We start from the raw sequence: 55463 nt of genomic DNA, 5'->3' as shown, positions 1-55463 counted from the left end.
AAATGAAATGAAAATGCATTTTATATTTTATCTAACGTTTTTTTCTTGACTCGAGTAGCTTGAAATTTCCACTCCAATGTTTTTTTCTTGACTCGTGTTTGACGAAAGCCTCACCTATCAATGAAATTTCCATTCCAAAAAATTTCTTAACTTGTGTAGGGTATGCATCGGTTGAAAATTACTACAAATTACATCAACTTTTTTGTGAGGAGGAAAAATCATTGCTCTCTTGGATTGGGTCGGCCATCAATTGACTTGACTTCAACAGTTTATTTATTAGGTCTTTAGATTAAATAACATGGCTCGCTCAAAGCTTTTGGCCTGTATAGGAATCCAGAAAGATGAATAGTTATTAGAAGCATGGTTTTAAATTTCGACTGAAATCCGAAATTTCAGACCATGGGAATCTAGAAAGATGAACAGTTATTAGAAGCATGGTTTTAAATTTCGACCGAAAATCCGAAATTTCGGATTTCGGTGGGGACCGAAACCGAAATTTGAAATTTCGAGAATTTCGGTCCAAAATTTCGAGAAATTTTAAACCATGATTAGAAGACCCCCTCTAGTGTGTCTTCAAAGTTTCAAACTTATAGCCAGTCTGTGAAATGGGACCGAATTACTAAGAGAACATCTGGTTTGACTGATTCAAGGATGTGACATTACAGTTTCCAATCGTGAGAAGGTGGATGATAACCACTTGGACAATGGAGGACCTGAGAATAAGGGAACCCATCATGGGTAGTTACAAAAAAAGTTCCCGGCCTCCAAGAGAACGTGGGGTAATGAAAAACGGTTACCAGAATAAAGCTATATAAGGAGACGTTTGTCTCCATGGAAGGGGTCACAAAACCAAATCCAAACATGTTTTTAGCCTTTTATCTTTTCTTTTAAGCATTTGAACCCTTTACTTTTCGTAATTGTAGCTATACTTGGATTAAGTTAGCAATAAATTCATCTTCTCTGGTGAGTCTATCTCTTTAACTAAACTATACCTCGCACTAGCGTTTTGTCTGTGTCCCTTTTGTCATTTAGCTTGAGTCGAACAATCTGCTGACCCTGAGAGTCTCTATGTTTAGAAGTCACGAGTACACCTGAAAGTCCTTTCCATCTGTGTAAGTAAAGAGGAACCCGCACACACTCTCACACGCTCCACACACTCACACCAAAATCAGATGGTCACACTGACTGACCGCACAGGAGCGCCCCTCCATACCAATCGAAAGCCAACACTCTTTTTGGCACGCACAGTGGACACGATGCATTGCATAGCATTTAAATGGTTCACAATACATGACGTAAAACTATGGGCCCCAGTTTCCCGGAATTCTAGTGACTCTAATGTTTCCAATAGTGTTGATATACATGATAAAGTGACTTCTAATTGGGAAAATCCTTTGCTAGAGGAAAATCTAAATAACGCTATGCGTACTAGAGAGTCTCCCTCATGTGGATGAAGCCCTGACGCGCATATGCCATTTCAGGAGGTGGAAGCCAGCCTTAGGAAGCATATGGACGGGAATTCCCATAAGTTGTCATAAATGGTAGCTCGCCGAATTTCAGAAGTGAAGAGGCCCTTTTAGTCCTCTAGCGAGATTTTTCTAAGCAGGTAGACAGACTGTTCGGTTTTCTATCCGACAAAATGGTGCCAATTGCGCCAGTACAATCACCTCTCTAGCACGATAACAAGCATGTCCTGTAGCTAACGTACTGAGGTTGTGCTTCCGAGTACTCCTACCAGTTGGAGGGTGGAATTAGGTTCGTTCAGGTCCGGCTTTTATCTAGACTGAGTCCTAAAAATGACCGAGTCAACAATGTATATAAAATCTTGAGTGTAGGGTTTCCATTGGGGGATAATTAGGTTCGTCTAGGTCCTGGTCCAACTCATGACCGAGTCTACATAAAACCCACCAGTCTCAAACGGAATTAGGTTCGCCAAGGTCCAAGTTAATCAGTCAAAGATTTTCCGAATCTCCTACACTCGCCCAGTAAAACTTTGTATCTTTGAAGAAAGAAAAACAAAATCCCTTCAAAGAGGGTTATAAGTTGTAAAGAAGATGTACAAAGAAGTCCTATATCCAAATCTTGTTGAAGGATGAGAGTGGAACAACTTAAGTTGATTCACTCTTTTAAGACGTTCCAAATAAGTTTTAGTGTTCTTGGTTCATTTAGAATGGTTTAGTAACTCATATATATATATATATATATATATATATATATATATATATATATATATATATATATATATATATATATATATGAGGAAAGTGTTGATGAGCTTAAGCTCACCAAACTTATGGTGAGCTTAAGCGCCCAATCACATTGGGGCCTACTTTGTTAGGATGATCCAAAGCATTCATTTGAAAGGCCCTTACATAGATGGGGTGTGTACCAAAAATCAGCTCCATAGGATCATCCTAACCCATCCATTTGTGGAGGTCAAAATGGACAGACATTATTTGTCCACAAATCTGCCCATTTTTGTCCTCCACAAATGGAGGGGTTAGGATGATCCTATGGAGCTGATTTTTGGTACACACCCTATCTATGATAGGGCCTTGCAAATGAATGGTTTGGATCACCACAGAAAATGTGGGACCCATGTGAATGGGGTACTTAAGTTCACCATAAGTTTGGTGAGCTTAAGCTCACCAACACTTTCCTCTATATATATATATATATATATATATATATATATATGAGAAAAGGGGTCTTGAGGTTAACCTCATATAGCTTATATGAGGTGGGGCTCACAAAACATAAGGGGCCCACATTCTTGGATGATCCAAAGCATTCATTTGAAAGGCCCCATCATAGATAGGGTGTGTACAAAAAATCAGCTCCATTGGATCATCCTAACCCATCCAATAGTCCTCGCATCTTCGCCCCCAAGAAAAGGCTTGCGACTCATCGCGACTGCATCTGGGGTGCCCCATTTCAAAGGGACCGGCCAGGGCTCGCTGGACTCCCTGTCCTCGACTTAGAAGAACCTGTTCCTCCACAAGTGTATCGAGGAGGGAATGCCGGTGATCATCTTGATCTCCGGGCGCTGGCTAATGTAGATCCAACCCCCGCCCTTGTGCCTCTTCAATTGCGCGCAGGCGTGGAACAACGACACTAATAAGTTCCTCTGAAGCCGGCCCTGAATGAGGTATACGAACCCTGTCACCAGCCTCCACGAGTTTGGCGCTACCTGAGCTGGGGCCAGCCCGTAGTATTGAAGCACCGAGGCAAAGAAGGGGTGCAGAGGGAATCTGAGTCTGGCCCTCAGTGACTCATCGTATATGCACACATCAGAGCTTTCGTTACAAGCCCTATCCCCCTCAGTCGCCTCCCTCAACCCGAACCTGGATGGGATGCAGTATTTATCCCTAATCACCGCCATCGTGGACTCATCCAGGTAATTCTCCTCGTTGAGAGCCTGTATGTTGTATTTGAGATTCGCATCCATCCGGGCCCTCGCCACTACCTCAACGGCCCGGCCCGGGAGAAACGTTGTGGATGCCTCGCCGGCGTCACTACCAACGCTCCCCCCCACTGGGGCGTAGCTATCCGTCGGAAGCGGAGTGGTGTTGAAATCCAATATTACTTCCTCCACCACTTCCTCATCACTACCTATGATATCCACATTTATGTCGGGACTTGCCATTCTCGGAGTCAGTGACCAGGTAGGCCTATCCTCGGTTCTAATCGACGATCTAGACCCTGAACTACTAGAAGACGACTCCCCGGAACCGGACTCAGTACTAGAGCTACTACTTGACATGAAAGCAGGAAAATAAACGAATGAGGCGCGCTGAAGAAAATTACCGGTCTGAACTGAATCAAGGCACTGAACTGGTAGCTTCCGAATCCGCCGCCGTCCACAACTGCAAACTACACGAGCCGAACTAGCCTTTGCCGAACTGGCAGAGAAAAGAAGAGGGGGAGGTGGAGAAGTAAAAAGTGAAAAATGAGAAGGTAAAAACCTCCTCTTTATAGATTTTTCTAAGGCGGTGAGCATTAAATGAAGGGCACACATTTTGAGGACGCTAGAATGGTGTCGCGTGTCCTTCATTAATGACGGGCACAAACTTCGAGACAAAGGCGTAAGAGAAAATACGCGCGCACCCCCAAAAGACCAAGGACATTCATGCAAGTGCTCGTATGAAGAAGAGCAGTCCGGAAAAAAATCGGACTGAAAAAGAGTCCGGCCCAAGCCGGACTGGATATGACGCGTTTTCGCAAAACGATAAAAACAGTCCGGACTGGATGGCTAAACGACAAAAACAGTCCGGCCCAAGCCGGACTGGATATGAAGCGTTTTCGCAAAACGACAAAAAGCAGTCCGACCCAAGCCGGACTGGATGGCTAAACGACAAAAACAGTCCGGCCCAAGCCGGACTGAATATGACGCGTTTTTGCAAAACGACAAAAAGCAGTCCGGCCCAAGTCGGACTGGATGGCTAAACGACAAAAACAGTCCGGCCCAAGCCGGATTGGATATGAAGCGTTTTCGCAAAACGACAAAAAGCAGTCCAGCCCAAGCCGGACTGGATGGCTAAACGACAAAAACAGTCCGGCTTGGGCCGGACTGGATATGGCGCGTTTCGCAAAACGACAAAAAACAGTCCGGCCAAAGCCGGACTGCCAAATTCCAGACTGATAAGCTCCGGGCTGTTTCAAAATCCGGACTGATTGAAAATCCGGACTGTTTGAATCTCCGGACTGCTCCACTCTCCGGACTGTTTGAAAATCCAGACTGTTCCAAGCTCCGGACTGCTCCATTCTCCGGACTGTTTGAAAATCCGGACTGTTTGAAAATCCGGACTGTTCCAAGCTCCGGACTGCTCCATTCTCCGGACTGTTTCAAAATCCGGACTGTTTGAAAATCCGGCCTGTTTGAATCTCCGGACCGCTCCATTCTCCGGACTGTTTGAAAATCCGGACTGTTTGAATCTCCGGACTGCTCCATTCTCCAGACTGTTTGAAAATCCGAACTGTTTGAAAATGCGGACTGTTCCAAGCTCCGGACTGCTCCATTCTCTGGACTGTTTGAAAATCTGGACTATTTGAAAATCCGGACTGTTCCAAGCTCCGGACTGCTCCATTCTCCGGACTGTTTCAAAATCCGGACTGTTTGAAAATCCGGACTGTTTGAATCTCCGGACCGCTCCATTCTCCGGACTATTTGAAAATCCGAACTGTTCCAAGCTCCGGACTGCTCCATTCTCCGGACTGTTTGAAAATCCGGACTACTCCAGACTCCGGACTGCCCCAATTCCTGGACTGCTCTAGATTCCGGACTGCTCCAAGCTCCGGACTGCCTCACAGGCCGAACCTCGACCACCATCAATCAGAGATGTACTCTACCTCATTTCCCCAAGTCATCATAATAACTTGGAGAACTGGGGGGCAACTAATGGGGTGTAAAAACACAGCAACCTATTAGCTGTCTACACGTGTCTCAAGGGAGACCCACCGCCGACCAACCCATTAGCTGCCAGCACGTGTCTCGATGGGGACCCACCGCAGACCCTACGTCAGCAAGGGTAGTTTGGTAATTACCCCAAAGTAGGTGAGCTTGAACTAATAGCTGATCGACACCTGCCCTGGAGCATTAACTCCCCAACTACCCCAATTTTCCCCTATAAAAGGGCCTTCAAAGATCATAAATCAGGGTATTGAATTCTCACCCACCACTCTTAAACTTCCTCTTCACTCCTGCTCATACTGACTTGAGTGTCGAAGGGCCTGTCCGGAGTACACTCCGGGTCGGTCATTCTGACCTCGTTTGCATCTGTGCAGAGCACAGTCCCGCCGGACTCTATTTCTCCCGCTTCAGCTCCTCGGGCCCTCCAGCTCGGCTCTTATGTAACTGTCATATCTGTTAACCGATTTCGAGCCTAACACCGCCCAAATTATTGGCCCAAGCGTCACATCCATGCTCCATTGCGCATGACCCCACTTTGATCGGATGATCCTAGTGTAATACCAGGCCCCAAAGTAAGAAGTTAGCGGGTGCCATTATCAAAGAAAGGGTATTTGAATTTAAAAGTATAGAATTTAATTTGTGATGAGTGTCATTATCAAATGGTTCAAGGCAAATTTACCACTTTCGACTTCCAAAGGAGGCAATCGTAAAGTAATTTCAGAGCAATGAGAATTTATAGCAGTTTTTAACTCGCTTAATCGGATTGTTTAGGGCCTACTTTGGGAGAGTTTCTTAATGGAACAAAACTCCTCTTAGCTATGGACGATTAAGGTGGTACAAAGTGATCTTAGCTGTAGGATTTTATTTTCCCTATGAAAAGTGGACGGCTAATTTTTTTCCATTAATCAAGAATTTCCATCCTCCTTAGACCCCTATCTCAATTAGGATGGGCACGCTTATTTCAAGTAACCATGATGCTTATTGTTTTCAAAGGAAAGTATTTCATTATTACAAGCATATGTTAATTCTTGGAGAAGCCAGGATTTTGTAGGGCAATGTATTATTGTAAAGAGATTGAGTTCTGGGAATTTTTTAGGGTCAGCTAAGCATGTAGAAAGCGTGGAATATTGATGACTGACAGAAGTTGGGATCTGTTGGAACATATGGTAAGCTATGGCAGACAATGACATTAAAGTTGAGTACACCCTTCATCGAGGTACGTAAAAACGTACTACTTTGGGTGAACCGTTAACCCATTATCTTTAATTACATATGTTATTGTTTGTGTACCTCCGATTTGTACCTATACAAGTTCAGTTATCACTTGGGTCTAGCATGCTATTTTTATTATCCTATATACCATTTGATTTCAGTTTTGTTATGATATTGTTTCGATATTGACTCTTTGGCTTTGTACCGATATGGATTACTTTGATTTTTGTCTTTGCCACGATAATGTTGAGTTTACCTATAAAGTGAACTTTCGAAACTCTTAGAGAACCCTTTTGCTGAGCTCTGACGATTATCCTTATGAACTCTTCGATACCATCTGTTTGGACTCATATGGCTTTTGTTACCATCATTGCTTTAGTTATTTTAGTTTGTTACGAACCTTTGATATGACACCTGAATCTTTGGGAAATATCTGTTTTGGACTCTGAATTTTGGATCCATTATCTGGACCTTTGGAACTAATGTGCCACTTTGAACTTTGAATACCTTCTTTTGAACTGTGTGAACTTTGAACACCTATTGAGAGGCTTAGGTTATGTGAACTCAGAAAAGACCCCATTAGTGGGGCATGGGCATTAGCCTATATGTGAACATAAGAACTGTGATCCTGCCAATGGGGGATAAACGTTGACCCTGTCGACAAGTATGTGAACCTAGGAACTAGTTCTGACACCGTGGGCGGTCGGTGTAAGCAATAACACGCTTTTTGGACCCGTGGGCAATCGGGGTGATAATAACTTGCTTTTTGGACCCGTGGGTAGTCGGGGTGAAAATAACTTGCTTTTTGGACTAAGCCGATGATCTCGAAGTGGAGTTTGCATTTTGAACTTTGAATTCCGAAGGCATTGACTATTGTTTTGATATTCTGGACACCCTTTTTGGCTTTGGTTTCTGTTTTGATGGTGGCTTTGACTTCTATTTTAATACTAGCTTTGATTACTGTTTGATACTATTTAGTTTCGACTGCACATCCGTTCAGTATTCTGTTTTGATATGCTATTTCGATTATCATTATACCCACTCTTTCTGTTTGAGACTTACATTATTCAGCTCTGACCTTTCTATTTGACCCTTATTGAACCATGGCATGCTTAGACCTACATTTAGAGTAGTGCTTTATTATGTACTTTCAGCTGACTGTGGTTTATAACATTTTCAGATTTAGATCATCGTGAGGCGAACGAGGAAGTCGAGGCTTAACCTTGGAGATCTTTTAGTTTGATTTGGTCAGTTAGACAGTAAGTATTATGTGAACCCTGTAAGAGATGTTTCTAAATTTCTTTAAGTTCAACTTATTTTTATGCTTGGATCTGATATTTTCTGCTAGCCTTGTATACTTGTAGGGCTTGCTTTGTAGGTATACGGCGCTGTCATGTCCTATGCCCAGGGTGGGGTTTGGGGTGTGACACCTAGCCCCTTATCCAAAAAGTGCTTCTCCTCTAGGCCTCTGAATTAATTAGTATCAGAGCTACGTGGGCAGTTTTGTCTATAAGATCAATTGTCTGAATTATACGTAAATGCCCATGCCCACCCTATCGACCCAATACTTATTGTTTGATCTTGATGGTGACTAACTTTGGCCATAAGCTGAGACTAGATCATTTACACAATCTTTTGGCACGAATTTTTTTCTAATAATATTTTTTAGCTATTTAACTCGTTTATGAGGGGCTCACAATTCGACAATATTGATATTTATATTTAGGGGATTGACATTGATATTCCCACTCCCTATAGACAATAATCCCACACCTTTTTGTTATGTAATTTTTGGGGAGTTAGAGCCACTAATTTTAATTTCCAAATGATTAGGAGTAAATGTCAGCAATTGGTCTGATGTGGTGCATTCAATGGTTGATCGGAGTACTAACAAGTTCCAACGACTAATGTTGGGGTATATTAAGCCCAAAGACATAGTTGACTTGTAGAAATTTTGGGGGTTTATATTGAGCCCTGAGATATGGACTGGTAGAAATTTTGGGGCTTTTGTATTTGTTTACACCCATTTTGTATTTGTTTACACAAGAGTCCAACTTATCAGATGATGACTCGTTTGGACCAAGTTAATAAAGTTATACGCCAGGCAGGCATTCCACAGGGATCATTGAGATGATTTTGGGTTACAAACTACTTAGGTTTAAGCTCAACAAATTAATGGTTTGGATCTTCGAATTAAGTGCCCAGTGAATTTTCTTAAAAAAAAAAAAAGCCGCGTTATATGATGCATGCACGTAGGTGAGGTGGGCCCAGTGTATATTGTGTTGCATATGTCCGTAAGTGAGCATAAAAAAGGGCGGCCCAGTGCATGAGGCTCCCGCCATTGCAGGGTCTAGGGAGGGCTGGATGTATAATGAAATCCGTAGGTGAGCATATATTTCAAAAATATAATGAAAACCACCTTGTTTGAGGATCCAAACCTTTCAGTTGTTGGGCCTTAATGTTAATAGACTGTGCTCCAAAAATCAGCTCCATTGGACGATCCTATCTCGTTAATATATAGATAAACTACACCATAAAGAAATCTCTATAGATCAAAGAGTTAGGATTATCCAGTGGACAAAATTAACTACAACACTTGCAAATGAAAAAAAAACCCTAAACAACCAAAGAATAAACATTCTCTCTTCAACATCCTATCTAATGAATTTTTGTTATTATAAATTTCGTCTCATAGAAAAATAGAATTTGAGTCTCCATTGATAATAAAAACACATTACTTCAATACATTGAGTAACAACTTGACACCCATTTACTCGACACCCATCTGATCTGGGCGACTAACTCTTCCCTTGATACATTGTGATCCCCAAATCAAAGGTCTGTTCACGTGCATGTGCACACTTGTTGGAGGAAGGTTACATCCTAATCAAGAATTTCAGTTTTGATAGCAAACTATGCCATGAAAAGGAAACAAACCATCTAAACAAATTTGAAATATGGTATAACAGCTGGAATGTAGTCATAAGGCACACCTTTCAATGGCAACCAACATTGTACCTTGGGTACAAAAAACCTATCCTATGTAACACCTAAAGAGCACCGTGGGTTACACAAAAGTTAGAATCTTGAATTCCTCAGTTTCATGTTTTGAACAGTCATCCTGCATTGGAACAAAATCAAACAGAGAAATCACAGAAGGAATTAAAGATAATAAATTCTAAATGATCAAAGAAGAATATGGTTGCACATCATGAACCAATTTCCAAATACGGTAGAAAAAAAAGAGGAACGAACAAAAGTAGTTTTTTTTACCTCTACATCCTACATCTCAATCCTATCATCCAAATTACGTAACTTTCTTTTTGGAACATGTATAATAAACAACTACATATAAGCAACGGCTCAAGTCAACTACAAAAAAATAGACAGCAACATACAAACCCAAGATCATGGTGGGTTTTTATTTTAAGGGACAGATATGAAAGAACCGGTAAGATCGAAAGAAACAAAAACAATAAGAAGAAAATTAAAATTTTAGCATATAACTTACCTCCCTGTCGAATAAACGGCTGAGCGAAAGTGAAGGGAGTCTAGGTTTTTTAGTTATTAGAATACAAAGGTAGGGATAGACGGGAGTCACATGTTTCTCCCTGTTCCCGATTGAACCGGTCCAGATCTCATCCTATTTGTGAGGTGCAATATTCTACAAATCAAAAGACCAAATCAGTTACATAAGTATATTGGAAATTTTGAAAGGTAATGCAAGAGACAGTGAGAATTAAAATATAGTAATGACCACAGCAAAATCAGCGAGAAAGCCCATATGCAAGAGACAGTGAAGATTAGAAAACAAGAGACAATGAAAGAAGACAAATGCTATGTACTTCCAAATGCTACGGCTCACCAGACAAAACAAATTAGTAGATTCATAGAGGAGAATAAATCTTGCGCTTTTGTGTTTATATAGCAGGCCTAAATAGCATAGCATGTGTAGAAGGTAAGCCTACCATGTGTAACGTTTGGGTTTGGAAAGCGTGGAAAATAAAGCTTCATAAGAGGAAACGAATTGTTTGTTGGGGCAGTTTTCGAATAAAGGAGATTTAATTGCTTTCTATTATTAAAACTAAATATAATTAAATCTCTCTCTCCACTTTCTCTTTGAAACGTTAATAATAAAGAGGGAGAGAAATTATATGAGATTTAATTGCTTTCTAGTATTTATCAATTACTATTTTATAGGGAGCATTCGATTTAGGAGAGAATGAGATGCGTTGCCCAAGACTCCCTAATTGGGCTTTAATTGGGATTTTAAAACCTTTGGATAGAGAGGGGCTGACACGTGGCACCACCACGGCTTATATATATATATATATATATATATATATATATATATATATATATATATATATAGGATAAAGGCCTTATAGTCCTTTATTTGTCAAAAAGTACCATACGGCCCACACCATATATAGGATGATCCAAACCGTCCATTAGAGGGGCCACAACCTAAATAAGTTGCTCCCCAAAAATCATTTCCATAGGTTGATCTTAACCCTCCGATCTATAGAGGGACTGCACGTTAGAGGGTTGATCCTAACCCTCTATAGATCGGATGGTTATGATCAACCTATGGAAATGATTTTGTGCCCCATCTTATGGACGGTTTGGATCATCCTACACTGTGGGCCGTACGGTACTTTTTGAAAAATAAGGACTATAAGGCTATTCATCATATAAAAACTCGAAAATGATATATTCGTACTCCCTTTTCTGATACATTGGCCCCCTATTCTCATCACTTCCCTTTCTTTTTCTTTCTTTTTTTTGATAGGTAAGCTGGGGTTAGGCAAGACCCCTACCAGATCATTAAAAAGATAGAATCATAACAAGGGGGGCCAAGAGGCCAGAACAAAAGGGCCGACAGGCCGGGCTTCAGCCCTTACAATCTAAGATACAATGATCCATTCATGTCTTCAATTACAACTGAGAGGAGGCTTTGAGTAGCCAAAAAAACAATGGAAGGAAAGCCTTTATGTGGGTAATTCCTTTTTGACAGTTGATCCGCAGGGCAGTTTCCTTGTCTCCAATAATGGGATATTCGCCAACTCAGATGTTCCAGATAGCTTCTGATTTGTCTAAGGGTTTGTTTTTGCTTCCAAGGGACAAGTACATTTCCAAGGATGATATCCACTTCCCTTTCTTTTGCCGCAATATATATGGCGCGGATTCACCGTATAAACCTCGGCAAAGATTGCCCGGAGGAAAGAGAGACGGTGCGTACTACGCATTCCGCGCATACTTGGGTCTTGGTTGATTTTTTTTTTTGGGTGTTGGTTGAGTTCTTTTTTAGTGTTTGATTATATGTAGGATCAATTCTTTTCAGTTTTCTTGGGTTTGTTACAATCTTTAGGGTTTTAGTTTGGACTAGAGGAATCAATTTCCTTTTCATGTCTTCACTTAGACGGATGGTGTGATTTTTTTTTCCTATTTGTTTAGGGTTTTGGTTGGCTTTTTATCTATTTATTACGGTTTTTTTCCTATTTGTGGGTTAATCAGTTGGTTTAAAATGCCATGGATGCACTGGAAGAATTGTTTTGGAGTTACACGGAACCGGATTTGGAGGAGGATTCGTTTGAAAATGCGCAGGATAGGGATTCGAGGTATTCAGGAAGGATGGAAAGTGGCAGAGGTCTTGGAAGTCGTGAACGGGAAAGGAATTGGAGGAGCAGATGGGATGAATCCGAATCTGTCAGAAAGGCCGATGATGGTGGTTATTTGGATCATAAGCATGCGTCTTCTAGAGATAGAAATGTTGATGCAAGAATTGAATCACAAAAGAGTAAAAGGAGGGCTTTAGATTCAAATATTGATAAGGGTGCTAGATCAAGCAAGAAGGAAGAGAGAAGGGTTGATGGAGAGAGGAGTAAAAGTAGAGGCATGTCAGAGGCTCAAGAAGAAAGATCAGAAGGTGTTAGAGACAATAAGCAGAGGAGTGTCAGAAATAAAATGGGATGTTGAGTCTAGTGCCCATAGGCTGAGCTCCAGAGCCCATGGAGAGAAAACTGAGAAATATAGACAGCAACGAGACCTTGCACATAGTGGCCGTGATGATGTGGAAAGTCGAGAGAGGTCTGTTAATACAGATAGAAGTGGTAGGGAAGTGAGGCACACTAAAAGGTCACGAAGCCCCGAGAAAATTGAGAGACATCATCAAGAGTCTGATGAAATTGATTGAGGTTGCTAGTGGATTGCTGAAGTGCCTCAGGAAATTTACTAACATTACAGGGCTGGAAGCCAACAAGGATAAATGTGAAATCTTCTTTTCGAATTCCTCCTCTCACATCAGAAACTCCATTCTTGACAGATTTGTATTCAAGGAAGGTTCCCTACCTATTCGGTACCACAGGTTGCCACTGTTCTCCTCTAGGCTCTCTAATTTGGACTGTCAACCTCTGGTGGCTAAGGTTAGGAAGAAAATTCAGAGTTGGTCCGCAAAGACATTATCTATGGCTGGTAGAGTGGAGCTTGTTAAATCAACCTTGATGGCTTACCAAGTGTTTTGGTCTTCCTCCTTCAACATCCCTGCAAGCACCCTTGATTTGATTGCTCAATGTCTTAGAAACTATGTATGGGGGGGAAATGAGGATAGGAAAACTATCCATACCGTGGCTTAGGATCATGTATGTAGGCCTAAATCCGAAGACGGGCTGGGTCTGAGAAATATCAGAGATGTTAATCAGGCCCTGCAAATAAATTTTTTTTGGAATCTGATCAAAAGGCAAAATTCTCTTTGGGCCCGATGGTTCTACAAGAAGATTCGTAAAGATAGAAATATTCGGACCACTAGAATGCCATCTAGACCCTCATGGTCCGTTCGGAGTATTTTTAAAGCCAGGGAGTTTGCTGCAAATCACATGTGTTATGTCATTGGTGAAGAAGCTGAGATAGATCTATGGTCTCAGCCTTGGCACCTTGATGGTAGGCTGGAGCGGAACTTCTAGAAGCAATCTACTGATCTCTTGCTTGCTGATCTTAAAATCCTCTCCCAAATTCATTTCCAGGGCCAATGGAATCCTATTATCTTAAAAGATTCGCTTCGGGAGGAAAGAAAATTCCTAAACAATGGCATTTTTTCAAACTCAAGGCGAAATGATGCTATTTGGAAGCCTAATGCTGATGGTAATTTCACGCTGAGGAGTGCTTGGGATATTATTCATCATCAATCTACTGTCTTTTCGTGGACTAAATCCATCTGGTTCAAAGAGAACATCCCAAGGCACTCTATTGTTGCTTGGAAAGCAATTTAGGGTAGATTACTCACCAGGGACAGAACTTTCCTTGTTTCAATTGTTCATGACAAGTCCTGCCTCCTCTGCTTGCATGCTGTTGAATCTACTGATCATTTATTCTTCCGGTGTGGATATTCTGCTTGGGTTTGGCATTTTATTTTGTGGAGAGCTGGGTGGAGGGGAAGGCCTCTTCGTAGTCTAGTGCTTGAGGAAGAGTGGCTTAGACTGCATTTTGGAGGCAAAGGTCAATTAGCCCAAGCTATGAGAATCAGCTTCCAAGCCACTATCTATCACATTTGGAGAGAGAGAAATCTCAGGATCTTTGAAAACAAGAAGCATCATAAGACCTTCATTCTTAGAAATATTCTAGAGGAAGTCAGATTCAAAATTAATAGTTCTACACACTGCCATGACCTCCTCTCTGAAGGGAATATTCGTGCTGCTGCAACCTTTGGGTACAAATTCTCCCCCCGGGTTATCAATGAGAAATCCTGCTCCTGGTCTAAACCTCACGCAGGCCAGTTTAAGATTAATTCAGATGCTTCATTGGAAGAAAATGGTGCCGCAATTGGGGGACTAATCAGAAGCGATGATGGCTGGCTTCTATCCATGTTCTCTACTGAGGTTTCCTTAGCAGAGATTTTCGGGCTTGAATTACAGGCCATCGAGAAGGGGGTTTTTGTCTGGCTCTTGAAATTGACATTTCGAATATTTGGATCGAATCAGACTCTCTCTTCGTTGTGGAAGTAATACAAGGCAAATCAACCATCCCTTGGAAAAGTATTACCACTGTAAGTAATATCAAATCCTTGCTGGCCGAGCTCTCTAGATGGAAAATTTCCCATATACGGAGGGAAGGAAATGCAGCAACTGATTACCTATCCAAGACCCATTGCCCTATTAAAGGCTTTGATATTGTTCCATTCCTTGTGTCGCCCGAGTTGCTGGACTTGATCGCAGCAGATGAAAAGGGTCAAGTCTATCCTAGATTGGCCTGATCTCGTTGGCCCCTGAAGAATCCTGCTATCTTGATTCGTTTTGAATCTGTTTTGGGGGGATTTGCCTGCTCTTGCCCCTGGTGGTTGGGGTTCTGTTTTCATATTATTCTTTATTATTGATTTGTAATTTGTTTTCCTTTTTGTGGCTCTTGGGGCCTGGATATTGCATTCTCCTTTGTTTTTATTTATTTCTGGTGGGGGTCTTGCCTAACCCCAGCTTTCTCGTCAAAAAAAATAAAATAAAATAAATAAATAAATAAATAATTGATCGAGGTTCCTCTCAATCTGACAATGAAAGAAGCATTAGCCACAAACAGAGGCAACGTGAAAAAGAAGCTTACGGAAATGATAGATCCAAAGGCAGAGATAAGGATTGGGGAGGTTCTAAAGATAGTTGGAGGAAAAGGCAGCAGAGCTGGAATGATAAAGAGGCAAAAGATGGGGATGGTGATTTTGACTATAAAACGGAATGGGACTCACAGAGGCGTGAACATGATAGAATGGAACGGGATAGAATGGATAATGAGAAGCTTCATGATACACCTGCGTATAGAAAAGATAGAACCAGGACTGAAGGCGTGAAAAATTCAAGTGTTGGAACTACAAATGAGTATTCTGATGTGATAGAGATCAGGCCCAAGTCTCTCGATTATGGGAGCGAGGAGTCTGGATACATGTCTTCTAGGCATACTACTAGTGCAGGCCAGACTTCTATTAGGGGTTCACAGTCTCCATTTGGAAATAACCAGGGACTGGGGTCTTTCAATAGGGGCATTCCTCAAGGAAGAATAGGAGGCTGGAGAGGACAAAGAGGAAGCGTTCAGGGGAGGGACAGGCAATGTGTTGTAATCCCAGTGCCTATTGTGGGACCTTCCTTTGGTCACTTGGGCTTGCTACCTGGACCCATGCAGCCCATTGGGCCGAACATGTCCGCAGCTCCAGGTCCACCAATTGTACCGGTTTTCACTCCTCCATCTCCAGGGCCCATTGTTTGGCCTGAACCTCGAGGTTCTGATATGAATATGTTAGCTGCCCCACCTGGACTTTCTCCCATACCACCACCTCGATTGTCAGGACCGCGATTCCTTCCTAATATGGGGACTGGCCGGCCCAAACCATGCAATGTATTTTAATCAACTTGGCCCTGGAAGAGGAGTATCTCCTAGTGTAACTGGTCCTGGATTTAATATTATAATGGGACCAATCGGACGTGGAGTACCTCATGATAATGCTCCAATGGGTTGGGGTCCACCTAGGACTAGTGCTCCCCCTGGTAGAGGTCCTTCAAGGGGAGAGCAAAATGACTGCTCCCAAAATTTTGTGGATACTGGTATGCGACCACAGAATTTCATCAGGGAGCTAGAACTCACCAGTGCTGTGGAGGTACCTCATGATAATGCTCCAATGGGTTGGGGTCCACCTAGGATTAGTGCTCCCCCTGGTAAAGCTCCTTCAAGGGGAGAGCAAAATGACTACTCCCAAAATTTTGTGGATACTGGTATGCGACCACAATTTCATCAGGGAGCTAGAACTCACCAGTGTTGTGGAGGATTACCCAAAGCTGAGGGAACTTATTCAGAGGAAAGATGAAATTGTGGCCAAATCTGCATCCCCACCCATGTATTACAAGTGCGACCTGCGCGAGCATGTGTTGTCCCCGGAATTTTTTGGCACCAAGTTCAATGTCATTCTTGTCGATCCCCATGGGAGGAATATGTCCATCGGGCTCCTGGTGTTACTGACCATATGGAGTACTGGACACCAAAAGAAATACAAAATCTAAAAATTGAGGTACATCATTTACTTGTCCTAAGTTTATTCGCTTCAGTGTTGGCGATGGTGTGGATGTCTTTATTTTCTCTCAAATCTATTTACATAATTACATATGCAACATTTGCTGTCCATTCATATTATTTTATAACCTTGTGCCTTTTCTCTGAAGTCTTAATTCTGCTCTTACCATGTTTTCAGGCAATTGCTGACACTCCTTCATTTATCGTCCTTTGGGTTGGTGATGGTGTGGGTCTTGAGTAGGGACGCCTGTGCCTAAAGAAGGTATGTTAGTTGCGCTTAACAGAAATTACTATTTCACTTACATCGGAATTGAGTATTGATCTAGATTACCACAGCTAAGAGAGGACCCTAAAGAAAATCTCTGATAGCATTAACATGATAACATCTCTTAACTTCATTGCATTGCTTTGGACTTTATTTATTTGTTTTGGAAAATGGATGCTTGGAGTTTGGACTTTATGCTCACACATAATACAGACCAAAAAAAAAAAAAAAATTCACTGCATTGCCCCCTGCTGGAATGCAGTAATGTTTTCAACTGTAATATATCCTTTCATTGCCTCTAATGTGCTTCTTTTTTGTTTGTATGGTATTTTTTTCTCTTAATTTAGTGGGGATTTCGGAGATGTGAGGATATATGTTGGGTGAAGACAAACAGGTTGAATGCGACTCCAGGACCGCAGCATGATTCACACACTTTGTTTCAGCCCTCTAAGGTTGGTTATAATTGCCTTAATATTTTCTGCTTGGTGCATATAATCTTCATTTTTTTATGGATAAATATCTTGTTATAATTTGTGGCCTCATTTTGTGGACTAGGAACACTGCTTGATGGGCATAAAAAGAACTGTTCGCCGTAGCACTGATAGTCATGTTATCCATGCCAACATTGACCCAGACATAATTATTGGTGAAGAACCTCCTGATGGTTAGTATTCATGATTCCAAATTTGCCACCTAAAAATGTTTTATGGCCTTCAAATCCAGAATCTGCACACATTTCTTAAGTGGTTTATATTTCTTATGCCATTGTCTGCACTCTGCACAATCACGGAATAAGGTTTGCTCCCATTCATAGGGATTAGGTCCATATCCCATCAAAATTTGAATAATCGAAACAATATGGACTTTTTCGAAGATTGGATGCAGTTACCAATTCACCTATGATTTAGCCAGCACTTTGAATTTATTACCGGCACATGTGTCGTGTCGTGTCGTGTCCGATGCAACAAGCGTGTCCACACATGTCAACACTCCTTTAGACACCTTTATATGTAATGCTAGAAGTGTTAGACTTCATACGGGCTTGTGAACACGATTTTGTACCGTGTTGTAGACACCCCATTTTGACCGAACCCTTTTACCCAAAACCGAATAAATTCCTGAAACTGATTCCCGAAGTGTTTAAAACCGATTCTCGAAGTGCCCTGAAAACCAAGTTTGAAATTCCTGAAAAATCGAGGTCCAATTGTAAAAAGAACCTGAAAAATCCGGAAATTATCCATTCGCAGAACATTTTGAAGTCTCTGCAGAACCCAAGTGATCCCCAGAATCAAATAAATGTCCCGAGACCGGATGCAATCCCGAAACCCGAATCCTAAGAAATTTAACCCGAGTTGCACCCCAACCCTTTATTATCTCAAAACCAATCAAAAAGGGTGTGAAATATCAGGACAAGGTGTACCCATATCAATCTAAAAAGGAAGAGGGGGTGAGCATATATACGCTCAGTTTTAGGAGTCTTTTGCTAAGCAGGATCATCCCTTTGGCGTTGGAAAATGAGACGAATGCACACTATCAAGGGCTGTCCAGGGAACAAGGAGGGGGCTATATCTGCAGATCGAGGGGGTGTTTATTTCACCCTAAAAAAGAGAGCAGGCAAATGGGCTGATCGCATCCCTTAAGAGGAAAAGAACCAAGGGTGAGGATCAATCCAATGAAAAACCCTAACCGCATCTTATAAAAAAAGAAGAAGAGAAAATCGATCAGGAGGAAGAGGGAGCCTCATTTTTTTTGGTAGAAAAAGAGAGAGAGAGGAGAGCTCGAGAGCAGAAAAGGGAGGATTTAGGGTTTTCCATTTAGAGAGGAGGAGAAACAGAGAGAGAGAGAGAGAGAGAGAGAGAGAGAGAGAGAGAGGAAGAAGGATTTCGGCCTCCTTCTCCGGCGATTCTGCCGGAGATCCGACGAGCCAGCCACCTCCTATCTCCACCACCGAAAACCATCCTCATCTTCCACCTCCATCTTCATCTTCTTTGCCATTGAAACCCACTTCAAAACCCACCAAACCCACTTCGAGCCCCGACCCAAAACCCATTCCATTCTCTCCGGCCACAACCCACCGGAATCCGATCGAACCCCATCTTCCCCCACCACCATCGACCACCTCCTCTGCAAATCACCCACACCATTTCTAACCCCAAAACCCATCTTCCCTTTATTCCTATCACAAAACCCATTTTTATTCTCATCTTTCCCTGTTTTCCAGCTAGGAATCCCACTCTGAATCGCCTCCATTTCCCACCGGCCACCCTTCTTCTACCACCGCATCCATCCTTGCCTCCAAATTCCGGCCATCCCCACAGCCACCATCAATTATCCCCCAAACCCACTTCATCTTTTTCTCACACCCATCTGCAGAGAGAGAAACAGAGAGAGAAATAGAGAGAGAAAGAGGCCTCGGCAAGTTTTCTTTTCCGGCATCGACTCCGGCCGGACCCATATTTCCACAACCGAACCCACCTTCACCCTCTTCTTCTCATCTTCCATCTCCACCTCCAAGCCATCCACCTCTGGAATTTCGCTCGAGCCCTCCTCCATAGAAACCCATTTCATTTTCTTGACCAAAATCCATTTTCAAATCACCACCACTCCTTCGTCTTCTCCGGCTAGCTCGTCGGAGCTCCGGCCATTAACCCCTTTCCTCCATCTTCGCCCACTGCCACTCTCCAAAACCCATTCCCAATATTTCCGACCCCCATTTGTAAGCGCCGCAGATTTTGGGCAATATCTCGTGGCATTTTCGCGGATCTCGGGACGTGCAGAAGCGACCCCGCTCGGCTCTTGATCCCTGCAATCAGGTAATCTTATCACCCTCTCTGCAGATCATGTTTGAAAAAGAATTTTATTCACCATTAAGGCCTGTTTGGATGCCGAGAAAATCTTGATTTGGACCTCTCACATCCGTTGCCCATTGGCATGGTGATCTGGATCCAGATCAGATCTCTTAATTTAGATCTCTCATATTTGCAATCCATTTGGCTTTGTGATTTGGATCTGGATCAGATCTTTGATCTTGATTTCTTTGCAACTTTTTTTTTGCCCTTTGATGTGAATCTGAATCAAATTCTTTGATTTGAATTTATCATATATGCGGCCTATATTTTTACACTATGATTTGGATGTTGATTTGATCTTTGAATGCAAGATGAAAATATAAGATTCTGCGGTGAATGGATTGTGAAGTGATGTATGCATAATTGATGTAGGAAATCAGATGATACTTGTATCATCTGATTTCACAAGAGACCCCGTGTCGGGGGTTTGATTGTATACACTATTTGATCTCATTTCCCTACCTCATGTTTTCATCTCAGGTAATTTCATTTGAGTTATTTCCTTGTCATTTTCATGGTCTGAATGTTTAACTCTCTACTTAGATTGGTTTTAAATTTACTGCTCAGATGGTTCTTGTGCATAATAATTGATGTTCATTTCGTTCCAGCTGAGATTTGATACTTTGCCCCATGCCGTGGTTGTAAAAGCATTGCAGGGCCTTGAATTTACCAGTCTATTCATAGGTTGCGTGAGTTACTGTGTTTGATGTGATACTCATATAGTTCCTAGTCGATTTGTATTTCAACTCCAAAGGGTATCCGAGTTCATATCACTAGTAGGTGTTCAATGAAATATCAAGGTCTGATGGTGTTCATATCGTTGCTCGTCATATGGCTGAATTTATGGGTTCCATGTCAGTAGTTTGCTATGAACTACATGCATTTTTATTTGATAAGTTGTATGTGGAAATCAATTTTGGGATAAGGTTTAGCTGCTATGCCTTTGAAAATCTCGGGGTTATCTTACACTCTTCAAATTAATTTTATGAGGTCTTGATTATTGGAGATTTGAGTTTGAGGGCGCTACACTGTTTCTGCTATCTCGTGTCTTTATATTCTTTGGTCATGATTTGTCCCGCTAGGCAGCTCTCCTCTGAGGACAAGCCTCGTTGCTTAGAACCTCCCCTACGTGTACCCCTACTAGTTGAAGACCAACTCGGTCTATTAGTTGCCCTGCCTATTCATTCCAGGGGCAACGATGGAACGTTTATTGAGCCAACCTCTTCCCTTCCTGCCTTAGAGTTCTCGCAGGTTAAGGGATTTCCTTCTCTCAGAGTGTCTAACTAGTTAGGACCCTTCCTTAGTGGCTGATTGTTCCGTAGTTCTTCCTATAGGGTTCTTGTCTGTCCCTTTTGCTTAGAAGTCTTCCCTTAGGGATTAGAAGGTTTTTCATCTCTCGTCTATTTAGGGTTTTCCCTCGCTGGCTAAGCCTCTTCAGCTTTTGGTCATCTCTTTGAGATCTTTTGTCTCGTATCGGAATTTTAGTTCTCGTTCATCCTCTTTCCCCTTAGCTTTAGGGATCCCGTTTCCCTCTATATTACTCTACCGCGATATGGTGGGTAAGGAGGCTCTTCTATCGGATCCCCTTTAGCTGAAAGGGTGTTAACGCATTTCTAATCATCAAAATATAAGAGCATATAAAAAGCATTTGAAAACATCAAAAACCTTTAAAAAAAAATCTAAAGTGTTGAGTGTTTCTTTTAGAAGCGTAGTTTGAGAGTTCGTTTCGAACTACGTTGACTTGATCCTCTTTCACGAGGTACGTAGTGCAGCTTGGGATTCTTATCCCAGGTCCAGCCAAATTTTGTAAATAAATCATTTAACCCTTTTAAAAAAAAAAAACCAAAAATCTTCCAAAACATTGTTTTTTCGAAAAAATCTTCCTCTAGAGTTAGGACTTTGTCTTAGATAGAGAGTATTAGAGTAAGGTTTTTGTCTTTGATTTGTTGTCTGTTTGTTGTGTGTTTGTTTTAGAGTTAGGGTTTTGTCCTAGAGTTATAGGAGCGCCTCCGTCCGGTCAGTTGGCGATCCACATCGCCGACTGATGACTAGAATAGGATGCGTTAGTCAACCCTTTGTTTTCTTTAGGAAATACAGCCTAGTTACACATAGGTTGTAGGAACCACCTGCATTAGCTTAGGGCTAATCTGCATTTAGTTAGGGCTTATAGGGTGTCCTAAAATCCACAATTCACTGGAATTTAAATAATCGTACAAGAAACTTTAATAACTAGTCCGGTCTTTTAGATCGAATCTAGGATAGAGGTCTAAGTGTCTTAGGCATCCTAGCTTAGAATAGGTGCAAAGAACTACGTTGCCTTGATTCTCGTGGAGGCGGGGATACGTAGGCTTCTTTGGATGAATACCAGACCATCCGAGGACTCGGGCTAAATCGTTTAGAGTCTTAGGATTTGTTGTGTTATATTTTGATGTGTTTTTCTTGCTTTCTTATACTGATCCTATACCTTTAGCTATAGCTTGCATGTGTTTCCACACTAGAACTTAGACACCCATTAGGCATGTCACTCATAACCTAGCTATGCTTAGGTGACACATCTTTCATTTTATTTTATGTGTGTTTATTATTTGTATTCTCAGGAAATGCATGCTTAGGTAGACGACTCCTGAGGATTGTTCTCATTTCACATGATTTTTACCCAAACTTCTTCGGAGTTAATGAAAATGGCATAAGAGACCAAGTGTTCGCACTTGGGCGAATTGGGGGTGCTCTTCGGACCTTCTCCATTCGTCACCAGGCACGGACCTTTTGTATCTCTGGTTATCCATTGCAAACAGAGCATTTGTTTTGGTTCCATGGCGTGTCCATGGATGGCGACTCTGAGTTATTTTTAGATATATCTTGGTTTCGAGCCCTGGCTCCGGATCAGGATGTATCTCTTTCTTTTTATATCGCCACTCATGCTATGCTGTGAAGGTGGCAACAGTTTCGAGAGTTCCTTGGTAGAGCTCTCCTTTCGTTGTGGAGATCTAGAGGATGGTGTGGGGACCCGTTCCCTCACCGTATCCTCAGATCGGGGTCCACACGTGTCAAGTGTGATATTCTACTTTATTATAGAATATTGTATATGCCTCTTTTATCATTAACTCTTCTTTTATTATAAACTCTTCTTTTAACTCTTCGTTAAATAATATTTGCTGTTATATCCCCTCCCCTCCCCTAAACCTAAAACTCTAAACAAACTCTTATTCCAATAGGACCAATGCTATATTCATTATATCATATTGGTCTCCCTTACTAGCTGTATATTGGAGACGGAAGATAACTAGATTAAATTGATGAATGTGCTGTTATTTGATTATCTCATGTTTGTTTTAGATTATAGTTGAGATTTATTAGTTTGTTAAATGATTACCATATTTATATTGTTACAAATTATACAATAATTAGTAATTTTATATGTATGTACGTTTCACCATATTTAGATTCTTAGATGTCCTCATGTCTGACAACTCGTATCCGTGTCGAAATTTGACATACGACCAAGCCGAGCCCGACCTTTTATCCTTTTATCAGGTTAGATGGGTTGGGTTAGGGTTGATAGATTTAAAGGCTGTTTGGGTTGGAGTTGACCCTCGTCCCCTAATATACATTTTTTTATATTTTTTTTCTGTTTTTGTCACGACCAACCCGAGCCCAACATTTTATCCTTTTATTGGGTTAGATGGGTTGGGTTAGGGTTGATAGATTTAAAGGCTGTTTGGGTTAGAGTTGACCCTCGTCCCCTAATATATATATATTATTTTTATTTTATTTTATTTTATTTTATTTTTTATTTTTGTCCCGACCAAGCCGAACCCGACCCTCTATCGGGTTATAAGATGGGTTGGGCTAGGGTCGATAGATTTAAAGGCTGTTTGGGTTAGAGTTGACCCTGGTCCCCTGATATACATTTTTTTTCTATTTTTTTCCTGTTTTTGTCGCGACCAAGCCGAACCAGACCCTCTATCCGGCTAGATGGGTTGGGCTAGGGTTGATAGATTTAAAGGCTGTTTGGATTAGAGTTGACCCTCCTCAACCTGGGGTTCGGATTGAGTCGGGCTAGGGTTGAGTCATGTGACCTCTGCTTCGGTTAGGTTGGTCACAAACCGACTAAATCAGGCTCGAGTGGCACCCCTATAATTAGCATCATGGTTCTTTTTTTATCTTTTTTTTAATGACAAAGGGAATAATCCCACGCTAAAAATTGGGGTGGGGACACAGTATCATGGTTCTTATACCTATGCCCCTACTATATAATATGGCGATGTGTCAAATGATCTGGGCCTCCCAAATTATTGGCCAGAGCGTTGGATAATATATAATATTGGTTGAGATAAAGGTTTCTACACACAAGTGTAGATAAGTTATCTACACACTAGCTTAAAATACAGTGGGGGCCCACATTGTTTGGGTGATCCAAAGCATTCATCTAATTGGCCCTCACATAGATAGGGTGTCCACAAAAAATTAGCTCCATAGGATCATCCCAACCCTACGATTTGTGGAGGTAAAATGGACGTAGGGTTGGGATGAAGCTGATTTTTTGTGGACACCCTATCTATGTGAGGGCCCATCAAATGAATGCTTTGGATCACCCAAACAATATGCCCTCCACTATATTTTAAGCTAGTGTGTAGATAACTTATCTACACTTGTGTGTAGAAACCATTTTTGGTTTTCATGCCGAAATGTACCAGGGACAAGTGATTGGATCCATTGAACTGATCAACGTTCACATCCGTGCTCCATTGCCCTTGAACCCATTTTGATCGGATGATCCTAGCCCCTTATCCTAAAAGTGCTTCTCCTCAACTCCTCTGAATTAATTGGTATCAGAGCTACGAGGGAAGTTTTCTGACGGTCTATAAGATCAACGGTATCAATTATACATGAATGCCCATGCCCCCATGTCGGACCCAAAACTTAGGGAACTGATAAATCCGCCCCTTATTGTTCGATCTTGATGATATATAACTTTGGCCATAAGCTGAGATTAGATCAATTGCATAGATAGGGTGTGTACAAAAAATTAGCTCCATAGGGTCATCCTAGCCCATCCAAAAGTGGAAGGAAAAATGGACAGACACCGTTTGCCACAAATCTGCCCATTTTTGCCCCCCGTTTTTGGAGGGGTTAGGATGATCCAATGGAGCTGATTTTTGGTACACACCCTATCTATGATGGGGCCTTGCAAATGAATGGTTTGGATCACCACAAAAAATGTGGGACCCATGTGTTTGGGCCCTCAAGCTCATATAAGCTATATAAGCTTCAAGCTCACAATCATTTTCCTCATATATATATATATATATAGAGAGAGAGAGAGAGAGAGTAAAGTTCCCGAGGTTAACCTCATATAAGCTTATATGAGGTGGCCCTCACAAAACATAAGGCACCTACTTTGTTTAGATGATCCAAACCATTCATTTGCAAGGCCCCATCATTGATAGGGTGTGTACAAAAAATCAGCTCTATTGGATCATCCTAACCCCTCCAAAAGTGGAGGCCAAAATGGGCAGATTTGTAGACAAAAAGTGTCTATCCATTTTGCCCTCCACTTTTGGATGGGCTAGGATGATGCAATGGAGCCTTTCAAATGAATGCTTTGGATCATCCTAAGAATGTGGGCCCCTTATGTTTTGTGAGCGCCACCTCATATAAGCTATATGGGGTTAGCCTCAGGAACCCTTTTCTCATATATATATATATATATATATATGAGAGAACATTTCCTACACACTTTTGTAGGTAAGTTACCTACACACTAGCTTAAAATACAGTGGGGGCCCACATTTTTTGGGTGATCCAAACAATTCATTTGAATGGTCCTCACATAGATAGGGTGTCCACAAAAAATCAGATCCATAGGATCATCCCAACCCTACGATTTGTGGAGGTAAAATGGACGTGTATAAACCTTCACAAATTAGTCCATTTTTTGCCTCCATAGTTTGAATGGTTAGGATGATCCTATGGATCTGATTTTTTGTGGACACCCTATCTATGTGAGGACCATTCAAATGAATTGTTTGGATCACCCAAACAATGTGGGCCCCCAATGTATTTTAAGCTAGTGTGTAGGTAACTTACCTACACAAGTGTGTAGGAAATGTTCTCTCTCTCTCTCTATATATATATATATGAGTTACTAAACCATTCTAAATGAACCAAGCGACACTCAAACTTATTTGGAACGTCTTAAAAGAGTGAATCAACTTCAGTTGTTCCTCTCATCCTTTGAACAAGATTTGGATATAGGACTTCTATGTACATCTTCTTTACATCTTTTTTTTTTTGAAATAGCGATTTGTATTGATTTGTATTAAATGACAAGGGAGCACCCGAGAAGGGGCAACCCAGAGAACAAAAACAAGAAAGAAGAAACAGGGAAGAAGAAGAAAAGATACAACAAAAATAACAAAATTATATTATGGGGGAAGATGATCTAACCAGAAAATACTCTCCCTCCCAACTCCCTGCTTGGCTAACACATCCACCTTTTCGTTTGCCGACCTCCAAATGTGATTAAAGACAATAGTCGAACCCGCAACAGAATCCTCAATTTCATCAAATAACGCCAAAAATCTCCAAGGAGGAGCTACACCACGCTTCAACCACCGAATGATATTCAATGAATCCCCTTCAACAATAATATGGTCCAAGACTTCCCCTACTCAACTTCTTGATCCGAAAATAGTCCGCTTTGACTTCCGCCTAAGAAGAATCACACACACCAATAGGACCAGAAAAAGCCCAAAGTATCTCACCAAACTCATCACGACAAACACCCCCCACCCTCGCTGGACCCGGGTTTCCAAAACAAGCACCATCAAAGTTGATTTCAACATTCCTAGCATCGGAGGCTCCCATCTTTGGACTATGTTAATTTTCCTCTCACTACTAGAGCACACTTCCCTACAATGTTCCCAAAGATCAAAGAACGATACAAAAAGAAAGGATGGAAGACATCTAACCCATGATATGACCAATGCTATAATCCGCATGTACAAATAATAAGGTGATTTGGCCAAACCCTCAAACACCCTAGAGTTTCTTTCCTTCCAAACCACCCACCACGTAGCTAGCAAACACACATTCCACAATAATTTCCCTCTCTTTCTCCATGGCACAAACCCCCAAATACTCAAAAGATTCTTAATAGTTCTTGGGAAGACCCAAGTGATTCCAAACCTCAGGAAGATACATCTCCATATGATCCTGGTAAAAGAACAGTGCATGAACAAATGATCCACAGATTCCCCATGTTGCTAATACATCTTATAACCCTCTTTGAAGGGATTTTGTTTGTCTTTCTTCAAAGATACAAAGATTTTATTGGGCGAGTGTAGGAAACTCAGAAAATATTTGACTGATTAAGTTGGACCTGGACGAACCTAATTCCGTTTGAGACTGGTGGGTTTTCTGTAGACTCGGTCATGAGTTGGACAAGGATCTAGACGTACCTAATTATCCCGCAATGGAAACCCTACACTCAAGATTTTATATACTTTGTTGACTCGGTCATTTTTAGGACTCAGTCTAGATAAAAGTTGGACCTGAACGAACCTAATTCTGCCCTCCAACTAGTAGGAGCACTCGGAAGCACAGCCTCAGTACGTTAGCTACAGGACAGGTTTGTTATCGTGCTAGAGAGGTGATTGTACTAGCGCAATTGGGACCATTTTGTCGGATAGAAAACCGAACAGTTTGTCTACCTACTTAGAAAAATCTCGCTAGAGGACTGAAAGGACCTCATCACTTCAGAAATTTGGCGAGCTACCATTTATGACAACTCATGGGAATTCCTGTCCATATGCTTCCTAAGGGTGGCTTCCACTTCCTGAAATGGCATATGCACGTCAGGGCTTCGTCCACATGAGGGAGACTCTCTAGTATGCATAGCGTTATTTAGATTTTCCTCTAACAAAGGATTTTCCCGGTTAGAAGTCACTTTATCATGTGTATCATCACTATTGGAAACATTAGTCACTATAATTCAGGGAAACACTAGGGGCCGTAGTTTTACGTCATGTATTGTGAGCCATTTAAATGCTATGCAATGCATCGTGTCCCACCGTGCATGCCAAAAAGAGTGGTGGCTTTCGATCGGTATGGAGGGGCGCTCCTGCGCGGTCAGTTAGTGTGACCACCTGATTTTGGTGTGTGCGTGTGGAGCGTGTGAGAGTGTGTGTGGGTTCCTCTGTACTAGGAAACGAAACTAATCGAATGGCTCGGCTCTCCTTTAAGGATGGTATAAGAAGTGATCCTCTGTGAAAGACTTTGGTCTTGTTCGTTTTGGATTTTGAGAATTGATTTTTAGTCCAAAATATAATCAGTTTTTGGTCTAAAAACCAATTCTCAATATCCAAAACGAATAGAGACTTAACTAGTAACTCTAATGCCTAGACACCATGTGACACGTTTTCTGACACTATGCAAACTCTCATTAACTACAAATGGTTAGTCATGGAATTCTCTAAGCCAGTTTATGTTTTGGATTTTGAGTCCAAAGCTGAACATTGGACTAAAAATAAACACAATTTGACTCGGGAATCAGTTTTGGATTCAAAATTTATTTTAAAAGCCAAAAACCGACTGGGCCGGCTTGGAACGGGCAGTGTTATAATTGAAGGGATTGACGAGGTCAAGTCAATTGATGGCTACATCACCAATCACTATAATAAAGAGAAATTTTTTGGACTGGAGTTGAGAGTACAGAAATTTAATTGAAAGTTGACTTTCTTGGACCGCCTTGAAGGGAAAAAAACCAAATACTAGACTTTGAAATTTGGAGTCCAAATTCCACATAAAGGTCTAGTGAGATGAAATGAAAATGGGCAGACAAAAAAAATGGTGTATCTGTTCCTCAGCACAAGAAGAGCTTCAACCAGCATGGAGCTTTGGTCATTTATACTCTCTCTAAATCTCTTCTTTGCTATGAATGTACTACTTTCAGAATCTATAACCACCACCACCTTACTAGGAAACGAAACCGATCGAATGGCTCTGCTCTCCTTCAAGGATGGTGTGAGTGATCCTCTTGGAGCCTTATTATCATGGAATCATACTCTTCATTTCTGCCAGTGGAATGGAGTCACGTGCGGTCGGAGGCATCAAAGGGTCACTGTATTGAACCTTAGTGGGCAGAAATTGGTGGGTTATTTGTCTCCTGCCATATCCAACCTCACATTCCTTAAGGAAATCCACCTCCAAGAAAACAGCTTCAATGGCCAAATATCCCAAGATATTGGCCGTCTATTGAGACTGCGACATCTTAATATGAGCCATAATTCCTTGGGAGGGGAAATTCCATCCAATCTCACCCACTGTAGGGACCTCAGAGTCATCTATTTGAATTACAATGAGTTGACAGGGAAAATTCCCATCCAACTTAGCACTCTACCGAAGCTATCCTGGTTGTATCTGGGTCCTAATAATCTTACAGGAAGCATTCCTCCTCAACTAGGGAACGTTTCATCTCTCATCCGTCTCTTTTTAAGGGGAAATAGTTTGGTGGGACACATCCCAGATGACCTGGCCCGAATTAATAACTTGAAATGGATCGTCCTTTCTGAAAATGTATTATTTGGTACGGTTCCTTCCTCTTTTTATAATAATCTCTCGTTTCTTGAGCAGTTTGCCGTGACAGATAACCAGTTACACGGAACCCTTCCACCCAACATAGGATTCTCTCTTCCTAAACTCCAATATCTACTTTTATCAGGCAATCAATTTACCGGACACATTCCAAATTCATTATCCAATGTTTCAAGTCTTGTATGGCTTGAAATGAATGATAACCAGTTTAGCGGACCAGTGCCTGGAAATATTGGATGGGGAAAGAATCTACAAGTACTTAGCTTCAGCTGTAATTACCTAGGCCTTGGTAGAGCTGATGACTTGAAATTTATCACTTCTTTGACCAACTGTAGTAACCTAAATTGGTTGTGCATACAGAGAAATCATTTTGTTGGCCTATTTCCCAACTCCATAGCCAATCTCTCAACTCAACTTTTTCGGTTGTCAGTAGGAGAAAACCTAATTTCTGGTAACATCCCTAGTCAGATCGGGAATCTCATCAACTTAAATCATTTGGGTATATATAGAACCTTCATCACTGGTTCTATTCCCACTTCAATTGGGATGCTCCAGAACTTACATCAACTCTACTTGGGTGGTAATAGTTTGTCCGGGAAAATCCCATACAATATCGGAAATATTACTCAATTGACCGACCTCGATTTACCATATAACAACCTGCAAGGAAGCATACCTCTATCTCTTGCAAACTGTACAAAACTTTTAAGATTGAGCCTTTCACAAAATAACCTTACAGGTACGATACCAAAACAAATAATTGGCCTTTCTTCGCTATCAATGGCACTCGATTTGTCTCAAAATTTCTTTACTGGCTCTCTCCATTCAGAAGTGGGTAACTTGAAAGTTCTAGAGCTATTGGATGTTTCTCAGAACAAATTGTTTGGTGAAATCCCAAGCAGTCTTGCAAATTGTAAGAGCATGCGAGAACTTCATATTCAGGGTAACGCCTTCCGAGGAGATGTTTCATCGGTTTTTACTACTTTAACATCCATTGAAGTCCTTGATCTTTCATACAATAACTTCTCAGGGAAGATTCCAAAATATCTAGAGGGGTTTCAGTTTCTACAATATCTAAACTTGTCTTTCAATAATTTTGAGGGTGAAGTACCAAAACAAGGGGTCTTTGGAAATGCCAGTGCAATTTCAGTCACGGGAAATGATAATCTTTGTGGTGGTATCCCAGAATTAAAGTTGCCTACATGCCCAGTCCTAGCTAATGACAAACGAGGAAAAGCCCATGTTTCTAGAGTAATCATCCTAGTAGTAAGTGCGGTTGTATGTTTGATTTTCTTATTGTGTGTCCCTGCTTCTCTTTATTGGATAAGAAAGTCAAGCAAGAAACCATCTTCCATATCTTCTATGGAGGGTCGGCATTTAAACGTTTCTTATGCAGAGCTCTTTAAGGCAACATATGGGTTCTCTTCAGCCAATTTGATAGGCACGGGAAGTTATGGATCAGTGTATAAGGGAATCCTCAGTCGCATTGAAACTGTTGTTGCTGTCAAAGTACTCAACCTTCACTTAAGGGGAGCTTCAAAGAGTTTCATAGCTGAATGCAACGCATTGAGAAACATTCGTCACCGAAATCTTGTGAAGATCATAACTTCTTGTACAAGCATCGATTTTGGAGGTAATGATTTCAAAGCTCTCGTGCTTGAGTTCATGCCAAATGGGAGTCTAGAGAAGTGGTTGCATTCAAAATTAGATGGGCAACATCAATTAGGAAGTTTAAACTTCATTAAGAGATTAAACATAGCAATTGACGTAGCTTCTGCGCTGGATTATCTTCACCATCATTGCCATACACCGATTGCTCATTGTGATCTAAAGCCAAGCAACATTTTTTTGGATGAAGACATGAATGCTCATGTGGGTGATTTTGGGTTAGCCAAGTTTTATCCAAGAATCATTCAGAGCTCATCTGAAGACCAAAGCAGCACAACTGGATTAAAGGGAACTATTGGGTACATTGCTCCAGGTAATAATTTTATCAATTTTCGTCATACTGTCTAATCTCAATGAGTTTTTTAAAATATTTCTCACTTATTAGGTATAAAATGTAGTGCAACAAAGGCTAAATTAGCATCTTGAACCAAAAAAATTACTTGATAGCATTTCTATATTTATTGACAGCGTATATAGGAATGTTATTTTACATCAAGTGGTCTTGTACATGTCACCCGAATAATAGGCGGCCTTTTTAGTACCTATGACCATGAGTTCTTTATGCAAAATAGTTGTGTAGAAAATGCTAATCATGTTAATGGTTAAAAGGTTATAATTTTGGAAAAATTCGGAGAAGTAATTATTTAATTATTCAATAAAATCTCTAATATTATTAGAAAATAATGAGAAATTTTGTAAATAAATTTCCAAAAAAACCCATGACTAATGTTTCTCAACAAAAAATGGCCCAACACTCCAATGATGAATCAAATCGTGCTTCTTAAATGAGCTAGAGCAGTAAAACACCCCAAAGACCCATGAGAGAAAATATATTCCAATGAAAGAAGCAAAAGTACCATGAAAAGTGCCTTTTTCAAAATTATCCAACTTTTCAAAAAGGACCAAAACGCCTTGGAGTTGGCCAATCGGACGAGCCCCTGTTCGATTGGATCCCACTACCGCTAGGCATCATTGCCACAACCTTAAACCATGTGTGCAACCCCTTTGCCATTTCAAAGATTGGGTGAACCATTTGCCAAGATTTTCTAGAGCTGGACGATCGGCAACCACCCTTGAACGAAGGTATAACACTCTGAGGAGTGTGACAAAGCCGACCATTTAGCAAGTAATCATCCACGAAGCTATAACACCTTGTCTCCTCTTGCATATGTAGATTTTGTGGTTACTACATTTGTAAATTCTGTGGTTACTGCATTAATTGTTGAGATTTTGGACTAAATAAGATTATTGAAGCCAAGGATTGAGCATCGTAGGAGGTCGGCTAATGAGGCGTTGGATATTCTAGCAAAGGAAGGAGTCCATAGGGAGTCCATGTTAGTCGTGTAGCCGGTTATCTCACCTATCTAACAGGCTTTGTAATGGGTCTTCGGACCACTTTTAAGTATTATGCGTGGGACATCTTGTCCCCGCCCAATACTTTTTGACTATTAATGCAATGTCAATTCTTTTAAATAAAACATAGAGTTAGGTATTTGTTTTCATTCCACTGGTTCAGACGAAGGGTGGGGGTCAAGTAGCCCCTTTCTGGCATCGGCCTCACAAGGATTTCCAGATTAATGAGTGCCGCCAAAGATCCCAATTGGCGCATCACAAGTTCACTCCACGCCATCTGCTGAAGGTGCACACAGTTCCCTCTAGATGTCAGTGGAGGATGGTTCCCACACTTAGAGCCCTTTCTTTTGTCTAATAAATAGTTGTTTCTATTAATCGCTAGTCAAACATTTCAACTTTTGGTGATTTTTTCAAAGAAAAGTGGTTTGGGAGAAAGATGAATTAGGTTCTCCAAAAGAGCTTGAACACATGACAAGCGATACTTTCCTAGTCTGGTTATATGGTTCTAGACAGAGTCATGTCCAGGACTTAGGGCCCATAATCCCTAAATTCAAGGTGTTTGATAAATATAGGTCAAGGAGGTTTCTAATTATTACTAATAATAAATACGAGACTTTTGGATTAATGTTGTGACTGAAATAGTGTTTCCCTTGGAAAGGAAGGTAAATTTATGCCATTTCCCTTTCGAAGACACGTTTGGTTGGCGTGCACTATTCATTCTACTTTCTTGTGTTTAATGGATTTTCAACAATTTCCTTTTAAGTAGCCTCTCCCAAGTTAACATGAAAGCGAAATTAAAGATGATATTTACAACTATTTTGTTTGTACTTAGAAAATGATATCATTTCATTTCCTTCTACTTCTACGAATTTTTTACCTTATAAATAGTATGAAGTTTAATTTGATCTATTTTTGTAGTGCTTTTGCATGTGTAATCACTAAGACTTGGTTGGTTTCAGATGAAAAAATCATGTTGAGAACCAAAATTGGCTAGCAGTTTTGAGTAATACATAGTGGAATGCTATTCATCACTTACATGACTTGATTGGCCAAAACCCATGTTATATGGATTCTTCTAAATGGGTGAAGTACCCGTGTGGGACACGTACGTCTCAAATTGCAAGAGTCTCTAAGACAGTCGATCTCTTTTATCTCTTTTCTGTTTTTTCTGGATGCTACTTCCACAACTTTATAATTATCACACATTTTGAATTTTACCCATCCTATTAGTAATTTTTTTTTAAAAAGAAATAAAACATTATATTTACTTAACTTATTAAAAATTAAATATGTTATTGGTTAAAATAATAGTATTATGAAAAAAAATTAAAATTTGACAAATGATTAAAATATTTTGGCGAATCTATAAATCATTCTTTTTTAGGTTTACTTTATTTGACACTAGAAACCCTAGTCAGAAGATTCTGACACTCGTACCTGTAAAAATGCAACACAGGACATAAGTTCTACATTTTCTTTCATTGTGCTAAATCGCTTCTTATGTGTTTCTCTAAAAATTCTAGACTCTTTCCATGCAACGTAGGTTTCTAAATGTGAAGAGATCATTCAATTATCTATCATCTCTTAGATAAAATTTCCTCCTTTTTTTTCAAAATCAAACCTCATATTTACTTTTAGTTTCTACCTGGAATCTTATATCCTTTATCACAACAAAAAGTGTAAAAGATGTGTGGAATTGCAGAATATGGGGCAGGTGGTCATGTGTCCACAGCCGGAGATGTGTATAGCTATGGGATTCTTTTATTGGAGATATTCACTGGAAAGCGCCCCACAGATGACATGTTTAAGGATGGCCTAAGTCTTCACAAATTTGTCCAGTTGTCTTTGCCTGATCGAGTGATGGAGATTCTGGATCCATTAATTCTTTTAGAAGATGATGAAGAAAGAGCTACAAACATTGCTGAGAATTACAATGACAAGATACGTCGTTTGCAAGAGTGTTTGGTATCCTTAGTGAGGATTGGAGTGGTGTGTTCTGCAGAATCTCCGAGAGAACGAATGGAGATGGCAGACGTTGTAAAGGAAATGTGTTATGTTAGAAACATATATCTTGGTGCTGGGATCCATAGAGAATGATGAAATAGGGCCTTATTTGTCAGTGAAGGTTTATCTTACCTCGGTAATTTTTGAGATACTATGGAAAAAATAATTTCACTGCTACATCCGCTTTTGTTTCCCAATGGACAAAAATTACAATTTTACATGTTATTTCTTCAATGTATTTGTAAGTTATTGTTATATTATATGCGTTTTGTTTGGTGGTGCCACTTGCAAGTAATGTTTTTTCTCATATCTATATTTTCTTCACCTATTAATACAAAATTACTATCAAAACTTGAGTGTGAAGGTTTCCACTGCAATACATTGATCATTCCATCTTGCGAGATTTATGGAAGATGATTACCAAGCCATTACTTGAAACAAGGTAGCTACATGTTGGAAATTAAAGATAAGTTTGTGGAAGAAGGCTTTATTCTTCATTCTCCTTTTTTCTCCTTTCATTTGAATTTGGAGAAACCCTCTCTCCAAGTTTGTACGGAGTGAGATAGGCCTATTTTGATGAGAAACACTCTCCTACTTTTGCTTATTTTTATTCTCCTTTGAATTTTTCAAGTTTTGCTTTCAAAATTTCTCTTTGATTTTTCCTTCCTTTAGGCCACCCCTTGATTTTTTTTCCGTTATTGGACTCAGCACGCACAAACCGAATAATCCCATAGTTAGCAAAATGTGATTCGGCAAAAAAAAAACGGTACAGCAAAAATTCGAGTTTAATATGGTACTGGTTGAAAAAACCATAGGAAAAAAAAGAAACACAAGAAAATGAGTTTAGAATTTTGTCATTTACAAAATATGGTGGTGCTAAAATTAGAAAGTTGGCCGGAAAAACGTGTTTAAAATGTTTTAAATGCATTTTAAACGTGCTTAAAACATTTGCCTCAAAAAAATAGAGTTTTATTCGTTGTAAAAGTTTTAAACGGCACACCAATAAAACAAGAAGTAAAAAAACGTCATTTTAAACAGAGTTTTGCTAACTATGATTAAACATGAGGAATAAAGGACGTTTTATATTACTCCGTGATGTGTAATATAAAACCAATTTTATGAAGAATAAAGCCTAGAACTACTGTCTTAAAAGATGGGTGAAGAATACCCTGTTTTAGGAAGGGTGAATGGTACAACACCACCTTCTACTCTACTCTAGCCACATGAAAATAAGAAAAAAGTTTTCAATTCCAATCCATTGAGGAGTGATTAATTGAGATTTGAGGTTGGTGGGTTCTCTGTCAAACTATAAGAGAAGTTAAATCAAGGGAAATGATTTCGGCACAACTATGTTTTGATACATGCGCTCATGTATCTTGTCTTTTAGCATTTACTTGTCAGGTAAGTGCTTTTTGGGGACAGTAAAAACCCTTTTACATCTCTTTAAATATAAAAGACAAGAAACATGAGCCTCTTGTGTCAAAAGATGTGTGTGTTGAAATCATTTCCCCAAAACAAACAGCAGGTGACAAAAGACAAAAGCCATTTATAGTTTGTTTTGCCTCACTCTCCCACTTCCATTTCCGTTTTCATGATAGTGTTTCGGCCAAGACAAAAGTTCTTCAATTGGAGTTTAATACCATCTCCAGCTGACACTATTTTTTACGTGTGATTCTATATTCAAAGCCATATTAGGAATCCTAAGGAACTTAATTAACTCCTTAAGCCGAAAGCTACTTCCTTCCTTGCCTTCCATTTCTTTGAGGATGAGCTTTTTTAATTTATTTGTATCAATAGCCATCCTCAAAAGCATGTTTACATCCTAGGGAAGCATTGCGATGCAAGAGGCCAAACCAACTTTTTCTTTTTTCCGTGTGATTAATTGCAGCCCTATTTTCCTAGCATTACTCCCTTCTATTTGTCTCTTCCTAAGTAATGAATAGGGGCGCATTTATCTTTCCCTATCTTTAATTTCATATCTTTTTATCTTATCCCACTTGATAAGAACAAACAAGAAATAAAAATTTTTTGTTCGTATCTTCATTCTACATGTCTAATGAGAGAGATTTAGAGTGAACCTAAATTATAAACGGAGGATCACCCATTGGCATTGTCATTGTGATTTCTCACGATCCACCCATTGGAATTTCCATTTTCGCCAAGGTGTATGACCTCCTCATGATATGTTTTAATTTTATTTATTTATTTATCTTTTATATTATTTTAAGTTCAATACGTTTATCATATTCACATGAGAGAGAGAGAGAGAGAGAGAGAGAGAGTGCTTAAAGTCCTTTTTGGATTGCAAAAAAAAAAAAAAAACTTTCACAGGAAATTTTTTCTTACAGCTCCGTTTCTATCGACATAAAATTTGTTTTATGTTGTAAAAATGAACATAAAACAAATTTTATGTCCAATTTTATGTCCAAAGAAACGGAGCCTACACAATTTTTTTCTTCCCACAATTTAGAGGAAAATAATATGATTTTGGGGGATGTCATCATAAATTGATGGTCCCTGTCAATGTAAATCGAATAGGGTTGTTTCAAGTTTCCTTTTTTCTTGTTTTAAAAATGTAAGAAATTTTAGTGACACTTTTCCTTTCCAAACTTTGCAAGAAAATTCATGTTAGAAACAATTTAGAGGGAAATAATATGATTATCGATAATTTAGGGGGATGTCATCATAAATTGATGGTCCCTGTCAATGTGAATCGAATAGGGTTGTTAATTTCAAGTTTCCTTTTTTCTTATTTTAAGTTCAGGTCTAGTTTTAAACCAATATGATACATTAAATGGCCCAGTTAAGAGCTTTTTCGAAGCTCACAGTTTAACCCTCTAAACAGAATTCTAACAGCTTTGGAGTTACAAAACCCTTTGGAGCCTATATGAATCAATATCAAGTGAATTGGACATAGGATTTAGTTGTACATGACAATATTATTGAAAAAACAGCTCGTAGTTCTGCTAAATTTGGCAGAACAATGGCGATATTTGAAAGATGTCGCTATGAATCTTCGAAAATTCGGCGGAATGCTAACAGCCAGTGTGAGCTACCTAAGAATTTCTCTACTTTCTCTCTTCTAAAGTAAAGAAACTAGGGTTTTCTGGAAATCAGGAAAAGGTTTTGAACTGAAAAACCAGAAGAGAAATAACCAGGAGTTAAAAATCTAAACCAGAGAGAAGTTAAAATATGATTTACGCTTACCTTCCCCCCTATTTATAGAATTCGGGGGGGGGGGTAGGTATTTTTGTAAATTTCCACTCAAATTTCGCAAATTGCGAGATTGGAAAATCCAATTTCACAATTTGCGAAATTTGGAGTCACATCAATGCCATGTCGGTTGTATGGGGAAATGTGATTTCCCGTCTTTTGTTTTTTTTTCGAAAACTGTGATATTTCATCTCTTTTGGGGAATTTCGGCGGACTGTTACTCCTCGATTGGACTCCGAATCACGCGCAGTCAAATCTGTTGATTTCCTCTTTCTGGGGAGATTCCAATGAATCTAATATCGTTAGCTTTCAGGACACCAAGTTTTTTTTAGTAAAAACGGATGTTTTTTACTCAAAGTTAATTTCTCGTCTGACATGCCGTGTGATAACGGGCTTTTTGGTTCTGCCGTAAAAGGCTGGTGCTGTGTAAAGACAGGCTTTTGTTGTATCTCTGGGATAAAATCATTTTTGAAAAGTATTTTCCTGTTTCAATAACCTAAAGAGAGATTGAGAGAAAAGGAACCGGCGCTCTGGACTCGTCATGAGATTCTTCCTCGCGACAACCTACCATTAGTTCCACTTTGAGAAAATTGGGTGTCTACAATTATTTACAAATTAGTTTGGAGAGATAATCCCCCCACCCCACCCCCCGCGTGTAGGATTATGTGCCCCCCTTTTAACATGAATTGTGGGCAGACTTTAATTTGATCTAAAAGTATATAACAAATTGCTTGATCTCAAAGTAGTTGACATGTACAAAAACGACCATGACTCGGTGCATCTCCATTACCATGCTCCATTCATGTATACGAGTCCCTGATGTTGAGGCTTTTGCAGTGCAAAGACAGGTTGAACAACCTCTGCCTGTCAAAGAAACGCAGATAATGGAGAGAGATTAGATTAGTGACAAACCTAACAAATGATGTTGAAAAACCCTTTTTTTTAATGTTAGTGAATTTTTTCTTTCTTTCTTTGAACTTTTACATCATCAAATATGCAAGCATGATTAAGTCTTAGAAATTGGAATACAGAGTCTTCACATGCCCATTCATCCAAGTTAACAGAAAGGTATATCTTTATCCATTTGTTAACCAAAAAGTACTTATAGAAATGGCTGAATTCCGCTGACAATTAAATTTTGGGAGCTGAACTAGCAGGTTCAATGGCTATATTGAGTAGGAAACTGATTTTTCATTTGAATTTTTATACCATTATCAGTAACTATCCTCTGGAACCCTTTCCAATCCGTGAACATGGTCACATGCATTCAAAGAGGGATTCAAAATGATATAGCAACCACCTTGTTTAGTGTTCATCATGAGAAGCTAAAACTAAAAATGCAGAGAAAACACCAAAGTAGTTACTCCTATACACAGATTACATGTCCTACAAAGACTGCTAATCACAACTCAATTAACTTGAAAGAGGGGCTGATCGATTGCCTCATGGCATCCAACACCAGTTGAGTCATTCAAAAGCTGGGCGACTTGGAGCCAAATTCCCATGTGTGGTGTGGAGCTCTATAATGAGATCCTCATGAGAAATGTATAAGGGTTGGACTGCTTACGTAGGCAAACAAGAAGAAGGGTCTGACTTTGAAATCACTTGCTACAGAAGCATGGATCCCATTTGGATCTAAGAAAGTACTGCAATGTGCAATTGAGTAGGACCTAACCTGAACCTGATGGGTTCACCCGATTTCGGCTTGGGTTAAGTTGGCCTTACATAGGGTTGGGTTGGGTTTGGTTTGAGTTGAAGTCTCCCCATCGGACCAGACCTGAACCCAAGGTTGTCCCCCTAACATCCATTTTTATATATTTTCTTTTCTGTTTTTGCCCTGACCAAGCCGAGCCCAACCCTTTATCGGGTTAGATGGGTTGGGTTAGGGTTGATAGATTTAAAGGTTGGTTGGGTTAGAGTTGACCCTCCTCAACCTGATGTTCGGATTGGGTCAAATGATCTTGGCCGCCCAAATTATTGGCCCAAGCGTCACATCCATGCTCCATTGCGCATGACCCACTTTGATCGGATGATCCTAGTGTAATACCCGGCCCCAAAGTAAGAAGTTAGTTGGTGCCATTATCAAAGAAAGGGTATTTGAATTTAAAAGTATAATATTTAATTTGTGATGAGTGTCATTATCAAATGGTTTAAGGCAATTTTACCACTTTCGATTTCCAAAGGAGGCAATCGTAAAGTAATTTTAGACCAATGAGAATTTATTTGGGAAAGAATTTATAGCAGTTTTTAACTTGCTTAATCGGATTGTTTGGGGCCTACTTTGGGAGAGTTTCATAATGGAACAAAACTCCTCTTAGCTATGGAGGATTAAGGTGGTACAAAGTGATCTTAGCTGTAGGATTTTATTTTCCCTATGAAAAGTGGACGTCTAATTCTCAATAGCATTTATTTTTTTCCATTAATCAAGAATTTCCATCCTCCTTAGACCCCTATCTCAATTAGGATGGCCAATCATCTGTATTTCAAAGAGAAGGATTGAAGCATCAAGCCTTTAATTTTCATTTATTATATTGAAGGTTCAACTCTCTGCCAATGGTTAATTCCACCATGAAGATGCTAGGGCCTGGACATCAAGTGCACCCCTTTCCATCCGATGCCTCCATTAACCCCAGATAGAAAGATATTGGCCAAAGTATCTCAAATAATTATCAACCATCGATTTAGTGCTCGATCAAGAGGATATGTACAGATCGTCCAAATCACATATGCTAGCCACGCTTATTTCAAGTAACCATGATGCTTATTGTTTTCAAAGGAAAGTATTTTATTATTACAAGCATATGACAACTATTTAACCCATTGTTCGTAAATTCATTGTAACATGTCACCAATGAAGTACTACCCGAACCACTATTTATACCTTGGATAAGCTATTTACACCTTGGAATCACTATTCATACATTGGAACCACTACATACTGGTAAATAGTGGTTCCTAGGTATAATTAGTGGTTCTGAGTGTTTAAAACCCTATAAATAAACTCATTCTCACTTTTTATAGTATTTTTTAGTGTATAACTTTTTGTAATCACAATTTCAACTCTCGGAACAAGCATTAGGCCATCTAAACTATGAACCACCATAAGATCTTAGTCTTTAGACAACTATTTAACCCATTGTTCCTAAATTCATTGCAACATTGACACCCATTGAAGTACTAGCAATATTTCTACTCTTGAACCACTATTTATACCTGGGATCAGCTATTTCTACCTTGGAACCACTATTTATACGTTGGAACCACTACATACTGGTCAATAGTGGTTCATAGGTATAATTAGTGATTCCTATGTATAATGTTTAAAACCCTATAAATAAACTCATTCTCACTTTTTATAGTGCTTTTGACTGCATAACTTTTTTTAATCACAATTTAAACTCTCGGAACAAGTATTAGGCCATCTAAACTATGAACCACCATAAGATCTGAGTCTTTATACAACTATTTAACCCATTGTTCCTAAATTCCTTCAAACATTGGCACCCAATGAAGTACTAGTAATATTTATACCTTGGATCAGCTATTTATACCTTGGAACCACTACATACTGGTAAATAGTGGTTCCTAGGTATAATTAGTGGTTCCTAGGTATAATTAGTGGTTCTGAGTGTTTAAAACCTTATAAATAAACTCATTCTCACTTTTTATAGTGTTTTTCACTGCATAACTTTTTGTAATCACAATTTAAACTCTCAGAACAAGTATTAGGCCATCTAAACTATGAATCACCATAAGATCTGAGTCTTTATACAACTATTTAACCCATTGTTCCTAAATTTATTGCTACATTGACACCCAATGAAATACTAGTAATATTTCTACTCTGGAACCACTATTTATACCTTGGATCAACTATTTATACCTTGGAACCACTATTTATACCTTGGAACCACTACATACTAGTAAATAGTGGTTCCTAGGTATAATTAGTGGTTATGAGAGTTTAAAACCCTATAAATAAACTCATTCTCACTTTTTATAGTGTTTTTTAGTGCACAACTTTTTGTAATCATAATTTAAGCTCTTGGAACAACTATTAGGCAATCTAAACTATGAACCACCATAAGATCTGAGTCTTTAGACAACTATTTAACCCATTGTTCCTAAATTCACTGCAACATTGATACCGAATGAAGTACTATTAGATTGTGTGAAGCAATATTTCTACTATGGAATCACTATTTATACCTTGGAACCACTACTTATACCTCGAAACTACTACACAGTGGTAAATAGTGGTTCCTAGGTGTAATTGGTGCTTCTAAGTGTTTAAATATTGGTTCCTAGATATCAATAGTGGTTCCGAGAACAAAATATTGCTTCCACACATTTAAATAGTGGTTGTAATTGTATAGACATGATTTTCATCCAGGTTTACTCTAAATAGAAACATAGAGGGCAATAAAGAGATTATGACAATACACCATAGCATTGTAAAGAGGATGATGACAATAATAAATGCCTAACAAAACCATAACAAATCCCTAACAAATGCACAAGATGATGACAATACACCATAGCATTATAAGGAACATGTTAAAACTATGCAAATGTATCACAATGGACCTAGAAGAGAAGTTTAGGTTTCATAGCCAAAGAAAAATAAAGAGATCCAATAAAATCTTGATTTTAGGAGAGGGGACTTTCACCTCTCTGCAATGGAATTTGAATGGATTTTTACAACATTTCCTAGACAATGGAGTTTCATTTTGGCGTGGGGAAGAAGAAGGTAAAAAGGTCAAAATGTTATGTGAAATGCATTGGGATCCGTTGCTTAATTTCTTGGGGGGGAACCAACAAAATGGCATTTTGGTCCTAAAACAATCCTTGGGATGCGTTTCACCCCTTTTTGAGAAATTAGCCAACTTCACCCTTTTTTGAGATTTTCAGATAATGTAAGCTCAAGGGTTCCCATGGGTTAATCATTTACCTTACCTTCTTGTTTTGATGTTAGCAAACTAAATTTATTAGCTTTTATGGTCTAATGTGGTTCTTTGAGGTGTTGTGTCATATACAGGAATTTAATGTCATAATCACCATTACACAACTCATCTCAACACATAGCTTGTGGATCAATAAAGCAAGGAACCAAGAGCTTGCACCTACATTGGAAGCAACCTCATTTGAAGATGTTCAAGTCAAGAAGCTCAACATAAAGATTCTACAAGTTCCCAACAAGTGTCAAGAAGAAGCTTGGAGTTGAATAAGTCATTGGTGACTGTGGACCCCGATCCTGAGGATGACGGTGAGGGAACGAGTCCCTACATCCTCTAGATCTCTACAACGAAGGAGAGAGCTCTGCTAAGGAACTCTCGAAACGGTGACACCCTCACAGCATAGCATGAGTGGCGATACAAAACGAATGAGATACATCCTGATCAGGAGCCAAGGCTCGAAACCGAGATGTACCTAAAAATAACTCAGAGTCGCCATCCATGGACAAGCCATGGAACCAAAACAAATGCTCTGTTTGCAATGGATAACCAGAGATACATGAGGTCCGTGCCTGGTGACGAATGGAGAAGGTCCGAAGAGCACCCCCAATTCGCCCGAGTGCGAACACTTGGTCTCTTATGCCATTTATTATTAACCTTGAAGAGTTTTAGGCGAAAATCACGTGAAATGGGAACACACATCTCCGAAAAAACGTCTATCTAATCATGCATGTCTCGGAGATGAAAATAATAAGCACATACAAAACAAAATAAAGAGGTGTGTCGCCTAATCACAGCTAGGTTATGAGTGACATGCCTAACTGGTGACTAAGTTCTGATGTGCAAACACATGCAAGCTACAGCTAAAGGTATAGGATCAGTACAAGAAAATAAGAAAAACACATCAAAACATACAATAACAAAACAATCAATCCTAAGACTCTAAACGAATTAGCCCGAGTCCTCGGATGGTCTGATGTTAATCCAAAGAAGCCTACGTATCCGCGCCTCCACGAGAATCAAGGCAACGTAGTTCTTCGCGCCTATTCTAAGCTAAGATGCCTAAGACACCTAGACCTCTATCTTAGACTCGATCTGAAAGACCGGACTAATTATTAAAGCTTCTTGAACAATTATTTAAATTCCAGTGAATTGTAGATTTTAGGACACCCTATATGCCCTAACTAAATGCAGGTTAGCCCTAAGCTAATGCAGGTGGTTCCTACAACCTATGTGTAACTAGGCTGTATTTCCTAAGGAAAACAAAGGGTTGACTAACGCATCTTAGACCTAGTCATCAGTCGGCGATGTAAATCGCCAACTGACCGGACGGAGGCGCTTCTAGCTAGAACAAACTCCTAACTCTAACACAAACACACAACAAGCACACAACAAAAGACAAACTCCTAACTCTAAAACTCTCTATCTAGGACAAACTCCTAACTCTAGAGGAAGATCTTTGGGAAACAAGGTTTTAAAGTTGTTGAAAGATTTTCAAAGTTTATTTACAAAAGTTTGGCTGGACCTGGGATAAGAATCCCAAGCTGCACTACGTACCTCGTGGAAGAGGATCAAGCCAACGTAGTTCGAAACGAACTCTCAAACTACGCTTCTAAAAGAAACACTCAACACTTCAGATTTTTTTTAAGGTTTTTTATGTTTTCCAATGTTTTTGATATTTTTAAAGTTTTCAAATGTTTTTGAGTTTTAAATTTCTATTGTTTTTGGATTTTAAAGCTTTTCCAATGCTCTAAACCTTTAAATGTTTTCAATCTTCAAGGGAACACGCAAGTAGTACCACAAACTAGGGCAAAGCCCTAAATCCAAAGGGGAAACCCCGAACAAACAACAAGCGTCTCAAAGAGACAATCCACATCAAGAAAATTAGTGCCCCAAGAACAGAGAAAACAATCTAAGATCCCAAGCAGGGAAGCATCTTAAAGGATATACTCTTATCTAATAACACTAGGGAGGGAGTACAAATGAGTCAGAGACTCTCTAATAACACTACCAAGTCAAAGACTCGCTCTAAAAGAGGAGGCCACTCTAACATGAGGCTAGGTAAGCCTCCTAAAGGGGAAAATCTCTACGTGAGACAAGGCTTGTCTCCGAGACACAAATGACGTAAACAAGGGTTCTGATGAGACTGGGCAAGTCTCCTATATACAAAGGAGGGGTATGCTATTTGGACTGAGCAAGTCCCCTAAGGATGGGCTTGGGCTAGCGCCTTCATCGCCCTCGCAAAGAAAGGGGATTCTAGTATCTAAAGAAATTTAACAGAAATCTATAAGACTGTGTTAGTCTATCAAAGAGAGAAGAAAAGGCTACCAGATGATCGCAAATTCCATTCTATTCTTATAAAAATAAATCAAGTGCTAAGCAAAGAAGAATTTTCAATAATAAAAAAATAATACACAATCTATAGCAATCATAAAATGATAAACAACATTTATTAGTCCAGACCAGCCGCTGGATAGCCTAATAAAGTAAAAGAAAACAATATCAAACACTTCTATGCCAACCATAAACCCCAATACGGGGACTCCAATGAAATCAGATGATGCCAAAGTAATCATCTGTTATCATATACACATGATAATATTTCTATATCCCGCCTTGAAATCAGACAGTACTCATGTCGATAACATCGAATAGAGTAGTCATCTGATCTCCTTCTTCCCTAAAACAATTTATTTAAGTAAAAGAGAAATGAATATAATAAACTTCTAGATAGTCTCACCTGAATAATCCATTCATCTTCAGAACCTAACTCAAAACTTAACATAAAAGAAATATCTTAAATTTTCAACAAATTATACAAATGCATTCAATGATATTTCTGATTTTTATAAATTTTGGTGCATAACAGGGGGCATCAACTTGTACAGATTCAAGTGCAAAAAACAGTGAGCCACAAAACACAAAGACGGGCTCCAAGTAACCTTATCATTGCCCCGAGAAGGGCTCTTTTTTTAAAAAAAAAGGTTAAAAGAAATCCAAAAGGTGAGTAGGCCTACTAAACAAAAGAGGGGAGCGCTACTTGGATTGAGCGAGTCCCCTAAGGATGGGCTTGGGCTAGCGCCTTCATCGCCCGACCGACAAAGTGTTCCCAAAATCGTGAGAATCCCAAAACTCAAAAATGATCCCGAGGAACGTGCAAAGAATAGTCCCGGAAAAAAGGAAACCCCTCAAACCCTGTGAAGACCCTAAGATGGGGATAATGATAAGAAGGGCAAGGGGCTGGCTCAAGAAATATTCCGTCATCGCCGGGACCCGATAAGGTATTCTCAAAATCGATGAGATCCTGAAATGCAAAGGGAATCCCGAAGGAACGTGAAGAGAGTATGCCCGGAGAGGGAGGAAATCCTGAAGAAAGGATCACAACAAAGACAATGAAGGAGTTATGCTTGATGTACACATATATGAAGCCACGGAAAACAATTGTCGAAGAGCGAATGTGGCATCTTAAACATAGGTTGCTTGGTGGAAATCATATTCAGTTAAGCTCTTGGAGACATTTAACAGGTATAACCTCATGTAAACATAGATGGAGGTAAAAGAATGTAAGGAAGCTTTCAACCATAATACATCGAAACCTGAGACTTCTAGGAATTTGGATTATATGACATTTGCTTGAGAGGCATGATCATATCAACAGAACCTTTAAGCAATAGAAGTGATAAGGTTGGGCCAAAAGAACCCAAACGGATGACAAGAATAACAATGAGAATATAAACCAGATGATGCTTTTCCAACCAAATGGATACAATCAGCAAGATGAAAGGTTAATCAAGATCTGAGAACCCCAATGCTGCATCGAAACAAAAATAGGCCCTACATTCATAAATCAATTAGCATGCTCTAAACTTGAACTTCATAGGACAACATCTTAAGCACATTTAAATTCAACCCTATGTATATATCCCAGGATAGAATTTTACACAGTCTGTTTCGTCCAAAAGCAAACTGAGAAAGTAATCTAGAATTGAAACACAAGAGACAATGAAATCACCCTTTCATGGCTTTGCAAGGAGACAACCACTTAAGCTGATTGGGTTATACAAATCAAATTTTCATAAAGAAAGCCATGTTCGCAAAAATGCAAGATCAGATCTTAGAACCGAATAGAATACTCTGTTTTTAACCAAGCAAAATCATGCTCTAAATAGAGATAAGCAAGCATATGCCATTGAATCAAGCATCATCGAAGAAGAAGAACCAAATGAGAAAAATCTACCTGAATAGAAATAGAAGAAGAGAAAATCTATTACCTCCTTCGCTCCTTTCTCCGATACCTGGGGAATCACCGTAGCCACAGGATCGACGTCGGGCGAGTTAAGATGTGAGACAAGCCTGCTTCAACTTCTTCTTTTAAATGGCTGAGGGATTTATGAGCAGAGGGTGGCGGAAATGTGGCCAAAGAAGGTGATTTATGTCACTGGAAATGGGAGAGAACGAGGGATCTGATGGGGTCTAATGATAATGGTGGTTTCGGTGGAGAATTTGATGTGGGTTTCGAAGTGGTGGTGGCAATGGAAGGGTGGTGGAGCTCGGGCCGATCCGGTTTCCTGCCGGAGGTGGTGCCGGGGAAGAAGGTTGATTGGGGTTTTGATTAGGGAAAATGGGTTAGATTGGGGAATAAGAGATGGGTGGCGGAGCTCGAATTCCGGCCGGATTACCAGAGGTGGCAAATGGCCGTGAAGATGGGTTTTGAAATTGCAGAAGACAAGATGGGGTTTCGATAGAGGTTGAGGCTGGAGGTGGAGGGATCGGGTATTGAAGAATGGGTCGGATCTTGATGATGGAGGGGATAATGGAGATGGAGATGGGTTAGATTGCAGAGATGGGGTGAACGATGATGGCTGTGGTTGAAGATGGATTTGCAGAGATCGGAAATGAAGGTGGGTTTTGGGGATGGAGAGATGGGCGAAAATAATGGGGTTCAACTATGGCGAAAGTGATGGTAGGGTCGGTGGTCGGAGGTGGCACGGCCGAAGTGGGGACCTAGGGTAACATAAATGGGTTTTCTGGTGGCGGCAGTGAGGAGATGGGGGTTGAGGTTGTGGTGGTGGAGTGAAGAAGAAGGTGGCTAGTGGAGGTAGGTGGTGGGAAGCGGATGAGGGACCGGATCTAATGGAGATTATGGTCGGATTCCGGTGAGAATCCGACCGGAGAAGAAGGGTTTGATGGTTTGGGTGAAATAGGCTTTGAGAAGAGAGGGAGAAGAAGAAGAAGAAGATGGAGAAGGAAGATGGCGGACTCGCCGGCGGGGATGGGTTTGGCTTGCCGGACACCGGCCGGAGTGGGAGGCGAAGATGGCGGCTCCCTCTCTCTCTGGAAAAATGAGGCTGCAGAAAAATCCCCCTTCTCAAACCCTAGTCGATGGCCTTTTAACCTAAGGGAAATGAAATATTAGTACCCCCCCTTTTTCCCTCGGACAGCCCCCTAATGAATTTATGGCCATTTCTTAACACCATGGGGGGGGGGGGTCTTTGTAAACAACAGGGGGTATCACTTGGGTTCTACGGAGACTTAAAAATGTTCTGCGAATGGATAATTTCCGGATTTTTCAGGTTCTTTTTACAATTGGAACTCGATTTTTCAGAAATTTCAAACTTGGTTTTCAGGGCACTTCGAGAATCGGTTTTAAACACTTCGGGAATCGGTTCCAAGAATTTATTCAATTTTTTGGAAATTGGGGGAAATTGGGGGGGGGGGGAATTGGGGGCAGGTCAAAATGGGGTGTCTACAGTGACACCTCATGCACCTTCCAACATGCATTCAAGATTGGAGGAGTCACAAGAGTCAAACGAAATTCAAGAAGTTCACTCTCAAGTTGAAGAAGTTCGAGGAAGTGCAAAGGAACAAAGACATTCCAAGAAGACTCAATGGTATACACTATTAGAATGTATTTGGAGTCCTCTTGATTTTACGTTTAAATGCACCTTCAAAAGGTTTTCAAAATGGTTTTCATACTTAACACCATCAACACACCCAAGAATGTGCTTGAAAACCTAGGACTAAAGTTCAAAGACCAAAGCCCAAAGCCCATGGATTTTAAAGTTAAAAATGGAATTTCACTCAGCGACGGTCGACCAGGCTATGCTGGGCGACCGCGGTATGAGTCCTGGAATTCCAGGCGCCTCGAAATTTATTGGGCCGGTCAACCGGGGTAAGCCGGGCGACCTCGGATATGTTTCTGTTTGAAATAGAAACAATCCAGATTGGTCTTGGAGGTCGACCGCGATGGGTCCAGTCGACCGCAATAGTGTTTTAAGCGAAAATTAATTCAAACAGGAAGCCCTAGCCGGTCGACCGCGTCGGTATGAATTTTGAATTTCAAAAGAAGAGCCTGTAGACACCCCATTTTGACCGGACCCTTGAGCGAAACCCCATCCAATCACCAAGCTAGGATCCCAAATTACACCTTAGGCTAGCTTAGGGTCTCACCAAGGCCCCCGTAAAGTTTCCTCGAGATCTGAGCTCATTCACCTAGCCAACGAACCGATGCAGTGAGCATAGTGCAAGCATTAAAGGGGGGTGAATTATCTGCAATAGAGAGTTAACCGAAGCAAGGGGGTGAATTAGCTCGTCTGGGACGGAGCTGATTCGCGCGCTCATCACAATTTTGTGCGCTTATTAAATCGGGGGTGCCAATATCATTTCTATGATTTTGATATATAAGCAAAAATCAAAGAAAATCAGAAGGGACACTGTTCATTTTTTCGTAGAAAATAACAAAGATAGAGAGAGAGAGAAGAGGAGAAAAGGAAAAGGGATTTTTCGTCGCAAATCATCATCTCCGACGATTTCTCGTTGGATTCCGGTCGGAATTCGGCCGATCCTTCCATATTTTTTTCAATCTGTCCTTATTCCTTTCCCTTGTGATATCATCTGCGATTTTTTTCTTTGTTTACTTTGTCAAAACCCAAATTCTTCTAACCCTAACCTTAGATCTCATCGATCTTCACTTTCTTTGATCGGTATTTTCTTCATCTTCAACCTTGTAACCCTAGAATCTTTATTTTCCATATTTGAAACCCTTGCTCAAATTCCAAAACCTTAGATTTAGGTTTTTCCTTATAAATTTCAACCTTAATCTCTCTTTGTGAACTCTAGCCTTTTCAAAATCTTAGATTCATCATAGAAACCCTAGATCTACCGTTATTCTTAGCCTTAGATTTCTAAAATTTCAGATCTGAGCTCAAAATTGTTTTTCAATCAATTCCTTTTCATTTCAGATTTTTAAGCCCTAGCTCTGTTTCGTTTGGATCTGTCTATTCTGTCTCTTCCATTTCATTTTCTCCATCATATCATCGGTTTTAACTTTCATTTATTTCCGATCAAAGCTCAAAATTCGTGATCTGCGATGAAGGTACAATTCGCATAAAAAAGAAGATCAAGAGGCAAGGTTTATGTTCATCTTCTCTGTTCATAAGGATATTGAATCGGCAATAGAAGTTTTTCACATTCCATCGTCATCATAGGTATTTTTTATCTTGAGCTATTTCTTTATTATTTTCACAACCTGAGTGTTCAAATGTATGCTTGTAAAGTTATTCTTGCTATTTTCATAATTCGAATATTTTTATTCTTTTTGTTGGATTAATCTTCACGGATGGGATAGATCTTAATTGTCTGGATGCAAGCCCAGGCCTGATTCCTAGTGTATTTTTATATGATCTCCAAAATTCATATGTTTATTTCATGATCCATGGCATATGTTATAGATCAATAGGATCAATAGATATATGTGGAATTTGTGCACTGTTTGGATATGTTGATTAGTCATATTAGCTTTGTTTTTTATTCATATTAAAAATGATTTTTATCATAACAGGGTCTGTTTTGCTTTGATTAATATAGAGTTGAACTTGTTGTCATTGTAAGGTATACTTTAGTTATCAGCATTTGTATTGTACTGCTGGGAATGTACAAAGATGAACCTGTCTTCATAGCTTTAGTTGAACATTAATGAGTTGCATGGGTGGTTGTTATGATGCGCAATATGTAACAGTTTGGAGAATTGAATATCTATTTTATACCTTCATCTATATAATTCATTACACAGCTATTGTTTCAATTTTGCAAATTTTATGTTGCCTGTAATGATGCTCATAAGGTGGCAATGGTACTATTGTAGTTAATGACATGAATTTTATCATGATTGAGTATTAGTACTGTTTTAACTTGCATTTCTCAAAAATAATGAGTGCCAATCTCTTAGTGTTTTACCTTGCATTTTATCATGATTGAGTCCTACACTTATTGTTGAAAATATCATTGGCTGAAACAATGAGGAGTTTACATTCCTATGATCATTACAGTTTTGGCAAAATGTATGTTGATATTAATTCCTTCTACTTCAATGCATGATTTTTTATCCAAAACAATTTTCTTCTACTATTAAAATTCTCGCAGGCTGTTCGTGAATAAATCTTGAGAAACATCATAAAGATAAAATTATAGTTGGAAGGTAGGTTTATATCACAATACTATTTCAAAAAGCAAGGCTGTAATGGCAGTTTTTATGGTTATCTTTTGTATAGATTGTATTTGGATTCTTATTACATGGAAAATCTTACTGTATGAATGTCCATCTAATATGCTTGTTTTATTTCACTTTAATATAGCATCCATTTCACTTTGATTCTGGTAATTACTATTTCACTTGTGAGCAATTTTTTCTTCTCTGTATTTGTATCCCTACATAGATAATGAGGCAGATTCATTTTCACAGCTTGAATTTACTAGTTACATTTCCTCATTAGCTCAAGGTGTGAATAGGAGAAAGAAGGTCATTTCCCTTTGAGATTCTCCGGAATTGTTATAGCTGTGGAGACTTTGAGTTAGATCTCAGATTTTAATTTCGTATGATTCAGCTCTTTATGGTTTATGATATTCATGTGATAATTCATTTAATGATGCACGATCCTAATTTTCTTGGAATCTTTGATTGGCAGCTACGTCATTATTTTGATATGTTGATCCCATTTATTACTTTGGTGTTCACATCCTTCACCTTATTTCTGATAGATACAGCCTTATTCAGCACATTTTCTGCACCTTGATTCAGCCCATGGTTAGCTCCCTGTTTTGGCACAATGTGAGCCCATGGTTCAGTCACTGGCATCACAATTCTGTCCATGATTTAACCCTAGTTTGGTGCACATTTTTTAGCCCATGGTTCAGTCACTGCTAGCGCAAATTAGCCCCCTGTTTTGAACAGGTTTAACCCGCAAATCAGCCCCCTGTTTTGAACAGGTTTAACCTGCAAATCAGCCCCCTGTTTTGAATAGTTCAACCCGCAAATCAGCCCCTGTTTGGTACACTTCAGCCCCTATTGTACACATGTTCATGCACTGAATCAACTCATGATTCAACCCTTGTTGGCGCAAATTCAGCCCCTGTTTTAACCCCCCTAAGTCAGTCATGTTATACCCTAATTCATCACTCTAGCATATGGCTGTTTGGTATTGTTTAAGGACTGTCCCAGCAATTTAAATGTTCTATGGTTATGATTTTTGGGCTGAGATAGAAGTATATGTTTGTTTTCTGGCATAGTATAGCTGCTGTCCTACAGCTGGTATGCCTTGAAGTTGTAATTTTGGATGAGTTAAGGATTGAATAGCTAATGCTCATCGCTGCATAGTTTTGTCCCGCAGGTGTATGCACTCGCGGTTATGATTTTGCTTGGTTTAAAACACTAACTGTTGTACAAGAAACTAGTTCCCTTTTGTAACTAGTCTAGACATGGCATAAAAAAAATAATAACTGATTGAACCATGTCTTGATAATGAGACAGAATTGTGACAAGCTACTGTTTAAAAAATAAATAAAAATAAATATATAATACAATGATATGGGTACTGGGTCTCTGTTGCATCCAGCAGAAGTGGGTCTTAGAAGGTTATTTTTTCATTTTATGTGATAGTGGTATTCTCATAGAGATGAAATAGAATATATATCATTTGCTGGCCCTGCTCTAATTTTACAATTTATAGAGAATGAAAATCTTGTTATAAATACTCTATGCAGATTTCAAGGCCATGGATATTTCTTTTAGCTTTAGGATTGCATGTACAGGTTAATTGTTGAGATGGCGAATTCATGTTCATATTTTTGCTGAGTAAGCAATATCCGCTAGTCATGGTTTAGATGAATTCTTGATAAGAGCCTAATGCTCCATTGGAGCTGATAAACCTGAAGTGGAGGTATTGATATCTCGAGATAAGGGCAATGATGGCGATAGTCGGAGCCTCCCCTTTAGAGAGACAATTTGTGTCTCTATAGAGCAAGCCCAACCTCAGGGAACTTGCGTAGTCCGAGTAATGTTCCCCTCTCTATTTAGTAGACTTCTCTAGTCTTTTAGAAACCATTAGATGGTAATTTCTCTTCCTCATTTAGGAGACCACGTGGTCTTATTAGCGAGTTCCATTCTAGGAGACACGCTTTGTCTCATTAGGCAGCTCTCCTCTGGGAGCAAGCCTCGTTGCTTAGAGCCCGCCTTTTCCCATTGGAGGCATACAGTGCCTCATTTATGGAACCTCCCCTATTTGTCTCTCTTTTGAGCTAAAAGACATGCTATGTCTTATTTGTCCCCCTTTATAGAGTCTTGGAGAGTCTTTGACTCATTTATCCTTTTTAGTGGTAGTATTAGAGAGTCTTTGACTCATTCCTCCTTTAAGTTGTAGTATTAGAGAGCCTTTGACTCATTTGTCTTCTTTAGTGGTTTTTATTAAAGAGTCTTTGACTCATTTACCTTCGTTTTTTATAGTTTTATTAGTTGGGAGTTTCTCCTTAGTGTTGTCGTCACTCTTCTTTATTAGAGACTAGCACAGTCTTATTAAAGCTTTGCTTAGTTGTGATCTTAGATCATCTCATTACTTTTGATAGTTAGCTTATTCAGTTTAGGGGTTTCCCCTGTTAGCCCTAGGGTTTGACCCTAAGGTTTTGCGTTATATTTTCCCTTAGGTCTTTGACCAAAAGGGTGAAATCAGAAATTAAAAATCTAAAAACATCAGAAATTCGAAATCCAAAAACATTTGAAAAGCTTTAAAACCCAAAAACATTGAATACATTTAAAACTCAAAAACATTAGAAATTTAAAACATAAAAAACATTTGAAAACCTTAAAAAATCTAAAGTGTTGAGTGTTTTAGAAGTAGTAGTTAGGAGAATTCGTTTCGAACTACGTTGGCTTGATCCTCTTCCACGAGGTACGTAGTGCAGCTTGGGATTTATATCCCAAGTCCAGCCAAACTTTTGTAAATAACATTTTAAATCTTTTAGAATAAGCAACCTTTAAAACCCTGTTTTCAATTTACGGCTTAATTAAGTGGATTATTAAAATCAATTTACCAACTAAGCCTAAACAAGTCTAACCCTTAATCAATCAATAATGTATGCTAGAGATTAGATTTTACTTTATGCATGTATACTCTAACCCTTGTTCAATCAAGCATAAACATAAGTAAAGAAAAAGATTACCAAACACCCAAGTGCAAAGAGAAGGAGAAGAGAAAGCATCCAGAAGGCACAAGATTTATAGTGGTCCGGTCATGACTTGACCTACTCCACTCTTCCAAATTTTCCTCCTTGGGATTCTTCACTAACCAATAAGATTATTCAACGGGCGAATCTTAAAGCCGTACACCAACTCCTTCAACATCCAAGGGATCACACCCTTTCGCACGAAGCCTTTCCGATGACACCTTTATCTTACAATTGATTTACCTTTCTTTCCTGGTTAAATCGGAGACCCTCAAATATAGAATGAAGAAATAAAATGAAAGAACTCTCAATGCCTCTTGATAGGCTGATTACAACTTTTAAAAGCTCACAATCTCTCCAAGAAATAGATGCAAATGTAAAGCTTATGGAGATCCTCTTGATAGAATATAAAAATACAAGTTCAGAGAGGTTTAACCTTTCATATAAAAGTTTAGGTTCAAGAAGATAGGATTTAATCTTGCAGAAAAAATGGTTGATTATAAAGGTTTTGATAGTGTATATATAGCCCACAAGGAAATATGACCGTTTGGGGGTAAAACTGTGAATTACAGAGTTGAAAAAATCAACTTGCGAAAGCCCCAGCGGATCTATTTCCAAGCTGCGGCGGTCGACCGAGGCACGGAGGTCGCCCGCCCTTATCGGGCTCTGTGGACCTCGATCCGAGGACGGTGAGGGAACGGGTCCATAACACCCTCTGGATCATTCACGTTGTGAAGGAGAGCTCTGCCAAGGAACTCTCAAAACGGATGCCACCCTCATAGCATAGCACGAGTGGCGATATAAAAAGAAAGAGATATGTCTCAATCCGGAGCCAAGGCTCGAAACCAAGACATACCTGAAATAAACTCAAAGTCGCCATCCATGGATATGCCATGGAACCCTAACATCAAATCCTCTGTGCAATGGATAACCAGAAATATATATGGATTCGTGCCTGATTACGAATGGAGAAGGTCTAAAGAGCACCCCCAATTCGTCCGAGTGCAAGTACTTGGTCTCTTATGCCATTTTCATTAACTCCAAACAAGTTTGGGTAAAAATCGTGTGAAATGGGAAACAATATCCCTGAGTGAACGTCTACCTAATCATGCATGACTCGATGATGAAATAATAAACACACACAATATAAAGTAAGATAAAAGGTGTGTCATCTAATAACAACTAGGTTGTGAGTGACATGCCTAACTGGTGTCTAAGTTCTGATGTGCAAACACATGCATGCTACAGCTAAAGGTATAGGATCAGTACAAGAAAGTAAGAAAACACATCAAAACATACAATAACAAAACAACAAATCCTAAGACTCTAAATGATTTACTCGAGTCTTCGGATGGTCTGATGTTCATCCAAAGAAGCCTGCGTATCCCCGCCTCCACAAGAAT

At 39.7% G+C, this 55463-nt stretch overlaps 1 protein-coding gene and 1 pseudogene across 1 annotated transcript; both read left to right on the top strand.

The window, feature by feature from the left end:
* The first annotated feature begins 12098 nt into the window (after positions 1-12098).
* LOC143859464 (N6-adenosine-methyltransferase non-catalytic subunit MTB-like) lies at positions 12099-17597 on the top strand (annotated as a pseudogene).
* Positions 17598-28777: 11180 nt separating this feature from the next.
* On the top strand, positions 28778-30812 carry LOC143859463 (uncharacterized). The gene is made up of 2 exons (XM_077370165.1): positions 28778-30652; positions 30771-30812. The coding sequence occupies exons 1-2, from the start codon at positions 28778-28780 to the stop codon at positions 30810-30812; spliced, it is 1917 nt and encodes a 638-aa protein (XP_077226280.1).
* Positions 30813-55463: the final 24651 nt, after the last annotated feature.

This window comes from Tasmannia lanceolata, unplaced genomic scaffold (genome assembly GCF_043159265.1).
Source record: "Tasmannia lanceolata isolate RefF3 unplaced genomic scaffold, GAP_Taslan_0.1 ptg000029l, whole genome shotgun sequence".
NCBI lineage: Eukaryota > Viridiplantae > Streptophyta > Magnoliopsida > Canellales > Winteraceae > Tasmannia > Tasmannia lanceolata.
This window is presented reverse-complemented; position numbering and strand designations above follow the sequence as displayed.

Coding starts and splice junctions, on each gene's coding strand:
- LOC143859463 (XM_077370165.1), top strand. CDS start 28,778: ATGGCTCTGCTCTCCTTCAAGGATGGTGTGAGTGATCCTCTTGGAGCC. Junction 30,653..30,770: donor TCCTAGTAGTAAGTGCGGTT/GTATGTTTGATT, acceptor TTTCTTATGCAG/AGCTCTTTAAGGCAACATAT.